Consider the following 72,089-nt stretch of genomic DNA (forward strand, 5'->3'; position numbering starts at 1 on the left):
GTTTTAAAAGTTATTTGTAACAACTTCCAGTAGAAGTCTCAGCAAAGTTCCATACGATGAAGTCAATATTTTCCATTTGTCATGTGGCTTTTTTAAATCACATTATATGGTAATTAATTCCAATGAGAATGTATACCACAGTGTCAGGTGCTGATGTGTATGTAAAATGTGGGTGTATAATATGTGCATCATTTACATGATGCTACATTATAATTGGAGCTACATTGCAATTATGTAACCCTTTCACAATCACTTTACTTTAAATAAAAATTAGGATACCCATTATAATTTTGATATGAAATTACTGTATGGTGGACTGTATATAGTTAAATGTCCATACTTTTTGGTTGGTTATTTATAGTTAAATGTTTATTCCAATTGGTTGGGTACATATACATTTAAATATGTATTCCTCTTAGTTAGGAGTGAATGTTCTTGAACTCTTTAATGAAGGAAACCAAACTATTGTGATGTTGATAATTATTTCAATCTTCTAAACATTTTAAACAAGATTGGTATAAATGTGTTGTGTAAGCACTACAGTACAGTGAGATCATAAGATAAGCATCTAATGTGATCTTCTATCTGCAAAATAAAATCATGTGATTGAAAGCATATCATTCTGTGTTTTGCAATAGATTAAGAGAAAATATTTACACTGTTGCAGGTCCTGATCATCATGTGATAGTATAAGCATCCCCTCGGGACCTACTTCAGTGAAGCCTGTTCTAGTTAAAATATGTAGAGGTGAGATTACATGGACTTTGCTTGGTTATCCCCCAGAAAATCTGCAGGAACAGCAGAAACAACATAGAAACATAGAAAACAGGAACAGGAGTGGGCCATTTGGCCCTTCAGGCTTTCTCCGCCATTCAAAAAAGATCATGCTGATCGTCTAATTCAGCACCTGTTCCCGCTTTCTCCCAATATCCCTTGATCCCTTTGGCATTAAGAAATATATCTATCTCCTTCTTGAATATATTTAATGACTTGGCCTCCACTGCCTTCTGCGGTAGAGAATTCCAGAGGTTCACCACCCTCTGAGTGAAGAAATTTCTCCTCATCTCGGTTCTAAATGGCATATCCTGTATCCTGAGACTGTGACTCCTGTCTCTGGAACAGCCATCTGGAACATCCTCCCTGCATCTAGCCTGTCTAATCCTATTAGAATGTTATAGGTTTCTATGAGATCCCTTCTCATTCTTCTAAACTCTAGTGAATATAGGCTTCGTCAACCCAATCTCTCCTCATATGTCAAACCTGCCATCCCAGGAATCAGCCTAGTAAATCTTCTTTGCACTCCCTCCATGGCAAGAACATCTTTCCTCAGATAAGGAGATTAAAATTCACACAATACTCCAGATGTGGTCTCACCAAGGCCCTGTATAAATGCAGTAAGACACCCTTGCTCTTCTACTCAAATCCTCTTGCATTGAAGGCCAACATACTATTTGCCTTCCTAACTATTTGCAGCACCTGAATGCTTGCTTTCAGCGACTGGTGTACAAGGACACCCAGGTCTCGTTGCACCTCCCCCTTTCCCAATCTATCACCATTCAGATAATCTGCCTTTCTGTTTTTACAACCAAAGTGGATAACCTCACATTTGTCCACATTATACTGCATCTGCCATGCATTTACCCACTCACCCAACTTGTCCAAATCACATTGCAGCCTCTTTGCATCCTCCTCATAGCTCACATTCCCCCCAGCTTTGTGTCATCTGCAAACTTGGAAATGTTACATATAGTTCCCTCACCCAAGTCATTAATATATATTGTGAATAGCTAGGGCCCAAGCACTGATGCCTGCGGTACCCCACTAGTCACTGTCTGCCACCTGGAAAAAGACCCGTTTATTCCTACTCTCTGTTTCCTGTCTGTCAACCAATTCTCAATCCATGCCAGTATATTAACCCCAATCCCATGTGCTTTAATTTTGCACACTAACCTTTTATGTTGCAACCATTTGACCTTCTTCCTAAGTTATGGCAGATGATGGAAAAACTGTGGAATTTCACCCTGGAGTTAATTCCCATTCTCTATTAAATTGCCTGATCTTAACTAAGCTAACAATTATTATTGTGGGAAGGAGAAAAATAGCCAGGGTCCAGTTTGTTGGATCTCCAGGTGAAAAGAGAGCATATATGGGTATGTTATGAGAACCTGAGTAGTCTTCAAGCATTTCATTGAATGTGTTAGAATTGTAAAGATCTACAAATGAATAGCAGGAGTACTATGTACAATTCTGGTCACCATATTATTTTAAAAAAGATATAGAGGCACAGGAAAGGGTAAAAAAAAGATTTACAAGAATGATATCAGAAATGTAAGGTTATACCTTTCAGGGAAGGATGAACAGTTGGGTTTCTTTTCTTGAAAAGAGAAAGCCAGGGGTTGACCTAATGAAGGTTTTTAAAACTATGAAAGGTTTTGATAGAGTAGGCACAAAGGGAGAGTTTCAACTTGTTGGGAAGAGTAAAACTAGAGGCCATCAATATAAGATTATTACCAAGAAATCAAATAGGGAATTCAGATGAAACTTCCTGACCCAGAGAGTGATGAGAATGTGGAACTCACTACTACAAGTTGAGGAAATAGTATAGATACATTGAAGGGAAGGCTAGATAAGCATGTGAGGGACAAAGGATTAGAGGGGTATGCTGATATGAGTTAGATGAAAAAGGATGGAAGGAGGCTCCAATAAAGCATAAACATCAGCATGGACTGGTTGGGCTGAATGCCTGTTCTGTTCACTATATTCTATGTAATTCTCTGTTGCCTACCACTTTGTTCAACATCCCACATGAAGAATGGTCCCTTGAGCATTGTAGCTGTGGCTAGTTGGCACTATTGAAACCTACCTTAGCAAGAGGGAGGAGATTGGGAAAGAAACAATGTGAATGTAATATCAGTGTGAAGAATTTGTTAGAAAAGCCTTCCAACCAGATGTAGTCAGCGGCAATGTATCTCTTCCAATATGAATAAATTATTGAGGTCTGATACTTGATTTGTAAGATTTCAAAATGCGTCCTGTGTCACCCCACCTATGAAATGACTGAGGCAGTTTTCAAAACAGGGAAGTTTGCACAAAATCAGTAAAATGGGATTTGTTTCAAAGAAATGTTTAAAGCATGTTCTCAAAGTGACATCATTACACAGAACTGTAGGGCAACTAGAGTTAAATAACAAAAACAGAAAATGCTGGAAATACTCCAGCATCCACAGTATTTTGCTTTTGTAGTAGAGTTAAGTAACGTTGAATAAAACTTGCCGTAAAGATCCACCATCCACTGGTGCTGAGGTTTGAACTCTTTGGGTATTTCAGCCGGTCTGTGCTAATGTCATTCACAAAAGGCTGCGCTGTATGAGATTTAAAAATTGTTCACTTTTGCTAAAATAAAAATATTACATGCACAAAATTCACCAGCAGACCTCACCTATTTGGCTCGATACCCGAGTCTATCCCACTACAAACAACAATGAAAGAACTGAATGATCCATCATGGCCTCCTCCTGAAGTCCGCAGCATCACAGATGTCAGTCTTCAGCCAATTAATATCAGGAAACGACTGAAGGCACTGGATACTGCAAAGGCTATGGGCCCTGACAACATTCTGGCAGTGGTAATGAAGAGATGTGCTCCAGAACTTTCTGCGCCCCTAGCCAAGCTGTTCCAGTACAGCTACAACACTGGCATCTACCCGGCAAGGTGGAAAATTTCCCAGGTATGTCCTGTACACAAAAAGCAGGACAAATCCAACCTGGCCAATTACCGTCCAAATCAGTCTACTTTCGATCATCAGTAAAGTGATGGAAGGTGTTGTTGACAGTTCTATCAAGCGGCACTTACTTAGCAATAACCTGCTCCGTGATGCTCAGTTTGGGTTCCGCCAGGGCCACTCAGCTCCTGACTTCATTACAGCCTTGGATCAAACATGGACAAAAGAGCAGAACTGAAGAGGTGAGGTGACAGTGACTGCTCTTGACAGCAAGTCAGCATTTGACCCAGTCTGGCATCAAGGAGCCCCAGCAAAACTGGAGTTAATGGAATCGGGGGAAAACTCTCCACTGGTTGCAGTCATACCTAGCACAAGGAAGATGGTTGTGTTTGTTGGAGGTCAATCATCTCAGTTCCAGCACATCTCTGCAGGAGTTCCTCAGGGTAGTGTCCAAGGCCCAACCATCTTCAGCTACTTCATCAATAACATTCCTTCAATCATAAGGTCAGAAGTGGGGATGTTCGCGGATGATTGCACAATGTTCAGCACCATTCACGATTCCTCAGATACTGAAGCAGTCCATGTAGAAATGCAACAAGACCTGGACAATATCCAGACTTGGGCTGATAAGTGGCAAGTAAGATTCGCGCCACACAAATGCCAGGCAATGACTATCTTCAACAAGAGAGAATCTAACCATCGCCCCTTGACATTCAATGGCATTCCAATCACTGAATCTCCCACTATCAACATCCTGGGGGTTACCCTTGACCTGAAACTGAACTGGAGTAGCCATATAAACACCGTGGCTATAAGAGTAGGTCAGAAGCTAGAAGTCCTGTGGCGAGTAACTCACCTCCTGACTCCCCAAAGCCTGTCCACCATCTACAAAGCACAAGTCAGGAATGTGATGGAATACTCTCCACTTGCCTGGATGGGTGCAGCTCCAACAACACTCAAGAAACTCGACAGGACAAAGCAGTCTGCTTGATTGGCACTCCATCCACAAACATTCACTCCCTCCACCACCGACGCACAGTGGCAGCAGTGTGTACCATCTACAAGATGCACTGCAGCAAAGCACCAAGGCTGCTTTGACAGCACCTTCCAAATATGTGAAATATATTGCCGTTCCTTCACTGTCGCTCGGTTAAAAATTTGGAACTCCCTTCCTAACAGCACTGTGGGTGTACCTACCTCACATGGACTGCAGTAGTTCAAGAAGGCAGCTCACCACCTTCTCGAGGGCAATTAGACATGTACAATAAATGCTGGCCTAGCCAGCGATGCCCACATCCCATGAAAGAATAAAAAAACTCATTACAAGAACTGCTTCGTAAATTAGCATCAAATCGATTACTTAGGATTGCTTGTGTATTTGTTTGAATAAAGGTTCCTCAGTGTTAAATGGGTTAAGTATTCTCTGCAGTGATGTGGAGATGGACAGCAGAGTCCTTGGGTTGGATTTTGTACTCAGTTTGCATGCTGATTCTATGGTAGGGCGGGGCCTGAGAATTGGTGCAGATTTGTCCACCATGGAACCTGACACCGTAATGCCATTTCTGATTTTCTCGGAAGTAGTAAAGTTCTGCGACGGGATATGCTTTAAATATGTTAAATACCTTTTTGCATTAATTAGAATGTAATTCACCGTGTTTCTACCAGCCATTTGCAAACTTCTGCATGACGCGCGGCACTCACGTGCCTTCACTTTTCCGTCTTTGAAAAGCTGCACCACCGAGGCAAGAGTCCTTGGTGCTTCCAAAGGTTAGGTTTGATATGCCTTGTTATCCTATGGATTTGTTTTAACCAGCCATTGCCACTAAGGTTAATCTGCAGATGTGAGGGGAGATTGGAACTCTGCAGGTGTGTACTGTTGGGGGAGGTAGGAAGGGGCGGGGGGGGGAACTCTGCAACTGTACACTGTTGGGGGGTGTGAGAAGGGAAGAATTCTGCAAGTATATACTGTTGTGGGGAAGGGGTGAACTCTGTAAGTATATACACTTGTGGTGAAGGGATGATCTGTACAAGTGGATACCGTTGGATGTGAGGGGAGTTTGGAACTCTGCAAGTGGATACACTCTTTGGGGGATGGGGGTTAGTGGGGGCAGAACTGGGAAACTGTATAGGTTGTTTTTGTCGCGGATCCAGTGCAGGCAACTCAAATGGTACTCTGATGGTCATGATGGCTCCTGGTCCTTCTCTCGCCCTGCCACTGCTGATATGAAGTCATGACCAAGGCGAGGGTTTGCAGGTCTTGGCGCATCTGTGGAATGTGGCTCTCCATGAGGGCCGTCAACATCTCCATGCGTGAAGCCTTGCGCCCACATGCCAGGGACAAGTCAGCAGTCATGGCATGGATGGACTCCATCATCTGCTCATGGCTGCGCATGGCCTCTGGCATCTCTGCCAGATGTTGCCTTACCTCTCCCAGCAACACCAGAGGCTCATCATCAGCCTGGGGCTCAGCATGGGCCTGGCCACCCACAGTCCTCCGACTGTCAGTGACCTCGGCTGTCTCAGCCTCAGCCAGCTGCTCAGGCACATGTGTGCTGCTCTCACTAGCTTGTGACCTTGAACCTAATGCCAATCGGCTACCCACCGAGGTGACAGTATCTGCGCTGGTGGAAGGTGCAGGAGTGTCATGGGACAATGCATCCTCTAAGTGTTGCTCGTCCTCAGAAGTTGTTCTTGTTTCTTTGGTGTCTGCAAGTATTTGCGAGCACCACCCAGCAAGATACAATGTGAAGAACAGATATTTAGGTGTGATGGTACACAATTTGCAATGATGACAGCATTGCGTTTCTACTTAAAATGTAATTTCGGTTCATTCTGTGTTTGTCAATAATCACTCTCTTCAACTGGGACCCCGAGCTCAGTGTCCAATACGACATGTCCTCCTTGGCTCCTGGCTAACTCCAGTGTCTCCTTTTCAGCCTGAGACAGAGGCCACAGTTCGGGCACCCCGCCACCGGTCCTGGCCGCCTCCCTGCTGTCATGGGCCCTCTTCTCCTGAAAGATCAAGGATGCAATTACTGTTAAATTCCAAAAGTCTCTACAGCATATCAATGCTAACATGGGGCCCCTCTTCTGCACCTCAAGGATGTCGCTGCTCTCATACTGACTCTAGCTGTTATGGATCTAAAGTGGGCTAAGATAGAAACAGAATCACAGAATCACAGAACTGTTACAGCACAGAAGGAGGCCATTCAGCCCATCATGTCTGCGTTGGCTCTCCAAAAGTGCAATGTTCCTCCTGCCACTCCCCCGCCCTCTCCTCATAGCTCTACACTTCCTTCGTTTTCAGATAACAATCCAGCTCCCTCTTGAAGGCCTTGATTGAATCTGCCTACACCACACTCTCAGGCAATGCATTCCAGATCCTAACCACTCACTGTGTGAAAATATTTTTCTTCATGGTGCTATTGCTTCTTTTGCCAATTACCTTAAATCTGTGCCCTCTTGTTCTCGATTCCTCCACCAATGGGAACAGTTTTTCCGTATCTCAAGGGAGACTGGTCTCACTTGTAGTCAGTCATCTGCTATCATTACGATATGACCCTCCTATCTTTAGAGTGACTGTGCTATCCGTGCGTCTTTATGCTTGTGGGAAGCAAATCGCAACAAGCTATGTGCGACCACGAAACTTACCTTGGCTGAGTGTAGGAGGTCATTGACCCTCTTCCTGCACTGGATCCAGTTACGACGGGTGACCCCACAGCTCCTAACCTCTTCTGCGGTTTCCATCCAAGTTTGTTTGGTCAGGCGGGAGGACCTCTTCTTGCCATCACAGGGGAAGAGGACCTGCCACCTTTCCCTAGCAGCCTGGAGTAGAATCAGCAGACAGCCATCACTGAACCATGGCTCCACCCTTGCTCTTACATCTGCCATGTTAGTAATGATGCCCAGGGGGATGTTTGCTGAGATGCAAACTGATGCCATACTGAAGTAGTGTTTCTGCAACAAACTGGTCTTGAATGCAAGGAGAGTAAATGCAGGGCTGGTAGCCTTTTAAAGCTGGCACCAGTACCTGATTCAACATCAGCTGACGCCGTTCACTTCATTATGGTAAGTGGCAGGCTGCCATGTAATTGCGGCAGCACCGCCGTGAACATCACATGTGGGACTGCCGACATTTTGCACAACCGCCGCCGCAGTCAGTGGCGCGACTACAAAATCCAGCCCATTGTGTGCCACCTTTTGCAGTCATGACTGAACTGAATCATTGCAGCGATTTACTTGTAATTCTTTCAATGTAGTATACTGTATTCGCTGCTCACAGTGTGGTCTCCTCTACATTGGGGAGACCAAGCACAGACTGAGTGACCACTTTGTGGAACATCTCCGCTCAGTCCGCAAGCAGGACCCTGAGCTTCCGGTTGCTTGCCATTTCAACACTCCCCCCTGCTCTCATGCTCACATCTCTGTCCTGGGATTGCTGCAGTGTTCCAGTGAACATCAACGCAAGCTCGAGGAACAGCATCTCATCTACCCGATTAGGCACACTACAGCCTGCCGGACTGAACATTGAGTTCAATAATTTCAGAGCATGACAGCCCCCCATTTTACTTTCATTTTTAGTTATTTTTTCTTCCTTTTTTTTACATTCTTTTTTTACATTTTTTACAATCTTTTTTTTGCATTTATTTCATTTCATCTTAGTTTGTTCAGTTTGCTTACCCACTGTTGTTTTTCAGGTTTGCACTTGCAGCTGTTCAATATTCAGTGTATTAACACCTAATCTGTACTAATGCTTTGTCTTTCAACACACCGTTAACATATTGTTTGCCTTTGCTCCGTGACCTTTTGGTCAGCTATGTGGCCTGGTCCAATCTAGACCTCCTTTGTTATCTCTTGCCCCACCCTCACCTCACTTGCTTATAACCTGTGACTTTTCTAATATTTGTCAGTTCCGAAGAAGGGTCACTGACCCTAAACGTTAACTCTGCTTCTCTTTTCACAGATGCTGCCAGACCTGCTGAGTGGTTCCAGCATTTCTTGTTTTTATTTCAGATTTCCAGCATCCTCAGTATTTTGCTTTTATCTGAATCATTGATCACATGGTTTGGTTATTCAGCAAGGCATTCAAAGTCGGTACATGTTCAAGTGGGTCAAAGCACATAATGAAATTCTCATTCTTTTCCATATATTCCTTCACTCCGGACTTTTATCGAAATTTCGGACTACATTTTAATTTGGTCGAAACCTTATTCCACCTGTTTTTCCCAATGAAATCTTGTCTTTACCCTGGGCAAGGTTTACTGACACTTGGCATGTTTATACCCCTGGTCTTTGCAATACTGATTGGACGAAATAAATTGGACATAACGGAGGCCCATAGCTTAGAATGACCAATAACCATATTCCATTATTTTGGGATCGTTAGCAATGTTTAGAGGATCACATTCCAACACCCAGTCCATTCTGTATTTCAGCGGCCTTGGACTTGATGAATTCCTGCTGCTGATCTGGGGCCCTGGAGTTTTCTCATATGTGGGAATGGAGATTTAAACTGAAGGCTTTCATTTACATTTCCGACCGATTGTGATTGGTATATGATATAATGCAAGTTTTATTATACAACGTGTAGAAAACAAATGTAGCATCTGGTAATATATTCCATGTTTATTATATTTTTAACTTGAGTGTTTTAGGAATACGAACATTGGACATAAGCTTTTTTTTTCATTGATTTATTCTGCTTCCCTATGGATCAGAGTGGCCTCTGTCCTTATCATTTTAAAACGACATCAATGGCCACCGCCACTTGCAAGAATAGAAACCATTTTCACTTCTGCCTCCTCGCAAGTCCACAGGACGTTAGAGCCAATGAATTGTTTTTTGAGGAGCAATGTTGCAGACAAATTAAAGAAAGGACCAGTTGATGTGTTTTGGGATGTGTTGATTTGAAGGTTACATGTGGACCAGGACACCATGGAAATTCCATCGGATCTTTTATCCACTTTAAAGAGGCAAATGTTTGAAATATCAGACAGCACCTCCGACAGTGCAGGGCCCGTCTGGGTATTGCACTGACGAACCAGTCTATTTTAGATGTTCTAATCCCTTGAAGTGGGGGCGGGATCGAACTCACAACGCTCTCACTCCTGTGGCAGAATATTGTCAATAGACCACTCTTTTTCCATGCAGATTTATATAAAAAAATACTCGCAGTTAAGATCCTGATTGCCTTTCTACTGTAAACAGTCACTGACAGGTTTATTAGGATCAGTGCAGAAAAAAGGGGATTTTTTTTTATAAATACCTTTTTTATTTCGTATTTCTTGAAACAATCTTGGCATTCACACTGATAATATATATAAATATATAAATTTAGTTTGGCACATCAAACCAAGCATTTCTATAAACAAGCGACATTAAATATTTCAATGGATTGGCAAAAAGCAACTCTTATTTACAAGTATACACAAAGCTTTACAAAAAGTGGTCCACATTATGGTTTGTATTTTTTGATTTTTTTTTCTTGGGATGCATTTCAAGAAGGAGAAATATAGAAAAAGAAACATTTTTGTTCCTAAATGCAGAGAAGTATTAAAATGTGTGTTTGGTTAAATTTTAGTACATGTGATTGGGGTTCCGGATCACAGCGTTGTCAGTATGCTCTGTTGGATGAACTAGCCTCTTTGGTTATGAACCATTCTCTCTAATTAGTGCCGGCTTCTCTTCTGTTGGGTTCAATCCTTACCATCAGTGTACAGACGGGGGGCGCTTATCTTCACTCAGCCGTTATAACACTTGGTAGATGGGGTTGTCAGTCGGAATCTCGGTGCGGGTGCAGTTGTCCGGCGATGGGATGATGGCTGTGGGGTCGTTCAAGGTGGCTCCTTCCCGGGGAGACGAGGGACTCCCCATAGTCCCGTCTGGGACTATCATCACAGGACACGTCGGTCGGTCCGTGGAAATCCTTTCGACGATGTTGGAGAGACAGTCCAGGCTTGAAATAACAGAACTTTTACCAGTTCTCGAATCTAAACATGATGAACATGATAAAGTAAATGTCAACAGCTAGAAGTAACTCAATAGCTTTCGACGTGACAAAGCGCAATAGGAACATGCAAGTAATTTAGTAAATAGCAAATGGAATTAACCACTGACAGCTTTTCAACCGATAAAGGGAAGACCAAAATATATCTGAAAAATGAGTATGACTCTAGGCACCTCTGCATCATATAGGTCAAGAATATAAATGAAATTGGGGATCTATGTCAATGAAAATCAACCATCAATGTGTTCGTTCCTGACCAGATCTGTCTCAAATTGAGACAGCTTTGCTTATTTTTCTCCACTTATGTAATATTCTGAAGTACAACTCGATTCACTTTGGTTTGTTGGAAAGATCTGCAGTGAACATTTGGCTGTATTGATCACTGTATGCTTCAGGCAGCTTCTTTCCCAGGATGGGATCCCGCTGCGCTCTTTGCGAGTGTGAGTTGTTTTGATTTTCGCTCTTCCACCATCTCGTAAACATTCACTCACCGTTTGGCGTTTCCGAGAAGTAGGTGTTGTCGTAGTTACTGCGTCTCCTGGTGCACGTGGGGCCGCTGCAATCCAACTGCAAAGTCAACATGAAAACCAGAGAGGGTCAGTCACACTGCCCTGAACTCATGTGGCCAGCTAGTGATTTTTTTGTGCGTGTGACGAGGAGCTGAGAGATTTAAAACGGCTCAAATAAGATGGGAACTAAATGGTGGATAAACCATTCTTGCATTTGGTTTTAAATCCAGACAAAGCAGTCTGGAAATCCGCCACCCAACAAATTATCTAAACCCCTTCCACATGCACTAAAGATACAAAGAGTTTGAATAACTTTTACATCTTTACTTTCATATCGTCTATCTACATGATGGTAAATATTATCTTCAACACACTTTAGTCGAACGAAATCAATCGTTCAAATGCAAAAACAACCAACTGGTTTAATCCTGCTCCTTTCTCTACGTTTTAAATCTGCTACAATATTGATATCTGCACATATCTTTGACAAGTTTCTTACCATCCCATCCGAGCAATTGGATCGTGGGCTGGAGGCATCTGAGTCGACACTGTATTGATCCATGACCGAGAAGTAGTTCTCGTCCTGCTCTCTCAGGAGGGCCTGCAAGCTCTCGATGTACCTGATGGCGTTCCTCAGAATCTCCACTTTGGGCAGCCTCTGGTTCGGGTTGGTGGATGTGCACCTCTTGAGCGTTTCAAACGCCTCGTTCACTTTGCTGAGGCGCCTCCTTTCTCTCATGGTGGCCGCTTTCCTGCGGTCGGCGTTGGTCGTTTTCCTCTTGCAAGCTTTGCAAGCCCAAAGCAAGCAGCGGCCGGCTTGATGGTGTCCACTGGGGGCTCGGATGTGCTCGTCCTCGGTCGGCAGCTGGTCGGCTTTGAGCAGCCCAACGTGGACTAACCTGGGATCTAGATCCTCGAAAAAGTGGATGTCTGAAGTAGAGAAGCAGGGATCATCGTAGAAGTCATCAGCAGACGAGAAGGAGCAGAGAGAAGTGTCCGTTATCTCCATGCTGGGACGATATGGAAACGACAGGATCCGAATAAACTTTTTTTTAAAAAAGGATCTTTCCTTTTTCCCTCTTCGTTTCCTCTTTTTTTAATGTTTTGGTTTTGTTGTCTTTGGTTGTATCTCTCGTACCGCTCGTTACCTGTGCTCAGTCCGGTGAAAGTTTTGCCCTATTTATTCCAAACTCTGTGGGCTGCAGAGCAAAATCCTCCCAACGCCCAAACTCTTCCAGCAACCAATCGGATGGCTTTGGGAGGCCGCTGCGTTATTCAGGGTCCGGGGCTGTCCCGCTTGTCATTGGCCGAGGGTCTCGGCGGCTGGCTCAGTTTCACCTTTCACATTTCAGACTATTAGACAGAAAGCCTCTGAGCGAGAGGTTGCCCTTTCCTCTCCTGCACGATGACAAGTGCAATTTTCTTGAGGCTTTATTAAATGTGACTTTCTTAATCACTTGCGTGCAGCTGTTTTTAAAATATTGTTGAAAAATTAAGTTCTAACTCTTTCTGTTTCTAACAGGATTTTAAACAGGATTATTTTGCTCAAACAGTTTTAAAATGAGGGAATAAAAAAGACTTTCGAATGTTTTCGTTAATGATGTAAACGAAATTATCCCTGTTCAGTGTAACAGGAACTCAGAGGTGTTTCAACAAGAACTATTACATTCAAACGAATTTACTGAACAGGGCAACTTCTATGTAACGAGTTTCTTCGAAGTGAAATGGTCGATATCGAGGAAAATAGTTTGTGGTTACATTGTCCGATTTGTATTTCACCAGATAACCGTAGCGAATTCACTGTTGTAAAATACTCGACACATCCAATAAGGCGGAGACTGGCATTTTCATTAGTTTAGATACTACTCCTAAAACTCCAAGATTGTGATCATATTTTAAAAGTCTGCGTCTTTTAATCCTGCAGAATGAGAATATCAAATTATTAAATTAAATTTAGGTATTTACACTTTAATTATAAAATGAAGTTTGTAGACGCGTGGAGAATTGGCGATGTTTTTTGAAAACCCAATTTATAACCAGATATATAGAAAAATTAAGAAGCAAGGTGATTTTTTCACCTTTTTAAATATTCCCGATAGATAACGGGAAAGCATAAGAAGGCTTTTGCTATGAAGATAGAACGACAATCCCGGGGTCTGATAGAAAAGGTGTTGAAAAACAGGATACTGCCCCGAGAAGCTGTGCCTTTGCTCCAAGCGGAGGAATCACTACACTCCCCAAGCCCTCACTACCTCCACACACTGCAGAAGCATCAAAGGCCAGTTGGGCCGCTTCTCCTTTATGTGTGACAGTGTGAAACCGCTCCTTAGTACCATTTGCAGCCAGCAACACGAGAGATGTTGGAAGAATCCGGTAGATGGAGTTAATTGTCCAATGACTGATCTCCCATACTTGTAGTATAGCACTGCTCACCGATAAACCAGACTTAAACACACCGCTTAGAATCCCAATAACCTATTAACCACACTAATTTGTGTGAATAACTACTACCAATTTTCCGAGGCCCAGGCTTTAATGATCAACTTAAATGTAAATGCTTGTCTTTCAGGAGCTGTTTTAATGAAAATATATTATTTCGTCGGCAAATTGAGACCTTTCCTCTGTTTATATAGGGTTGGGTGCCTGAGCCCTATCTTCCTTCCCAATCTAATGCTGTTCCGGTGTTTCTCGGGACACAGTGTGCTTGTGTGTACCGCTCGGTTTGGCCACACCTTATCCACTCGGTTGAGGATTTGTATTGAGATCGTTTCTGTTTTTTTTTCAGTGAATCCAATTCTGCTTTCGGTGACCGGCTGCTCTGGTATTAACTTTTGGGATTTTGCTTGAAGGTGAACATTTTACGGTAAACAAGGGGAGGGACAGTCCCCAAGCTTGGTAACTGATGTGGAATAATGACCAAGCACGGAAGCTCTGACTTGGGACCGGACAGCTGGTTAGTACTTGACAGTGGTGACAGCTCTTTGGAATACCCATTGAAAGCTCGGTTACTCGGTTACTCGAACGCTCTCCTGGATGACCTCCATAACTTCAGGTCATCAAAAAATCTGTTCCCCATATCCTTCACTAGCTCCCATTTCCTCACATTTTAAATGTTCATCTTTGTGTTCTAATCCACTCATGGAGTCGGCATTCTCTGTAACCTTCTTCAACTCGCATCCCCTCTCCATTCACGCTACCATTGGTGACGGTGCTCTCATCCGCCTGGATCCCAGTCTCCAAAATTCTTTCACCTCCATCTTCCTCTTTAAAACCCTCCATGAAATTCCACCCTCTGCATAAAGTTGTTTTGGTCACTCAATTTCTCCTTCGTCCAACTTTCTTTGTGCCCATGTGAAGGACGTTTCTCTAAGTTAAATGCTCTCTATACGTGCCATGAATCTGGCAATGGAACTATACCCGAGAATGGGCGGCACAGTGGTTAGCAGCCTCACAGCTCCAGCGACCCGGGTTCAATTCTGGGTACTGCCTGTGTGGAGTTTGCAAGTTCTCCCTCTGTCTGCGTGGGTTTCCTCCGGGTGCTCCGGTTTCCTCCTACATGCCAAAGACTTGCTGGTTGATAGGTAAATTGGCCATTATAAATTGCCCCTAGTGTAGGTAGGGAAATATAGGGGCAGGTGGGGATGTGGTAGGAATATGGAATTAGTGTAGGATTGTGGGTGGTTGATGGTCGGCACAGACTCGGTGGGCCGAAGGGCCTGTTTCAGTGCTGTATCTCTAAATAAATAAATATCAGCTAGATTTTGATAGTGGGACAGTCTGCCAGAATGCCAGGTTTCAGACTGATTCAACAGGGAGTTTTGTGGATTCCGATTTCTCCTCCTGACATTTTGCACCTTGCCCTTTTCTGTGGCTAGCTCCGATACTGTTTGCTCCTTTCCAAACGTCAAGAGCTTCGACTTCCGAAATAATGGAACGATTGTCCTCTGTGCAACTTTCTGCCGTCAGGAGGGGCCATCTTCCGCCCAGCTAAAATTCGCACGGCCTTTTAGAGCTCCCATTATATAAAAGTAACAGCACAGCCCGTTTGAGAAATACCTGTTCGGCTGGCTGACTGCAGTAACTTTGTGCGACACTCTTAACGCGCTGGGACAGATTACAATCTTGGCTAAAGAGCTTCACTTGTAACTTGTAAATCCATTTATCCCCAATAATGCGAGAAGTGTGTATTTAGGGGAATTATATTTATTGTGTCAATGACTGAGGTAGACAGCCGTGAAATTTTTATGAAAACAAACTCTGCAGGCATGAATGTTGGCTGAATGCGAGTAAAAGATGTGCAAGGTGAAAGTGCAGCCTCCGGTGTGATACCTATTTCAGAACACAAATTGGGAGCAGTGCAGTATTTTTCTCAGACTCTTTATTCGATTCTGGATACAGATATAGAGCGTATAATCTACTTTCCTGTAAAATAGTGAGATGAATTCCACCAGTATAAAAGTATATAAAACCCACATAGAGCAACCTACAAATACAATGCATCTCGTAACTGGCACATCGACATTGAACAATAACTGTAGTCAGTGAGATAGAAGAGGGATAGGTTGTTAACCAGCTCCACAGTACAGCTTACAGAACCCATTGTAAACCACTCCTTCAATGGAGTGTTAAACAAGACAGTAAAAATACCTTTCTTTTTTTAAAATAAAAGCTGTATGAAAAATATTTAGAAAATAGCTTTCAAAAACTCTGATCTAAGAAAAAATTAGACTGTGATAGAATATTTCGACGTCTGAAAAGATTATAAAATTGTATTTTAATTTTAGTTTTTAAAATGTTTGATGTGTCGAATGGATACCATTATAAGGGCGCCCGCCTTGTAATTACTGTAGGTGCGCACCTGGGATGCCAAGAGAAGGCAGACAGTTGAAGAGGGATCACCGAGTCAATGATGCCAACCTGGCCGGAGAGAGACAATGAGGCGGTGCAGGGAGGCTGTTAGAGCAGAGTACTACCTGACTGGAACCTTATTCAAATCCGCCCCCACCTCCCAATTCATTTTGAAAATCTTTCCCAGTTTTGAATGGGGGGAGGGGAGAAAGTGTGAAAATCCAAATATCGTCTAAGTTCCTCATCACATGGAATGGAAACTATTGTAGATTTAATCTTCTGAGTTGATAGAAATTGAGGACATGCCGAGAACCCACGTATAGAATAAAATAGAATATTACCCCGAACAAGCTTGATAAAATAATGTCACACTTAATTCCCAGTAAGCCACCTCACTTGATGGTGATACACAGCCTCCACCTGCACAGTATGACTAACAAAGCGTCTTTTTTTTTAGTGTGCGACCCGGCTAAGAACCGCAACATAATTCCTGCAGTGGATCATCCCAAAGTAATTCAGTATTGCACCGCTTTACCTAACGCAGAAAAGTACGGGCAGGAAACTCGTTTTATCAAAGAAGCTTCTTCCCTAACAGTGCATAGCCCTTTAACAGATATCTATCGTCAATTTGCCCTAACCAAAAATAAAAAATAAAAAGCTGATTTTTTTGGACTTTAGTGGACATATAAAATTTGTCTGAAAAACTAAGAGGCGACATAAATGTAGCGAAATATTAGCCCGCGGCCAAGATTATACTGTAGCGCCGAATACAACACGCATACCGGCTGACTGGTGTTGATCCCTCTCGGTTGTAATTGTAGGGGTTACAAGCAACAGAGCTTTTAGATATTATAGATTTTATAATAGTCTCAGTTTTGAAAGTTTTAGCTTTGTGGTGCATGTGAACAGAAACCTCGAAATAAAGGACCGTTCTACGATATCGTGGTTTCACTAGGATTGCCCACATTGCAGATTGAGTCCTTTTAAAAGACCGCAGAGAACATCCGTTAGTCAGATTTTGAAAAGTAATACAATTCTCTTCTGAATAGATGGACCATGTGGAGGACGAAATTAACTGGTGATAGACTGGAGGTCTGTAACACAACTTATGTATTTGGATAAAAGGATAGCTCCCTATCTGAACCTCCAGTTATTCTTTATCATTAAGACTCTGGACCTAACTACTCTTCGTAAGAGGGCCCCGTCCCTGACAACCTTCCTCCCGCTGTTGGTTGCAGAGATTGGAAATAAGAGTTTCTACCAACCGAAAGTGAGGTTTACATGAGGCCCTAATGGAGAGTGTAAGACTTACTGCTAACAATCTTATTCACTATGATTTATCCATTTTCATAAATTCTATAATAAATCTTATGGAATGCTATTGAGGTTCTTTTTTTTAAAAAGACGTTTAAATCATTAACCTAGAAAAGGGGAGAATCTTTTTAAAGGAGTGAACTCAATGCAATGTCGATCGAAAAGTTGTGATCTTTGGTTTATGGAACGTAATACAAACGATAATCAACTCAGGCAAAAGGCCTCTCCAACTCTTCCTGCAGACGGTCAATGAGGTACTCCCCAAAGCTGACTTGCCCTTCGTCTGTACAACCCAGCCGGTTGGCATTGCTGATCAAGTCGCCAGCCACTTTGATTTGCTGCATTTTGGGGACGAGTAGACGTTTCCTGGTGAAGCTGGTGGTATGAGGGTCCGTGCAGCTTTTGCCCAGCGCACAGAGTTCTTCCAAGAAGGTTGCCACAGTTTTCCACTGGCTGAGTGTCAGTTCCAGCGCCTGGCGAAAGTTCCGAACCGACTCGGTTCTGGGTTTCTGCAAGGGAACCAGTACCAAAAAGGTCACGTGACGAAGATTTTTTTTTTGGGGGGGTGGGAGGTTCTACTGCTAGTCCGCCTTAATTTCGACATAAAAATCATGAAAGCTTTGGAATTCCTCGGGTTTTCCGCGCCGACCGTCAAGAGAATCCCATGGAAATGCACCAAGGAGACGTTTACATTACAACAATCTTCCACTCCAGTGCAGTACTGAGGGAGTGCTGCACTATCAGAGGTTCTAGGATGAGAGGTTAAATCGAGGCCCTCTCAGTTGGACGTAAAATATCCCTTGACGCGATTGAAAGTGTTTCCGGTGTCTTGGACAATATTTATCTCTCAATTAACATCACAAAACAGATTAGTTTAGTGTTTAGTTTAGAGATACAGCACTGAAACAGGCCCTTCGGCCCACGGAGTCTGTGCCGACCATCAACCACCCATTTATACTAATCCTACACTAATCCCATATTCCTACCACATCCCCACCTGTCCCTATATTTCCCTACCACCCACCTATACTAGGGGCAATTTATAATGGCCAATTTACTTACCAACCTGAAGGTCTTTTGGCTTGTGGGAGGAAACTGGAGCACCCGGAGAAAACCCACGCAGACATTATCATTATCATGATCATTACCAAATTGCAGTTTGTGGAATTTGCTGTGCACAAATTGGCTGCCCAGTTTCCTACATTACAATAGTGACTACACTTCAAAAGTACTTTTTTGACTGTAAAGCACTTTGGGAGGTCTGGTAGTTGTGAAAGACGCTATATAACTGCAAGTCTTTTTTCTTTTGGATGTCTCTGTCTGTGCATCTGTACCTTCTGGTAAATATTTGGGAGCTGATGTTTCAACACTGTGTGACAACAGTGATTATACTTCGAAAGTACTTCATTTCTGTGAAGGGCTTTGGGGCGTCACCCGGTCATGGAAGGCGCTTATAAATGGCAAACAGTTCTGTGGGTTTACCTACAATACACAGACTGCAACAGTTCAAGCAGGTGGCTCACCACCAACTTCTCATGGAAATTAGGGATTGGCAATATAGACTAACCTAGCCAGTGATGCCCACATCCCATGAATGAATAAAATGTTCCTTCTTTACTGCATCCCATCTAACAGTGGACTAAATCTCATGGATATTAATATAGCCCAAGTGCTTAATGTGCCAATGTTCCCGCCTCTCATTCAAAAGCAAACTCTCCGGCACTTCTGGTAACAAATACCATATGTTACAGGTCATCTGAAATCCCTGATGAGTTTAAGGCTTTGTAATTACTCTCATTAATCTGTTACTTTAATAATAGACACTTTGCAAAGTAATTTTTGTCTTGTTTTGTTTATCCTGGTTACAGGTCTATTCTCAGACCAACAACTTTCCATTTCCCGTTAATCATGGCCATGATCTTGTTTAAATTGTCAACTTCATGTTGCCGATTTTAAGGCGTCAGTTGTACTGGGGTTGAATTGGTCCAGGCAATTTCCCTGCACTCTTGTTCATACTTATGGACTGAATGCATAAGGCCTGTCGCTTAGACATTAAAATCGCTGCTGGACTGGACCTTAATTTGATTAAGATGGAGTGGCTATGGCTACATGTGGAACAGCGAGAATTATTGGCATTTAACACTGAATGTCGATGGCACAGTGTCGCCCCATAAATTTGAAGTAACATCTATCATTAGCAAGTTGGTGTTGAGCTGTCACGGCACGTGGGAGTCAAACTTCATCGTCTGGGTAGGGGCAAGGAGTAAATAAATAGACTATGTGAGCTTGCCTCACAGTTTGACATCTTCTGAATCTTTTGGTTTGTAACTCAGTATTAGTGAACAACTCGCGTTAAATAACCACCATAGCTTCCCTTTAACGTGCATTGCAAACTGAAGTTTCCGTGTGTTTATCGCATTCATTGTTGTTTCTACAGGTTTTCTTTAAATTCTTCTACCCAGGTCCATAGAAGCAAGGATTCTCTCAGTATGTACTCTAATCGAATGAGGCCACAGTTTCAGACGAGTGTCAGAACCATCCTGCCTTATTTGTGTCATTTAATGCTGTATTTGACTTAATGGCCAGCAATCAGATCTGGTAAAGGAACACTTCCTCCCACAAGTTCACTGAGATGATAACGCATGGGTAAACAAAAATAATTCGTTAATTTCTCTACTCAACGAAATGCAATTTGCCTTAATCAATTTATATCAAAAATCGTATTTGTTGCCGATTTAGAACAAGTGACGAGAGACCGCAATCTGGCGTCAGCTAACGGGTTTTTTGAATGGTCTAAGATTTGTTGCATTGGCTTTTGGCGTACACTATTCCAGGGCCATTAAAAATTCTCCCAGATAACACTGAACCAGATGATACGGTGCTAATGGTATGTATGAGAATTTAAAAAAAAGTAACATTACATGTTGGCCAAATGATTAATCGATTTCAGATCTAAACGCTTTTGGACAAATGTACTCTTCTCTACAGGATCTGCGGTGGTACAGTCAGATAACCCCATTTGCTGCTGGCTCGATTGTGCGGTGGTCGAACACTTGCCAATACCTTAATGTCCTTGGCGCAATAGTGACCCCCTCGCTCCTTTTGGTAGTCGAGTAAAATTTCGGCGTTCTTCTCCTCTTCTTCAGCTACTTTCCGGAAATAGCCAGAAACTCTGGGCAAAGCAACGTCATCTTGTTCGAAAATCTCCGCCTGACAAAAAAGGGGAAACACCAAGTTTCGTGAGTGATGGTCAACAAACATGCCGACTGATCACCAGCTAGAGGCCAATTCTGGACCCCTGGAGTGAGGAAACGCTTGGCGCCGTTATTACACCAGCAGCATTTTATGTCAAATTGATAGAGCGTTGAAAAAAAACAATTTGGGGATCAAGCAGTTTCTAATAAAAAAAGCTTAGCTCCGAAAGCAGAAGTGCAGCATTTTAAAGGGCTCACCCGTTCTTTAGGTTAACCCCTTGGAGGTTATGAATATGGAATCCATAATATGAGAGAAAAACACCAACGGGGTTTAGTAGTGAGGGAACAAACAAAGAACAAAGAAAATTACAGCACAGGAACAGGCCCTTCGGCCCTCCAAGACTGCGCCAATCCAGATCCTCTATCTAAACATGTCGCCTATTTTCTAAGGGTCTGTATCTCTTTGCTTCCTGCCCATTCATGTATCTGTCTAGATACATCTTAAAAGACGCTATCGTGCCCGCGTCTACCACCTCCGCTGGCAATGTGTTCCAGGCACCCACCACCCTCTGCGTAAAGAACTTTCCACGCATATCCCCCCTAAACTTTTCCCCTCTCACTTTGAACTCGTGACCCCAAGTAATTGTATCCCCCACTCTGGGAAAAAGCTTCTTGATATCCACCCTGTCTATACCTCTCATGATTTTGTACACCTCAATCAGGTCCCTCCTCAACCTCCGTCTTTCTAATGAAAATAATCCTAATCTACTCAACCTCTCTTCATAGCTAGCACCCTCCATACCAGGCAACATCCTGGTGAACCTCCTCTGCATCCTCTCCAAAGCATCTACATCCTTTTGGTCTGGATGGTCTTGTCCCCTCGTGCCTCCTCCCCACGGCCAGAGGAAGAGATCAGCACTGGTCCAGAGTGGCTTGATGGATTTTTCAATTACTAGGATGGTTACTAGTTCACTGCCTCTGTATTAGATCTGAGAGTCCAATACTAATCGTTGCTATTTTTACTCCCACAAATGGCATGATTAACTCCACACTGAAAGACAATGGTGCGGATCATTACAGTGCATTTTAGCTGTCTGTTCAGTTCGGGCGGATCTAAACCTGTGCTTACGCGTATGTAAGGTATTTTGTTCTACAGGGCATTCCAATTTTATTATATTGCCCGATAATTAACTTGGATTTGTGTCGAGCACTTTGGGAAAGAGATGACACTGTTAAAGTTTATTTTTTGTTCAAGATTGAAGATGCAGCATTTAGTAATTGTGTGATTGTTCCCAGAGTGAAAGCTTGTGAGTCTTTTGGAGAATTCAAGCGACGATCTAAACTGCAGCCGTGGCTAAAGTTGAATTCCTTTTTGTGAATGAAGCACTGATGTGCATGCAGGCAGTTGTGCAGAAATGAATAGTAAAAAATTAAAAAAAAAATTGCACTGTCTGTCTGGAGTAGGCAGTACAGGACATGGGGAAGTAGTCCTTAGTGTGTAGCCAATCTCTTCCAAGCCCTAAAGAATAGGAACAAAAAATGAGGGATCAGCAGCCTAGAAATAGGTTGCACCTTACCTATCCGATTATAGCCAGAGCATTTCCTCTAATAGCAGTTACCTCGAGTGCCCCAATAATCTATTCCTGGTCCCTTCATTAACTTCTAAATGCTGCTCTTTCCTAACACCACCCACAAATATGGGGTCAGCTTCCACGCGTAGCAGATGGCATCAAACTCTACCTGCTTTGAACCCTCCACTGCTGCTGTACTGTCAAACTTGTCTCAAATCCAGTCTTGTATGAGGTACAACTTCTTCCAGTTAAACATCGGGAAGATTGAAGCCAGCATCTTCGGCCCCAGCCACAAACTCCATACCCTTGCCGACAATTCGATGTCCTTCCCCACTGTATCAGGCTAAATAAGATTGTCCTGCAACTTTGATGTTAAGTTTGACCTTGAGTTGAGCTTCTGACTCCATATGCCCTGCTTCACAAAGACTGCCTACAGTAACAGTTTGCCTCAGTCATCTATCACTGAAACTTTCAACTGTGTCTTTGTCACCTCCAGATACAGCTTTTACAAAGCTTTCCTGGCCAATTTCCCATAATCCACCCTCCATAAACTTTAGAATATTTAAAACTTTGCACCAATCCCACTTTCCCATCACCCCTGTCCTTGCTGACTTACAATGGTTCCTGGTCACCCATTGGCTCAAATGTACATTGTTTTTAACTCCTGACACAGCCTAGGCCCTCCCGATCTTTTTAATCTCCTCTAGTTTTACAATCCCTTCCCCAATCTGAACACCATGCCTTCAATCTTTCCTTTCTCTCTTACCCACAAAAATAGATGGATAGAGAAGGGAAAAGAAAGGTAACTTTTAGTGGGGGGAGGGGGGAAGGTTACGATAAACCTGTTGCATTCTCTTGAAAATCAAGTTCTTGATGGATGAAGGCCGGAGATGATTGTAGATTTCTCTCTTAATTGAAGGTTCCATTGAAGATGGTGGGTTACTTCTAGCTTTCACTACTGCATAATGTAGATGTAGGATTCTGTAGCAGGGCTGGTGTGCTTTCACAATCTATATCAATGATTTGGATATGGGGACCAAATGTAGTATTTCTAAGTTCGTGGATGACACAAAACTAGGTGGGAACGTGTGTTGTGAGGAAGATGCAAAACAGCTTCAAGGGGATTTGGACAGACACAGTGAGTGGGCAAGAACGTGGCAGATGGAATATAATGCAGAAAACTGTGAGGTTATCCACTTTGGTAGGAGGTATAGATGTGCAGAGTATTTCTTAAATGGTAAGAGACTAGAAAATGTAGATGTACAAAGGGACCTGGGTGTCCTTGTCAATAAGTCACTGAAAGCTAAGATGCAGGTGCAGCAAGCAATTAGGAAGGCTAATGGCATGTTAGCCTTTATCGCAAGAGGATTTGAGTACAGGAGTAGTGAAGTCTTGCTTCAATTGTATCGAACCTTGGTTAGACTGCACTTGGAGCACTGTATGCAGTTTTGGTCCCCTTACCTTAGGAAAGATATTATTGCCATAGAGGGACTGCAACGAAAGTTCACCAGACTTGTTCCCGGGATGGCGGGACTGTCCTATGAAGAGAGATTAGGGAAACTGGGCCTGTATTCTCTAGAGTTTCGAAGAATGAGAGGTGATCTCATTGAAACCTAAAAAATACTTAAAGGGATAGACAGGGTAGATGCAGGTAAACTGTTTCCCCTGGTTGGGGAGTCTAGAACCAGGGGACATAATTTCAAAATAAGGGGGAAGCCACTTAGGACAAAGATGAGGAGAAATTTCTTTACTCAGAAGGTTGTGAATCTTTGGAATTCTCTACCCCAGAGGGCTGTGAAAGCTCAGTCATTGAGTATGTTTAAAGCAGAGATTGATAGATTTCTAAATACAAATGACATAAGGGGATATCAGGATAGCGTGGGAAAAAGGCACTGAAGTGGATGATTAGCCATGATCATATTGAATGGCAGGGCAGGCTCAATGGGTTGAATGGCCTACTCCTGCTCCTATGTTCCCATGTTATGGCTTGGCCAGAACACAGGCTGTTAAGATGTTACTTTTCTCTCTCTCTCTCTCTCTCTCTCTCTCACTGTCTTTTTTTAAGGCAAAGCTGTTATCTCTCACCTCCTGTTCGAAGACACTTTGGTGTCTTCCCCATGATGATTGAACAATGGCCCAGGATGTGGCTACTTAACACCTTCTTTGTTTCAATGGAAGATAATCAATTCACTGTTTTAAGATAGGTGTAGGATGGGTTCAATTGACACCTCCTAGTTTTGAAGATTTGTCGTTTGTCTTTGTCAGACAGTTTGAACACACAAAATATCAATCCCTTTTTCTTCAGTGGCCACTTTGGACCGTTGTACATTTTTTAAAATAAAGGTTCATTTTTTAAAGACAAAATTCTTTTTACATAACTCTTCAGAGTCCATGATTATTGTATCATCTCATTTCTGGTGCGCATGACAATGTGTTAACAACATCACAACAGGGTCTATTACCAAATTAAAAGTTCTATGCACTAATCCACAGAGAATAAGAAAGAAAACAAGCAAATTAGAAGTGCAAATTCAGCTAGAGGGTGTATGACATAACAGCCATCACAGAGACCTGGCTACAAGCTGGGCATGACTGGGAGATAAATATTCCAAGTTATAAATCTTTAGAAAGGGGAGGGAAATTGGAAAAGGAGTAGCGCTATTGATGAGGGACACTACCGCAGCAGTACCAACAGGGTATATCAGTAAGTGTGAGCAGTCAGTAGAAACACTATGGGTACATTGAGGAACAGTAAAGGGTGCAAGACTTTGGTGGGAGTTGTTTATAGACCTCCAAATAACAGTGATAAAGTAGCAGGATAGACTGGGGAAAGCAGAACAGCTCGAGTTCCAAAGGCAGCAAATTTCTTGAGTGAATTCAGGACAGTTTTTTGGAACATTATGTTCGTGAACTAACAAGAGAACTGGCTGTGTTTGACTTAATAATGAGTAATGAGCCTGAATTAGTCAATAATAGAACAGTAAAGAGAACACCTAGCTAACAGTGACCATAATACTACAGAGTTAAATATTAGGTTTGAGAGAGTGAAGAGTGAGTCATGAACCAAGGTTTTAAATTTAGGTAAGGCTGGCTTTGGAGGGATGAGGGAGAAATTGACCATAATAGACTGGGCAGATCGACTAACTGATTATAGGTTATAGGTTCTGATGAAACTCTGCTTCTCTCTCCACAGACGCTGTCAGACCTGCTGAACATTTCTTGTTTTTATTTCAGATTTCCAGCATCTGCAGTATTTTGCTTTTATTATAACTGATAATAGATGATCAGTAGAAGATGTTCAAAAAAACTATTTGGTAGAATACATGACCTGTACATTCCCCTAAATTTCAAGAGCTCTATTTCTGTAGTTAAACAACCTTGTTCAACAAGGGGTGACAGACAACAACAACAACAACTTGCATTTATATAGTGCCTTTAACATAATAAAACATCACAAGGAACTTCACATGAGCCTTATAAAACACGAACTGACACCAAGCCACAGAGATATTAGGGCAGATGACCAAAAGCTTGGGTCAAAGAGGTAGGTTTTAGGGAGCGTCTGAAAGGAGGAAAGAGAGGTAGAGAGGTGGAGATGTTTTGGGAAGGAATTCTAGAGGTTAGGGCCTATGCATGAAAGAATGGCTGCTCATGGTGGAGTGATTAAAATTGGCAATGTGCAAGAGATCAGAAGTGAATGAGTGTAGATATCTCGGAGGGTTGTGGGGCCGGAGGAAATTACAGAGGTAGGGAGGGGTGAAGCCATGCAGGGATTTGAAAACAAAGATGACATTTTTAAAATCAAGGCATTGTTTAACTGAGAGCCAAAGTAGGTCAGTGAGCACAGAAGTAATGAGTGAACGGGACTTAGTGCAAGTTAGGGTAGGGCAGCAGAAGTTTGGATGACCTTAAGTTTATGGAGGGTAGAAGATGAGAGGCCAGCCAGAAGTGCAGTGGAATAGTCAAGCCTAGAGGTAACAAAGGCATGAAAGAGGGTTACAGCAGCAGATGAACTGAAACTGGAGAAAAGTCGTGCTATGTTACGGAGGTGGAAATAGGAGGTGTTAGTGATGGTGCGCATATGCAATTGGAAACACATTTTGGGATCAAATACGTCACCAAGATTGCAAACAGGCTGGTTCAGGCTAAGATCATTGCCGGGAAAGGGATGGAGTCAATGGCTGGGAACGGAGTGTGTAGCGGGAGCCAAGGACAATTATTTTATGGTGCCCAATATTTAATTGGAGGACATTTCTGCTGATCCAGTACTGAATGTCAGACAAGCAGTCAGACAATTTAGAGATAGTGGAAGGGTCAAGGGAGGTGATGGTAAGGGAGAGCTGGGAGTCATCAGCACATATTTGGAACCTGATTCTGTGTTTTTGAATAATATCTCCTAGGGGCTGCATGAGAAATAGAGATGAGAAATAGGAGTGGGTCAAGGATCGGTCCTTTGGAGACATCAGAGGTTATGGTATGGGCGTGGGAAGAGAAGCCATTGCAGGTGATCCTCTGGTTTTGACTGGATAGTTAAGAATGGAACCAGGTGAATACAGTCACACCCAACTGAATGACGGTGGAGAGATGTTGACATCTGCATGTCAAAGGCTGCAGGGAGGGTGAGAAGAATGAGGAGGGATAGCTTATCACGGACACAGTCATATTGGATGTAATTTGTAACTTTGATAACAGCCATTTTTACTGTGTCAGGGACAAAAACCTGATTTGCAAGATCTAAACATGGACCTCTGGGAAAGATGGGAGCAGATTTGGGAGGTGACAATATGTTCAAGGACTTTGGAGAGGAAAGGAAGGTTGGATATGGGATGGTAGAATGCAATGACGGAGGGTCAGGGTGTGGTTTTTTGAGGAGAGGGGTGATGGTAGCAGATTTGAAAGCGACGGGGACACTAGCTGAGGACAGAGGACTGTAACAACATCAGCTAACACAGGAGCCAGGAAGGGAAGTTGGGTGGTCATCAGTTTACTGGGAATAGGGTCGAGAAAGCAGGATTTGGGGCTCATGGACAAGATGAGCTCTGAGAGGGCATAACAGGAGATAGGGAGAAAGATGCCAATTCAGGGTTAGGGCAGGGGAAGCCTTAGAGAAAGTTTGGCCCGGTGAGCTAGGGGAAGGGAGGGAAGTGGCAGAAGCAACTGATTGGATGGTGTAATCTTAGTGACAAAGAACTCCATGAGTTCCTCGCATGTTGTTGGAGGTGAGCAGACAGGGACTTAAGAAGACTGTTCGCAGTAGAGAAAAGAAGCTTGACACCATCCAGGACAAAGTAGCCTGCTTGTTTGGTAAACATTCACTCCTTTTCTCCACTACTGGTGTGGCTGACGTATGTACCAGCTATAAGATACACTGCAGCAACTTGCCAAGGCTTCTTTGATTGCACCTTCTAAACCTGCAACCTCTACTGCCTAGAAGTACAAGGGCAGCAGGCACATGGGACACCACCACCTGCAAGTTCCCCTCCAAGTCACCCACAATCCTGACTTGGAACTATATTTCTACTTCTTCATTATCGCTGTGTCAAAATCCTTGAACTCCCTACCTAACAATACCTACACCACAAGGACTGCAGCAGTTCAAGAAGACATCTCACCACTACCTTCTCAAGGGCAATTAGGGATGGGCAATAAATGTTTGCCTTGCCAGCGATGCCCACATCCCATGAATGAAATAAAAAAGTGCCTAGGGAAGGCAAAGAACAGCAGAGATGCTGTGGACGGGGAAAGATATAAAGAACAACAAAAGAATACAATGAAAACTGTGAGTGAAATATGACAAACAGCTTATGAGGGATATCAAGAACAACACTAAAGGCTTTTACAAATATAGTAAGAGAAAGAAGGTGGCTAAAAATAATGTGGCTCCTTAATAATAGAAACAGGTGATATTGTAGTTGGAAATTAGGAACTGGCACTTTATCAATGGCTACTTTGTATTGGTTGCCACAATAGAGGATGAGGATAAAATACAAGAGATATTACGAAAATAAAAATAAATCAAATGGAGGAACTAATCAGATTCAATATAAGTAAAAACTTGGCGATGGAGAAACTATTGTTATTAAAGACAGACAAATCTCCGGATCCTGATGGTTTCCACCCCTGTGTTTAAAAGAACTAAGTGAAGAAATTATTGATGTGTTAGTCATGAACTTCCAAAACATTGCTGATTTTGGTATTATTGCCATGGTGTGGAAAATTGCCAATGTCACTCTATTGTTTAAAAAAGGTAAGCAAGATAAACTAGGATATTTTAGTCCTATTAATCTAATATCCATTCTGGGGAAGTTACTAGAATCTGTTATTAGGGACAGAGAGATTGAGCATTTGGACAAATATGAGCTGAACCAGCATGCATTTGTAAAGGATAAGTCATATCTAATAAACCTAATTACATTTTTTGAGGAGATAACCAACATGGTAGATAAAGGAATGCCTATGTGGACTTTTATTTATTTATATGGATGTGCAGAAGTCATTCTACAAAGTTCCACATATTAGACTGTTAACAAAAATGAGAGTGCACGGAATTGAGGAAACCTTTTGGCTTGGATAGGAAATTGCTTAGGAGACAGACAGTAGGGATAATAGGTATGTACTCAAATTGGCAGGATGTAACTAGTAATGTTCTCCAGGGATCTTTACTGAGACCACTGCTTTTTATTATATTTGTAAATGTCTTGGCTGCAGGAATAGAGAGACGTATATCACTAACGTGTCATCACTAACTAATGACACTAACTGAGGTTGCACAGTAAATAGTGTAGACAGGAGCAGAGAGATGCAATGCGACATGGATAGATTAAGTAAGTGAGCAAAACTGTGGCAGATGGAGTTCAATGTGGTAAAGTGTGAGATCATCCACTTTGAATCTAAGAAAGATAGATCACAGTATTTTCTAAATGGCAAGAAACTAGGAACTGTGGATGAGCAGAAATATTTAGGGGTCCAAGTACAGAAATCACTAAAAGCCAGTGGTCAGGTAATAATTAAATAATAAAAATAATTAACAAGGCTAATGGAATGTTAGACTTTATCTAGAGAGGGCTGGATACAAAGGGATGGAAGTTGTGTTATAGTTGTACAAGGTTTTGGTTAGACCCTGTTAGATCTAAAGTACTGTATTCAGTTTTGGGCACCACACCCCAGGAAAGATGTATTGATATAGATCTTGGAGAGAGTGCACCTGAGATTCACCAGAATGATACCAACTTTAAAAAGTTAAGTTATGAGGGCAGGTTACATAGTCTAGGCTATTTTCCCTTGAATATGGAAGATTAAGGGGTGAACTAACTTAAGTGTTTAAAAATAATTGAAAGTTTTTATAAGGTAGATAGAGAGGAACTATTTCTCTTGTGGCAAAGTCCAGAGTGCAAAGCCTTAACATTAGAGCTCGGCCATTCAGGGGTAAAGCAAGAAAGCACTTCTTCACACAAAGTGCAGTGGAAGTCTGGAAGTCCCTCTGCCAGAAAGCTGTAGAGGCTAGGTCAATTGAGAATTTAGAAACTGAGATTGATAGGTTTGTGTTAGGAAATTGTATTAAGGGTTAGGGAACCAAGAGGATAGGTGGATTTAAGATACAGACCACCTATGATCTAACTGTATGGTGGAACAGGCTCAAGGGGATGAATAGTCTACACCTGTTCCTCTGTTCCTTCTTATATATTCCAATTATCAAATGGACATTTATGTTCTGGACATCTTGAGTGTTGTTGCACTGTACCCATCCAAGGAATGGTGTGCGTTCCTCAAAACTGCCTTGTAGATGGTGCAGAATCATTAAGGGGTCAGGAAGTGAGCCATTCATTGCAGAGTACCCAGCCTTTGCTCCAGTAAAGCTTCTGGTCAGTGGTGACCTCCAAACATGTTCCTGATGGGGGACTCCAGGATGTTGATGCCATTGACTGTCAAGGGAGCTGTTTGGATTTTTTTCTTGTTGGAAATGCTCACGAACTGGCACTTAGTTATGTGGTGCAAATGTTATCTGCCTAAGCATGAACAAAGAACAAACAAAGAACAAAGAACAGTACAGCACAGGAACAGGCCATTTGGCCCTCCAAGCCTGCGCGGATCTTGATGCCTGCCTAAACTAACACCTTCTGCACTTCCGGGGCCCATATCCCTCTATTCCCTTCCTATTCATATATTTATCAAGATGTCTCTTAAACGTCGCTATCGTATCTGCTTCCACCACCTCCCCTGGCAGCAAGTTCCAGGCACTCACCATCCTCTGTGTAAAAAAACTTGCCTCGCACATCCCCTCTAAACTTTGCCCCTCGCACCTTAAACCTATGTCCCCTAGTAACTGACTCTTCCACCCTGAGAAAAAGCTTCTGACTATCCACTCTGTCCATGCCGCTCATAACTTTGTAAACCTCAATCATGTCGCCCCTCCACCTCCGTCGTTCCAGTGAAAACAATCCGAGTTTTTCCAACCTCTCCTCATAGCTAATGCCCTCCAGACCAGGCAACATCCTGGTAAACCTCCTCTGTACCCTCTCCAAATTCTCCACGTCCTTCTGGTAGTGTGGCAACCAGAATTGCACACAATATTCTAAGTGTGGCCTAACTAAGGTTCTGTACAGCTGCAACATGACTTGCCAATTTTTATACTCTATGCCCCAACCGATGAAGGCAAGCATGCCGTATGCCTTCTTGACTACCTTATCCACCTGCGTTGCCACTTTCAGTGAACTGTACGCCCAGATCCCTCTGCCTGTCAATACTCCTAAGGGTTCTGCCATTTACTGTATACCTCCCACCTGCATTAGACCTTCCAAAATGCATTACCTCACATTTGTCCGGATTAAACTCCATCTGCCATTTCTCCGCCCAAGTCTCCAACCAATGGGCGGCACAGTGGCGCAGTGGTTAGCACCGCAGCCTCACAGCTCCAGGGACCCGGATTCAATTCCGGGTACTGCCTGTGTGGAGTTTGCAAGTTCTCCCTGTGTCCTCCCACAAGCCAAAAGACTTGCAGGTTGATAGGTAAATTGGCCATTATAAATTGTCACTGGTATAGGTAGGTGGTAGGGGAATATAGGGACAGGTGGGGATGTTTGGTAGGAATATGGGATTAGTGTAGGATTAGTATAAATGGGTGGTTGATGTTCGGCACAGACTCGGTGGGCCGAAGGGCCTGTTTCAGTGCTGTATCTCTAATCTAATCTAATCAATCTATATCCTGCTGTATCCTCGGACAATCCTCATCATTATCCGCAACTCCACCAACCTTTGTGTCGTCCGCAAACTTACCAATCAGACCAGCTACATTTTCCTCCAAACCATTTATATATACGACAAACAGCAAAGGTCCCAGCACTGATCCCTGCAGAACACCACTAGTCACATCCCTCCATTCAGAAAAACACCCATCCACTGTTACCCTTTGTCTTCTGTGACTGAGCTAGTTCTGTATCCATCTTGCCAGCTCACCTCTGATCCTGTGTGACTTCACCTTTTGCACCAGTCTGCCATGCGGGACCTTGTCAAAGGCTTTACTAAAGTCCATATAGACAACATCCACCGCCCTTCCCTCATCAATCATCTTCGTCACTTCCTCAAAAAACTCAATCAAATTAGTAAGACACAACCTCCCCTTCACAAAACCATGCTGTCTCTCGCTAATAAGTTTGTTTGTTTCCAAATGGGAGTAAATCCTGTCCCGAAGAATCCTCTCTAATAGTTTCCCTACCACTGACGTAAAGCTCACCGGCCTATAATTTCCTGGATTATCCTTCCCACCCTTCTTAAACAAAGGAACAACATTAGCTATTCTCCAGGCCTCTAGGACCTCACCTGCAGCCAATGAGGATGCAAAGATTTCTGTCAAGGCCCCAGTAATTTCTTCCTTTGCCTCCCTCATAATTCTAAGGTAGATTCCATCAGGCCCTGGGGACTTATCTACCTTAATGCTTTGCAAGACACTCAACACCTCCTCCTTTTTGATAATGAGATGACTGAGACTATCTGCACTCCCTTCCCTAGGCTCATCATCCACCAAGTCATTCTTCTTGGTGAATACTGATGCAAAGTACTCATTTAGCACCTCACCCATTTCCTCTGGCTCCACGCATAGATTCCCATCTCTGTCCTTGAGTGGGCACTTTCCCTGGTTACCCTCTTGCTCTTTATATATGTATAAAAAGCCTTGGGATTTTCCTTAATCCTGTTTGCCAATGACTTTTCATGACCCCTTTTAGCCCTCCTAACTCCTTGCTTAAGTTCCTTTCTACTGTCTTTATATTCCTCAAGGGATTCGTCTGTTCCTAGCCTTCCAGCCCTTACAAATGCTTCCTTTTTCTTTTGACTAGGCTCACAATATCCCGTGTTATCCAAGCTTCACGAAACTTGCCAAACTTGTCTTTCTTCCTCACAGGAACAAGCTGGTCCTGGATTCTAATCAGCTGACGTTTGAAAGACTCCCACATGTCAGATGTTGATTTACCCTCAAACAGCCGCCCCCAATCTAAATTCATCAGTTCCTGCCTAATATTGTTATAAATAGCCTTCCCCCAATTTAGCACCTTCACCCGAGAACTACTCTTAAAACTTATGGAATTATGGTCACTGCCCCCGAAATTCTCCCCCACTGAAACTTCGGCCACCTGGCCGGGCTCATTCCCCAATACCAGGTCCAGAATGGCCCCATCCCTAGTTGGACTATCTACATACTGTTTCAAGAAGCCCTCCTGGATGCTCCTCACAAATTCTGCCCCATCCAAGCCCCTAGCACTAAGTGAGTCCCAGTCAATACAGGGGAAGTTAAAATCACCCACCACCACAACCCTGTTACCTTTACTTCTTTCCAAAATCTGTCTACATATCTGCTCCTCTACCTCCCGCTGGCTGTTGGGAGGCCTGTAGTAAACCCCCAACATCGTGACTGCACCCTTCCTGTTCCTGAGCTCCACCCATATTGCCTCGCTGCATGACCCCTCCGTGGTGTCCTCCCGCAGTACAGCTGTGATATTCTCCTTAACCAGTAATGCAACTCCTCCACCCATTTTACATCCCCCTCTATCCCGCCTGAAGCTTCTAAAGCCTGGAACATTTAGCTGCCAATCCTGCCCTTCCCTCAACCAAGTCTCTGTAATAGCAACAACATCATATTTCCAAGTACTAATCCAAGCTCTAAGTTCATCTGCCTTACCTGTTATACTTCTCGCATTGAAACAAATGCACTTCAGACCACCAGTCCCGCTGTGCTCAGCAACATCTCCCGGCCTGCTCTTCCTCTTAGTCCTACTGGCCTTATTTACTATGTCCTCCTCATTTACTTCACTAGCTGTCCTACAGCTCTGGTTCCCACCCCCCTGCCACACTAGTTTAAACCCTCCCGAGTGACGCTAGCAAACCTTGCAGCCAGGATATTAGTGCCCTTCCAGTTTAGATGCAACCAGTCTTTCTTGTATAGGTCCCATCTGTCCCTGAAGAGATCCCAATGGTCCAGATATCTGAAACCCTCCCTTCTACACCAGCTGCTCAGCCACGTGTTTAGCTGCACTATCTTCCTATTTCTAGCTTCAATGGCACGTGGCACAGGGAGTAATCCAGAGATTACAACCCTAGAGGTCCTGTTTTTTAAACTTACTACCTAACTCCCTAAACTCCCCCTGCAGGACCTCATCACTCTTCCTGCCTACGTCATTGGTACCGATGTGTACCACAACTTCTGGCTGTTCACCCCCCACCTTCAGAATGCCCTCTGTCCGTTCAGAGACATCCTTGACCCTGGCACCAGGGAGGCAACATACCTTCCTGGAGTCTCTTTCACATCCACAGAAGCGCCTATCTGTGCCCCTGACTATATAGTGCTAGATTTCTACAATAAATATTAAATGCTGTCTAAATACAGTAATCTCCACCCTCTGCTTTAGTTACTCTACTTATTAGTTAATTAGTGTTTTAATCAATTTTTATCAGTTTTATTTTCAAATTCGGTACAGATTCCCTACCAGCCAATCATGGATATTGTTCAGGTCCAGTTATAGGCTAATGTGGGCTACTTCAGTAATGGAGGTATGAATGCATCAGAACACTGTGAAATCATCAGTGAACAGCCCGTCTCATAATCAAATGACGGAAATGTCACTGTTGAAGTAGCTGAAGGTGATTGGGCTCAAGACACTTCCTTGAGGAATTCCTGTAGCAATATCCTGGGGCTACAATAATGGATTTTCAACAATAACCATTTTCTTGTTTAACTATGACACAAGCCACTGAATGCATATTGATCTTAATTTTCCCTTGGTGCTATATTCAATTGAGTGCTACCTTGATGTTGAGGACAGCTACTCTCACTTCTCTTCCGGGATTCAGCTCTTCTGTTCGCATCTGAATCAAGACTATAATGAGATTTGGTTCTCTAGTAGAAAGTGAACCGACCATCAGTGAGCAAGTTCTCAGAAATACCTCAAAATGTTTCATGCACAATAATATTTTGAAATATGGTAACAGTTATTATGTAGGCAAATGCAACAGCAATTTTGCACAAGGTCTCACAAATGGTAATGAAATAAATGACCAAGTAATCAATTTCTGGTAGAGTTGATTGAGGGAAGAATGTTGTCCAGGAGAAATCTGTTCTCTTTGAATTGTACCCTGAGATCTTTTATACTGACCTGAACCACCAGAACAGTAAAACAAGGCCTTGATTTAACATCTCATCGAAAGAATGACACTTCTAACAATATTAACAGCACAAATTGCACTTTGAAATGTGGAAACTATCCCAAGGTACTTTTCGGAGAATAAAAATGAAACAATAAACACAGGGTCATGGAGATATAAGAGGTTATTGAAAGCTTGGTCTTTTAACGGTAGCAAGAAGTGGAGAGCCGAGAGGGTTTAGGGAGGGCACTCCGGATAGCAGGGCTGAAATGGCTGTAGAATGTGCCACCAATGGTGGCACAAAGGAAAGAGAGATAATAAAAATGACAAAGTCAAAGAATAGATGGGAGCAGGAGGGAGCATAAGGCTGGAGGGGATAGCAGAGATCAAGTGGGGTGATGCTGTAGAGGGATTTGAAGAAATGAATGGGGATTTTAATGTCTATACATTAGGGCACAGGAGCCAATGTATGCAAGCAAGGCTGGGGTGAAAACTGGGCCACAATGTAAAATGGGATATGGGTCTTCTCCAACCCCTCTAGCCTTCCTGATCATCCCACATCAGCTCCAACCTCACAACACTGTAACTTCTTTCCCATCTCCATCCCAATCCTGTCCCTATCCTACCGTCCACCATTCCTGCTGAATTCCTCATCCCTGTTTTTTGCTACTTTCTTTCTTTTCTAATAACTTCCTCAACGGACCTCAGAACATCTACTGTCCATAAACTCCAACTCATCCAAAACACTACTGCCCGTAATCTATCCCAGATGAAGTTCTTCTCATCAACTGCCCCTGTCCTTGCTGAGCCTCACTGGCTACCATTCCTGAGTGCATTAACTTCAAAATCCTCACCAATGCCTACACATCCCTCTGTATCCTTGCTCTTCCCTTCAGTCCTACCTCCCTGTTTGTTTCCTCTGCTCTTTGACTCTGGTCTAATCTGTTTCCCCCACCCTCCACTGTATATCAGTGGAAAATCTTCAATTATCACCATGCTCTCTCCTTCAACTCGTCACCTTGGGACATCTCTTGTCTCTCCTAAAACCACCTCTCAATTTCCCTCCTACTCCTGCTTAGGACTGACTCCTAATTGTGAAGAAATGGAGGTTCTGTGATGTTAAAAGGTGCTACATTAATATTGCAACAGTGGGAATCTGTCAATCATGGTAACAATACAGCTTGTCAGGTCTCCTGTAAAAAATCAGCAATATGAAGTATTACTTTTTCGTTCACAATTGACCTAATAGTATTGAGATGACATAGTGACATAAAAACCAAAAATCTTCACAAAATACTTGAAGGACTTATAGTTCTTGATATCTAATTTTTGTCCTAAGTTTTTCTTCCAATTCTGAAGGTCCTAATGCTTGCTATGGTGCAGTTCGATGGACTCAGCAGCCTTCCAGTACCTCACCCAATTGGCTGTTCTTTTGTTGTTGAGACAATGACTGTCCACATACTATTTGTCTTGCACAATTTCACTTTCATTTGCGATCCAGAGATACAACAGAATTTTCTAAATAGAGCACCAGGATAAGGGTCAGAAGGTGATAAATACCTCTTCTCTCATGAGTGCTACGGCCTTTTGTAATGCTGCAAGTGATGCCCTTGTTCAGATCAGCAAATTCAGCACAGAACAACAACAACTTGTATTTATATTGCACCTTTAATGTAATACAACGTCCCAAGGTGCTTCATAAAGTCATTATAAAACAAAATAGGATACCGAGCCACAAAAGGAGCTATTAGGGCAGATAAGCAAAAGCTTGGTCAAAGCAGTAGGCTTTAAGACAAGGACAAAAGCAAAAATCACGCCTGTAAGTCTTCTGCTATGTATGGTTTAGTACTAAACTTTCCATTGCTTTACCAACTAGAAAATAAGAGGAGCATCTTGAAATGAATACTATTTGATACAAGATGGCTGCATAAATCAGGAATCGTGCATCAGTAATTAGTTGCAAAACACTGGCACTATGTAGTGCAAATCCCAAGGTCTGCCTGGGCATTTTATAAACTCTAGATAAGCTATTTAATTTTCTGAGAGAAGTGATGCTCCCATCCACTCTGTAACATTAAAAATGAGCAAACTTTCTCATTACTGAGCAATATGATGCACACTAAGGCAGTGTAACTTAGGTCTGCCAACTAACTATTGCAATGTCCATTTACCAGCCTCTGAAAAGTATCTGTAGTATAACATCAGTTTTTGAATCAGCTATGGACTTTTCCCACAGTTAATAACTATGCACTGTCTGGGGAAAATCATTAACACAGAAAATGTAACATTTACTTTAGGACTCAGGGAAGGCGCATTATGTTTGCCAATTCCTTAGATCAGCTCCTCCCATATGCACGATTGCTGTGGTGCAGTATATTTTCAAAATCAAATACTGGCCAATCCTGTACTGCTAATCTGGAACACTCCAGTAGACACATAATTGCATTGCTCCTTTTTCAAACCACCTCCATTTATTTTCAAGTCAGTGCACTTCTACCGCCCAAAAAGTCTGTCTTTGCTTTACAGTGCATACAACTCATCAATGACTAAAGTTGGGGTCAAAACATATAGTGAACTCCTGTGCCTCTCGTGTTGTATTACAAACCAATTCTTAATAAAACTGAATAGGACATAATGAATGAAATATGTTGATGACACTACGTCGCACTGAGCCTTGGGTATGTTTATACTGTAGCTAAATCTGAGACTGATCACTACAGTATAAATTGGAGGCAAACAGTACCTTGATCATGTTGGTTGACTACACCCTGACTCTTATCTGAATTGTTTTGAGATTACAGGTAGGGGAGTGCCCACTTTCTAAAATACTGCATAGACTTATAGTTTCCAGGAAGCCTTAAAGAACCCTCTTGGGCATTTTGTAAATCCTGATATCTGCACTGAAGTTATACCGCGGGCATTGCCAAACTATTCTCATACCGGTGGTGCAGTGCAGCCTCACAACTCAAATGACCCAGGTTCGGTTCTAGGTACTGCCTGTGTGGAGTTTGCAAGTTCTCCTGTGACCGTGTGGGTTTCTGCTGGGTGCTCTGGTTTCTTTCCACAGCCAAAAACTTGCGGGTTGATAGGTAAATTGACCATTGTAAATTGCCCCTAATGTAGGTAGGTGGTAGGGAATACGGGATTAATGTAGGATTGATATAAATGGGTGGTTGTTGGTTGGCATAGACTCAGTGGGCTGAAGGGCCTCTTTCAGTGTTGTATCTCTCTATGACACCCTCCTCTGGAGTCAATAATATTAAAATTACACCCTTCTTAACCTACAAGCATAATAAATAAATCTATTTTGGGGAAGGGCCGTTTTACTGTTGACCCGAAAGGCATCCTCAATACTGTACGCAGCACACATTTTGTTCTTTGTTTATCCATTTTGGTTTGTAATGCTTTATTTATTTAACTCGCTGAATTAAAACTAAAGGTTCACATTTTTAAAATGGGTTTGCAACAAATGTGTTTTGCTATATTAGGTCGGAAATTTCACTCCTCTGACATTTCTCCCTATTATTGTCAGCTTAGTTTTAAATGAATATTCCCCGTCCGTCCCAGCACAAACTTCTTCACAGTCCAACGCCCTCTCCTTCAAACAGCACCTCCCCGACTCTCAAGATCATGCACTAACCAGGTCCTACTGTAGGGATCCACTGTCCACAATCTCATAGGGGTGACACCAGTTAATCTGACTAAAGCAGTATCTTAAATCAGTACTGAAGACCCACTCTGCAGAGAGCGAGCAGACAACTTTCCCACCACCCCTCGTATTTAGTGAGGGGAGCCGAGTTTGCAGCCCTCTGTCCCGGTGCTGCTTTGCTCCTTGCCCGCCTGTTTCCGAACTCTTTCCCCTTCCCTCCTGCCAGCCCTAACCCCAGCGCAGGCAGGCCGCCTTACCAGAGCCTGGAAGCGGTAGGAGACTTCATAGAAGAGGGTGATAAGCCCGCACACCGCCTCCTCCACACTTGGCGGGTAGTTCTGCTTCACCTGGCTCCCATTCACCGGCTGATGGAAGGAGCAGATGGGCAGGCAGGTTTTTTGCCGCTTCCCCTTCGGCTCTGCCATTTGCATCCAGAGAGAGAGACACAGAAGGAAATAATAACAGGAGAATTAAATGAAAAACGTGACGGCGGTGCTGATTACTGGCAGCCGTAGAACATCTACTTTCCTCTTCCAGTTCAAACCGAGTTTTCATCCGGATGATGAGACCGCAAGGGTCAGAAGGCTTAAAGCTGAAAGTGATCACAAGCCTGGCGTGAAATAGATTGCGACTGACAGGCAGTTTTTCAGGGAGGGAGGGGATAGCAACTTTAAAGTTGATCACACATTTCCCACCATTTGGCGAAGTTGCTTAATCTGCATTGAGTCAATATAACACGTCAGTAGCTGGTTCATTGAACACATCCACAGAGATTACTCAGGACAGCCCTGATCAAACCGATAGAAAGTTGACTTGACAGATAGAACAACGCACATATACAACACCCTTCTGACAACTTTTGCTTAGCAGTTGAAAAACAAAATGTACCCTTCCGTGATTTCTTGATTTAAAACTACTCTGTCACACCGCTTGTCACAATCAGTAGATTATTGCAGTAAAACGCTAATGGAAGGTTGTCAGTTGATGGGCAAAATTCCAGCAACTGTTGGTTTTAATCCGAATTGCAAGACTTGTGTTGTATTTTTTTCAAACCAACTTCCTTCCATTTCCCCTTCCCTTCTCGTTTGGGCTTCTTCATATGATCCTTCGTGTAGGTGTTGGCTGGCTATTTGACACTGAAGGGGGCATGTCAGGTGAACTCAGTATGTCCTCACCTGATGTTGCAAATTGCAGCCTACTGTGGATACCTTCTTAAGCTCAGTGGTGCCAGTGACTCATGTAAGGAGTGGAAGTGTTTTTTCTTTTACAGGGATTGAGTCATGCCGTCCTATGCCTACTTGTACAATAGGACAACCCAGAGTTGTACCAATAACAATATAAACCAGGTATTTAGAGAGATACAACACTGAAACAGGCCCTTCGACCCACCCATTTATACTCTTCTTCTTCTTCTTTGGCCTCCTTGTCTCGAGAGACAATGAGTAAGTGCCTGGAGGTGGTCAGTGGTTTGTGCAGCAGCGCCTGGAGTGGCTATAAAGACCAATTCTAGTGTGACAGACTCTTCCACAGGTGCTGCAGATAAAATTGGTTGTCGGGGCTGTTACACAGTTGGCTCTCTCCTTGCGCTTCTGTCTTTTTTCCTGCCAACTGCTAAGTCTCTTTGACTCACCACTCTTTAGCCCCGCCTTTATGGTTGCCCGCCAGCTCTGACGTTCGCTGGCAACTGACTCCCACGACTTGTGATCAATGTCACAGGACTTCATGTTGTGTTTGCAGACGTCTTTAAAGCGGGGCCATGGACGGCCGGTGGGTCTGATACCAGTGACGAGCTCGCAGTACAATGTGTCCTTGGGGATCCTGCCATCTTCCATGCGGCTCACATGGCCAAGCCATCTCAGGCGCCGCTGGCTTAGTAGGGTGTATATGCTGGGGACGTTGGCTGCCTCGAGGACTTCTGTGTTGGAGATACGGTCCTGCCACCTGATGCCAAGGAATTTCCAGAGGCAGCGAAGATGGAATGAATTGAGATGTCGCTCTTGGCTGACGTACGTTGTCCAGGCCTTGCTGCCATAGAGCAAGGTACTGAGGACACAGGCTTGATACACTTGGACTTTTGTGTTCTGTGTCAATGCGCCATTTTCCCACACTCTCTTGGCCAGTCTGGACATAGCAGAAGAAGCCTTTCCCATGCGCTTGTTGATTTCTGCATCGAGAGGCAGGTTACTGGTGATAGTTGAGCCTAGGTAGGTGAATTCTTGAACCACTTCCAGAGTGTGGTCCCCAATATTGATGGATGGAGCATTTCTGACGTCCTGTCCCATGATGTTCGTTTTCTTGAGGCTGATGGTTAGACCAAATTTGTTGCAGGCAGCCACAATCCTGTTGAGTCTCTGCAGACGCTCTTCAGTGTGAGATGTTAATGCAGCATCGTCAGCAAAGAGGAGTTCCCTGATGAGGACTTTCCGTACTTTGGTCTTCGCTTTTAGACGGGCAAGGTTGAACAACCTACCACCTGATCTTGTGTGGAGGAAAATTCCTTCTTCTGAGAACTTGAATGCATGTGAGAGCAGCAGGGAGAAGAAGATCCCAAACAGTGTAGGTGTGAGAACACAGCCCTGTTTCACGCCACTCAGGATAGGAAAGGGGTCTGATGAGGTGCCACTATGCTGAATTGTGCCTTTCATATTGTCATGGAATGAGGTGATGATACTTAGTAGCTTTGGTGGGCATCCAATCTTTTCTAGTAGTCTGAAGAGACCACTTCTGCTGACGAGGTCAAAGGCTTTGGTCAGATCAATGAAAGCAACGTAGAGGGGCATCTGTTGTTCACGGCATTTCTCCTGTAGCTGGCGAAGGGAGAACAGCATGTCAATGGTGGATCTCTCTGCTCGAAAGCCACACTGTGCCTAAGGGTAGACACGCTCAGCCAGCTTCTGGAGTCTGTTTAAAGCGACACGAGTGAAGACTTTCCCCACTATGCTGAGCAGGGAGATTCCACGGTAGTTGTTGCAGTCAACGCGGTCACCCTTGTTCTTATAGAGGGTGATGATATTGGCATCGCGCATGTCCTGTGGTACTGCTCAGGCAAAGCAGTTCGTGCAGAGCTGAAAGTATAGCAGGCTTGGCACTCTTGATGATTTCAGGGGTAATGCCGTCCTTCCCAGGGGCTTTTCCGCTGGCTAGAGAATCAATGGCATCGCTGAGTTCCGATTTTGTTGGCTGTACGTCCAGCTCATCCATGACTGGCAGAGACAGGGTTGCATTGAGGGCGGTCTCAGTGACAACATTTTCCCTGGTGTACAGTTCTAGTTAGTGTTCCACCCAGCATTTATACTAATCCTACATTAATCCCATATTCCCTACCACATCCCCACCATTCTCCTACCACCTACCTACACTAGGGGCAATTTATAATGGCCAATTTAGGTGTCGACCTGCAAGTCTTTGGCTGTGGGAGGAAACCAGAACACCTGGCAGAGGCCCACACTGTCATAGGGAGAACTTGCAAACTCCACACAGGCAGTACCCAGAACCAAACCCAGGTCACTGGAACTGTGAGGCTGTGGTGCTAACCACCGTGCCACTCTGAGTTATTTGTGTCCTATGCATGTGTATTTCTTCAATCGCTCTGAAGGCAAACCGAATAAATACTTGGTGAGATGAGGATTGATACATTCACTTATTTCAATCAATGAAATGTGTCTACCTGTAATAAAATACCATAATTAACACACCATGCTTCCCCACATCAATGGGTCATTTTACTTGAGTTAAAATAGAATAATGGTGAATTCTGGTTTATAGTGGAGAAAATGCTCTTCCAGCAGTCCCTTTTATCCTGTGTGGGCCTTTTCTGGTGCAACTGTCTGCACAGAGGGGGATCCTGTGGTTTATGACTTTGGGGGAAACACCTTTTTATCTAGGAACCTTTAACTTTTGTTTTTTAAAAAAAAGATATCTCATATTTTCAATTCTTGTCTTTGGAAAAGTGGTCAAAGCATCCTAAAACACGACCTCTGATGATCAAACTTTTGTAGCAAGAGTCACTGGCCAGCCATCAATACTGGCACTGTGTATAATTTTGCCCTCCTTTGCTCAGGATGTTGAAGCTAATTCTGCCACCTCTATTGCTTTTCCTATGGCGATAAAGTGATTTGGCACAGTCAGGGATGTCAATTGGGACCATCTGGCTGTTTGCTGCAGTTCAAGATCTATTTCTCAAAATTTTCTTTGTGCTCAGGACTAGAGTACCATTTCTGTAAGCAGACCAAGTCCCTAAAGAACTGAAAACTGTGCCTTTAGCAACAACAACAACTTGCAGAAAACATCCCAAGGCGTTTCACAGAAGTGTTATCAAACAAAAATTTAACACGGGCCACAGAAACAGATATTAGGGCAGATGACCAAAAGCTTGGTCAAGAATTAAGTTTTAAGGTGCATCTTAAAAGGGGAGCAAGAGGTGACGGAGAGGTTGAGGGAGGGAATTCCAGGGCTAGGTCCTAGGGTGCTGAAAGCATTGTCACCAATTTTGGAGCAATTAAAATCAGGGATGTGCAGGAGACCTGGACAGCAGAGATCTTGGAGGGTTGTAGGACTGAAGGAGGTCACAAAGAGATGGAGGGGAAAGGCCATGGAAGGATTTGAAAGCAAGGATGAGAATTTTTAAAGTGAGGCGTTGCCAGACTGGGGACCAATATAAGTCAATAGCATTGGGGTAATGGGTGAATGGGACTTGATGTGAGGTAGGATATTGGCAGCAGAGTTTTGGATGAGCTTAAGTTTACAGTGGCTGGAAGATGGGAAGCTGGCCAGGTGATCAAATATGCGATAGTTCCCAGATTTAATTGACCCAGCATGCTGGGAAATCACTTGCTGGAGAATGTGGATGTTGCCCACTACATTTTTCTGCCACCCCAGAAGACAGAAAATAACTAAGTGGCATGCGCTAAAATTACTTTGTCACATTTATTTAGAAATGAAATTATATACAGAAGCAAAAAAACAAAGCAAGATACCAAACATCACAACAATAGTATATTTTAAGTCCACAAGGCTTTAATAACCTCTTTTATAAAAATGTGCTTCTTACTGTCTATTGGCAAGAAAATGCTCCTTTGAATGAAATCGTGGAGCTTTCTCTTGCATCGACAGCTGTGGCTCAGTCGGTTGCCCTTTTATCTCAGCGTCAGAAGATTGTGGGTTCAAGCCCCTACTCCAGGACTTAAGCCCAAAAATCAAGGTTGACACTCTAGTGCTGCACTGCTGGCAGTGCTGTCTTTCAGATGAAATATTAAACTGAGGCCCTGTTTTCCCTCTCAGGTGAATGCAAAAGATTCTATGGTACTATTTTTAAGAGGAGCAGGGAGGGTTCCTTAGTGTCCTGGCCAATGTTTATCCCTCAACCAACATCACAAAAATAGATTAACTGGTCATTATCATGTTGCTGTTTGTGGGAGCTTGCTGTGCACTAGTTGGCCATCCAGTTTCCTATATTACAACAGTGAATACACTTCAAAAGTACTTCATTGGCTGTAGATTGCTTTGGGATGTCCTGTGGTCACTATATAAATATAAGTAATTTTTTTAGACCTTTAAGGCAAGGTATTGCATGTGGGTGATCTGAGCTCCAATTTGACCACAGAGCCTCAATATCTTCCAGACTTGAAGACTAGAGGCCAGAATTGGTTTCCACCTGTGGTGTTTCTGAAATGTTTTGACCCTTCAATACATGTATTGGAAAGTGAAATAAGTGGATTTGACAGGTCTGAATGTGCACATGACACCCCAGTCCAATGCAGAGGTGCCAATGATGAGAAGTTTATTCTACAAGTGGGACAATGCCTACAGGCTTTCGTGAGGCGCAATGAGAAATATTCATTATAACTAATGGTTTCTCACCAATCATTCTCTGTATATTGCACATAACTTAAAACGGAAATGAAAATGTAGGAGAGCATTTTACGTCCAAAATGCTTACTTCCCACTTTGTTTGAAAGTAAAATATTAACGACAACTTATATTTATATAGTGCCTAATGAAATGTATCAAGGTGCTTTACAGGACCAAGATCAAACAAAGTATGACATCGAGCCACAAAAGGAGATAATAGTTCAGATGACCAAAATCTGGGCTAAAGAGGTAGGTTTTAAGGAGTGTCTTAAAGGAGGAAAGCGAGGGGGAGAGGCAGAGAGGTGTAGGGAGGATATTCCAAAGCTTGGAACCTAGGCAACTGAAGGCACGGCTACCAATGGTGGAGTGATTAAAATCAGGGATGCACAAGCGGCCAGTATTAGAGGAGCGCAGATATCTTGGAGGGTTGTGGGACTGGAGGAGATTACAGAGATAGGGAGGGGCGAAGCCATGGAGGGATTTGAAAACAAGGGTGAGAATTTTAAAATCAAGACATTGCTTGACTGGGAGCCAATGTAGATCAGCGAGCAGAGGGGCGATAGGGGAATGGGACTCGGTGTGAGTGAAGATACAGGCAGCAGAGTTTTGGATGACCTCAAGTTTAGAAGGTAGGAGACTAGCCAGGAGTGAGTTGGAATAGTCAAGTTTAGAGGTTAACCAAGACATGAATGAGGGATACCTGTTTGTTGCTTGACAGAAAATATTGTTATTGTATCAGCCCATGCTTATCTCAAAACAGCTCTAAGCATTTTTAATAGTAACATACATATTGGATCAAGAAATTGATCTTGAATGACTGACTGATTTCGACACTAATGTTGCATATGTGCTTATGGGGAAGCACGGGAGTGTAAAGGAGTTCAGGATTGATTCTCAAACTAGTCTGAAATGCTGGGTCTCATTGCAGTGAGCGGAGTCAGTTTGAGATGTCCAGAATGAGACATCCTGAAAACCATGAAAAATAGGCTGGAAAACAGACTTCAAACAAAATTCAAGTAGTTTATCAAGGGTTATCTCAGCTCTGGCTTTTATAGAATCCTGGGATGTAGGCCAGCAGGTCCTGGGGATTTGTTGGATTTCAGTCCCTTAATTTTTTCCAATACTTTTCTCTGCTGGTATTAATTATCTTAATTAAAATAATTTCGAAGAAGGGTCACTGACCCGAAACGTTAACTCTGCTTCTCTTTTCACAGACACTGCCAGACCTGCTGAGTGGTTCCAGCATTTCTTGTTTTTAATTCTATATTATTATTAATTATCTTAAGTTCCTCACGCTTGTTAGCCCCTTGCTAATCCTCTATTTCTGGAATGTAATTTGTGTCTTCTGTGAAGACATACACAAAATATTTGTTCAATGTCTCTGCCATTTCCTCATTCCCCATGATAATTTCTCCTGTCTCTGCTTCTAAGGGACTAATGTTTACTTTAGCTACTGTCTTCCTTTTTATATACTTGTAAAGCTCTTACAATCTGTTTTTATATTCCTGGCTAGTTTACTCTCATGTTGTATTTGCTAAAATTGTACAGGGCTTTGTGAGCCCACAGCTGGAGTCCTGTGCGCAGTTTTGGTCTCCATATTAAGGAAGCATATACTTGCATTGGAAGCGGTACAGTGAAGGTTCACTAGATAAGTTCCTGGGACAAGAGGGTTGTCCTATGATGAGAAGCTGAGTAAATTGGGTCTATACTCTGGAGTTTAGAAAAATGAGTGGTGATCTCATTGAAACATACAAGGTTCTGAAGGAGCTTGACAGGGTAGACACTGAGAAGTTGCTTTCCCTGGCTGGGGAAACCAGAACACGGGGGCACAGTCTCAGGATAAGGGGCCAATCATTTTGGATTGAGATGAGAAAATTCTTCACTCAAAGGGTAGTGAATCTTTGGAATTCTCTACCCCTGAGGGTTATGGATACTCCAGCATTGAATATATTTAAAGCTGAAACAGATAGAATTTTGTTTTTTCAGGGAATCGAGGGATATGACGAATGGGTGGAAAAGTGGAGTTGAGGTCAAGGATCAGCCATGATCGCATTGAATGGTGGAGCAGGCTTGAGGGGCCATATGGTCTGCTCCTGCTCCTGTATCTTATGTTCTTATTGTCCCATGTTCCAACATTCTGTACACAGTATAATGTATAAATACATCAAGTTGTTGGCCTTTCCCATTTTCAGTCGAACTTCGAATTGCAAACACTGCACAGAATTGTTACAGACAGCAATACAGTCGGTTCTTGCTTATACCATGTGTTTAGACTGGAGATGATATTGGAAAACAGAAAATGCTGGAAATACTTAGCAGGTCAGGTTGAATATATATGCCATAGTAAGTATTTGACAGTGGTTAGTAGACCGTAATTCATTTGAGAGGGTTCAGAATCATGAGAGTGAAGATGGTGATATTTACGATCATTTTCTCGTCCCAACATGAGATTATTGCCATAAAAGTTTTTCAATTGTACCTTGCTTTGTTTCTCTAATATAAACTGTTCATTTTGTGAGATGGTTTTACTCTATTTTCGTCCATTTTTGTTGCAATAGTGGGAATCAATGGAAATTCTGACTGCCAATGTACTCCACATTAGTAATGGATAATGACAGTCACATTGAAAGATTAATTATTACAACTTTACTAAGATTCACTGAGAAATAATCCAGTGGAAAAGAATTCTAGTAATTTCTTCTGGGACCCACATAAAAATTTCTGAAATTATTTGCCACTGTTACAATTTGGGTTCTTTTCCAACACTAATATTCAAGGCTAGATGGCAATTTGCATGAGCAGACCGAGTGTCCTATAAATCAAAACCTGTAAACTTTTTTTGCTGATATACACAATTTAATATTTAACCCCTAGTGCATAGAACTTATTGTTGCTAATATTAATAGACGAATGCTAAATATGACATTTTTCTGTTCAGTGTTTTAATGCAAGCACTAACTGTATTAATGCCTCTGCTAAAATCACAGATGAACTTGTTAGACTGAACATCATTTCTAACTATACATGTGTATTGTGTTTTTATTCACTGCAGTAGGGAAATTGTAAACATTTTTAAAAAAACGTTCAGGATTTAGCTACAAAAAATGCAGAGGAATTTTTGCTTGAAGATCAAGTGCTTATGGCCCAAAAGCTGAGATAAAATAATATTATTTGGAGCTACTCCCACCTTTTTATTATTTTTACAAAGGACAGATCTGTTACCTGCAGCAGAAAATGTTCTGACTTGTGTCATTCTCTTTTGGATTGCAGCATTTTCCACGTCAGAGGCAACAGAGTGGAGCTAAATAGCCACGATACATCAGTTGGTGAGTGTTGGCATGGGGATGTGGTGACATCGTAAAGTGATTAAATCAATAATCACTGAAAGATGTTCGGAATTTAATCTGCCCTCTTCTCAATGTTCTCAGAAACACAAATGCAAGCTCCTCCATTGCTGCAATTATGCAACTATGCTGTACAGGGCAGATTCAATTTAGTATACTGTATTCACTGCTCATAAAGCAGTATCCTTTACACTGGAGAGACCAAACACAGATTGGGTGACCACTTTGCGGAACACCTCCACTCAGTCCGCAAGCATGACCCTGATCTTCCGGTTTCTTGCCATTTTAATTCACTACCCTGCTCTCATGCCCACATTTCTGTCCTCGTGTTCCAGTGAAGCACAATGCAAGCTCGAGAAACAGCACCTCATCTTCCAATTAGGCACTTTACAGCCTTCTGGACTCAACATTGAGCCCAACTACTTCAGACAATGACTGGCATTTTGATTGTCCTTTACCATGTGCCAGCCTTAAACTTGTTTTTCATGTTTTTTCTTTCGGACAGAGCTGTTCATTGTTCTGCCATTAACACTTTCTCTGGATATACGCTTTGTCTTTTACTATGGCTATTACTACTCCCTTTGCCATTTATTCCATGGCATCTTTTCATTTAATCTCTCCTGTTCCCTGCCCTATTACAGACCTTCCCTTTTGTTCTTCTTTCCCCTCCTCACCCCTTTCACTTGCTCAATGCTAATACATTTCTAACCTTTGCCAGTTCTGATGAAAAGTCACAGACCTGAAATGTTAACTGTTTCTCTCTCCACAGATGCTCCCAGACCTGCTGTGTATTTTCTGTTTTTATTTCAGATTTCCAGCCTCTTCAGTATTTTGCTTTTATAATGGCTGAGATAAATCCTTCTTTGTGAAGAAATTTCCAGCTAAAACTTAGCACTCCCCTAATGAAGCAGGTAAAATAGGGACCTGCTATCAGGGGCATCGACATTTTATAGTACTATGCAATTGTTTCTATTCATTCTCATCATGCAGAATTCCTCATCTACACATGCACATAAATATTCAATCCTAATTTGAATGTAAAATATGCCCAATTGTATCCAAGCAGTGCAAGTTACTCTAATGTATAACTATTGATATGACCACGTAGTGTGACATGGATGGTTCCCACTGTTCAACTCCCCACTTGACCACAGCAAGTGTATTTGTATTAGAGTTTAGCCCCTTGGTGTTTTACTTTTCAAATAAACAGACAGTGGCAGGCTTTCTTGTGGGTTTTAAAAATAGAAAGCTAATGGTTTATTGATCAATATGCCTTATCCCAAAATTGGCGCAATCGCACCCACTCACACATTCACTCGCACGCGTGCGCGCACACACTCACATACACACACACACACATACACACAAAAGAAGAGACAGATAGAGAAGGGAAAAAGGAAAGTGACTTTTAGTGTGGGGGGGGGGGGTAGTTTATGATAAACCTGTTGAATTATCTTGGAAATCAAGTTCTCGATGGATGCAGGCCTGAGATGAGTGTAGATTTTTCTCCTGATTGAAGGTTCAATTAAAGACAGTGGGTCACTGCTGGATATTGTAGATGTTGGATTCTGCAGCAGGGCATATGTTTTTTCTGGCTTGGCTGGAACACAAGCTGTTAGGATGTTGCTCCTTTTTTCTTTCTCTCTCTCTGGCTGTCTTTTTCTAAAGGTAAAGCTGTTCCTCTCACCTCCTGTTAGGAGATGCTCTGGTCTCTTCCCTATGGTGATCATGGCCCAGGACGTGGCTACTTCACACTTCCTTTGTTTCATTGGAAGACATTCAATTCTGGAATGTTTTAAGATAGGTGTAGGATGGGTTCAATTGACACCTCTTAGCTTTGAAGATTTATCATTGTCAGATAGTTTGAATGTACAAAAGGCCAATCCCTTTTTCTTTGGTGGCAATTTTAGACCATTGTTCACTTTTTAAAATAAAGGTTAATTTTTTAAAGACAATGTCTGTTTCTCATAACTCTTCAGAGTTAGTCCATGATTGTTGTATCAGTGCACTTCTGGTGTGTGTGACACAATGCATTTAATGCATGAAATCTAATTAGTTTGCAGTAAAATAACATTTTGTTATTATTAGATTATTATAATTGTTAAATATGCTGTACTACAGAGAGTCTGGAACAGATTATTTTTGTCTGTACTTTACAGAAGTTGTATGTTGAAGAAACTGCTGTATTATTAATTGAAGGGAGTAGTGTAGAGGTATTTTATATGAGAATACTACTAAATATAATTTGTGTTGTGTCCTGGTGTTTCTCTTAATTTTTGTGCCCATCAAGCTGAGGGAATAGAATTCTTCCTATATCAGGCACTCGGTTCCACATCAGCCTTCCTAGGTCAGGTATACCAGAGACAGATACAGAATAAAAACCGATCTACTCTCCTCCAAACTCAGAAGAACATCAGCTCATCAGCTTCTACATCCATGTGACATTTTTTCATTTCCTGCACTGCCCATCTGTGGCTTCTCAGTTCCATATGTTACATTGAATTAACAAAGAACATACCACACAGAACAGTTTGTTCAGCCTAACTGGTCCATGCTGGTACTTATGCTCCACACAAGCTTTCTCCCACCCCTCTTCATTTAACCCTATCAACATAATGTCTATTCCTTTCTCCCTCTACATCTATGCTATTTGCCTCAACTTCTTCTTGTGGTAGCATGCTTCTCCGTTGGCCAACTGAGCAAGAATGCACTTGCTTGGTTCCATTCTTACCTATCCAGTTGTAGCTAGAGAATCACCTGTAATGGCTTCTCTTCCCACTCCTTCACTGTTAACTCTGGTGTCCCCTAAGGATCTATCCTTGGTCCCCTCCTAATTCTCATCTACATGCTGCCCCTCAGCAACATCATCTGGAAGCACAGGATATAATTTTAAGGGGCATGTGGTGAAGGGCTGGGAGGCAGTGGGGGGGGGGGGGGGCAGACAAAATGGTGTGAGGACGGGCGGCATACCCGACATTGTCCTGCCCCCATGCTCTCACCAACTTCTACTTCCCCCACGATCGGCAGGGCCTGTCTGCTCAATTGGCTCTTGAGATCCCTGAACCCACTCACCTTGTGTGGTGGTTTATGTCCATTGTCGCCATCTGTCGTCCCAGCAGTGGCCACTGTTTCTGGTCGCACTTCTGGGACTGAGGAACTGCCATCCCTCTGATTGGCCAGCAGCTCTTGGAGGTGGGGTGGCCATCCTTAAAGGGGGCGGCAGCCCCGTCAGTGGGCATTTAATTGCCCGCCCGCCATTGAATTCAGCTGGGGGGCCCGACAACTGTCTGAGGCGGGGTCATTCCCCACTTTCCAGTCCATTGCCAGAACTCCCTACCGCCAGAATAAAATCCAGCACACACTGTCATGTTCCACACTGATGGCACCCAGCTCTACTTCACCACCACCTATCTCAGTGCTTCCACCATCTCTAAATTGTCAGGCTGCTTGTCTGAATTTGAGTACTGGATGAGCAGAAATTTCCTTCAATTACATTTTTGAGAAGACAAAAGCCATTGTCTTCAGTCCCCTCCACTAGCTTTGTTCGCTCGCCACCAGCACCATCCCTCTCCCTGGCAACTGTCTGAGGCCGAACCAGACTATTTGCAAGCTTGAGGTTGTATTTTATCCCAAGATGGCTTCCGACCACATATCCTCTCCATCACTAAGACCACCTATTTCCAGCTCTGTAACATTGCTTGACTCTGTCCTGCATCACTCATCTGCTGTTGGAAACTCTTATCCATACCTTTGTTACCTCTAGACTTGACTATTCCAATGCACTCCTGGCCGGTGTCCCATTTTCCATCCACCAAAATCTTAAGCTCATCCAATACCTGCTGCCCTTATCCCAACTCCCACCAAGGGCAGGATCTTGCCTTTTGGGTTGGGACCCTGACTTCTGGGTCAAATGGGGGTCACAACTCCGCATTGTATGGGAAACAATAACTTGGACATGATTTTCCTTGAATTCGCCTATTAGTGGCCAGAGGGCAGGCTCACTGCCAATGGGTGATGGCGGGCTCTTGAAGCTAAAGGGCCAATAGGAGGCTCTCCAGCATAGAAGGAGCAGCAGCTTACTGTTCAGGTGAGAGAGAGAGGGCACCTCCATATTGAGGCACCTTCTCTGTAACTTTTGAAAGTTTTAAATTAAAAGAAATGCCCACAGTAGCTGGGCCAACATTCCAGTCGGCTTCCGGCAAATAGGTCTTAATAGGACATTAGCTCCCCTTTATTGGCTACCCACCACTTCTGGGTGGGTAGCCCTTCCACCACCGATCCCCCCTCTAGGAAAATAACCTGGGGCAGGACGGTGCTGGCTGGCACCTGCCCGTCTCCATACCTGCCCCCCGTCCCCCTTCATATGGGGGAGAAAATCCTGCCACAATCCCTGTTCACCCGTCGCCCCCGTGCTCGCTGGCCTACATCGACTCTTGGTTAAGCAATGCCTCGATTTTAAAATTCTCATCCTTGCTTTCAATTCCCTCCATGGCCTTGCCCTTCCCTACCCCTGTATCCCTCTGTATCCTTCTACAGCCTTCTGAGATATCTATGCTCATCCAATTCTTGTCTCTTGTGCATATCTGATTTTAATTGCTCCACCATTGGCAGCGTGCCTTCAGCTCTGAATTCTTTCCCTAAATCTCTTTTCCTCTCTCCTCCTTTAAGATGCTGCTTAAAACCTATCTCACCTGCCCTAATATCTCATTTGGCTTGGTGTCAAATTTTGTTTGATAACACTCCTGTGAAGCTCTTCGGGACATTTTACTATGTTACAGTGTTGCTATAAATGCAAGGTGTTGTTGTTGTACTACATTGTAGACACTCTCTGGGTAAAGATGTTTCTCCTGTTTTCACTATTGCATTTATTAGTGTCCCTTATATTTATGGCCCCTAGTTTTGATCCCCGTCACAAGTGGAAACGCCTTCTCTATGTTTATACTGTCAAATGCTTTAGTAACCTTAAAGACCACCCTCAACTTTCCCGTTTCAAGAGAAAGAAGCTCCAGCCTTTTTAATCTTTCCTGATAAGTATAATTTCTCAGTTCTAGTATTGCCTTTGCAGTGGAGACTTGAACTGTATACAGTCCTGTAAATGTAGTCTAATCAAGGTTCTATACAAGCTAATTTCTCTGCTTTTCAATTCTATCCCTTTGGAAATGAATATCAGTTCATTGTTTCATTTTTTAAGGCCTTATTATCCTGCTTCAATACTTTCATTGATTCCTTTGCTCCTCTACCCATTCTTCATCGAGTAACTGATGTCCTTATGCTTCCTGTCAAAAATGCACCACTTGTTTTACTTACCATTTTTGGCCGCATCCTCCAGTAGTCCTTTTACACACCACTGGATTAGCTGCTGTGTACATGAGTAAACTGAACACAGCATGCTTGGCGCATGCTGCTCAGTCATCTGGCAGTTTCAGAAAGGGATCTGATGAAAGGTGACAGACTTGAAACCTTGGCGGGAATTTTATGCTCTTGGAGGCGGGGAGAGCTTAAAATCAGGTGGAATGGTGGTGGGGAGGGTTCCCGCCACTTTCCTGCCTCTGTCAAAATTTAGTCTGGGGCGGGAAGGCCTGTGTATGGCTTTCCTGCATTGTTGCCAATTGAAGCCCTTAACTGGGCAATTATTACCCAATTAAGGGTCTCATCCTGCCCCCGCAATTAGCAGTGCAGTGGGCGGCCCTGTCGCCGCACAGGAAAGATAGCAGGAAAAACCATGCAGGCTGCTTCACAGCTCCGGAAGGGGTGGGGGGTGGGTGGGTGTTGGTGGTGGTGTGGTAGCCCTTGTTCAAAGGCACAGTGCCTGAACGAGGGACCTAGAATCAGGAAGGGGAGGGGCCTGCTAAGAGCCACCCCTGCCCTTGCTAGCAACCCTTCTACATCCCCTCCTCCATGACCCCTACCCCTGGAAAGCCCTCTGGCCCTGTTCTACCTGTGGTATGGGTCTAGTGCTGCTCCTAAGCCTTAGGTAGTTGCGTCGTTGGCAGCAGCCAGTGCCTCTGTGGTGGTGCTGCTCAGTGGAAGAGCTGCTGGCCTCCAATTGGCTGGCAGCTCTCCGAGGGCGGGACATCTGGCACCGGGGTCCATGATCCCGTGGAAGGCCTGCCGCTCTCCACTTAAGTGCTTGATTGGCACTAGTTTCAGCGAGGGTTCCGGAGAAGAGGTGATGCAGGGTTCTCGGCGTCGCTTTTTCCACACGTTGAGACCCCTGTCGCCAGGATAAATTTCTGGCTGTTACTTCTATTTCTCTCTTCACAAGTGCTGCCAGACCTGCTGAGTATTTCCAGTATTTTCTGTTTTTATTTCAGATTTCCAGCATCTGCAGTGTTTTGCTTTTGTATCTGAAATCCATTGGTCTCCCGATTGGGATAGGCAATGAGCGTAACTCCTGTTTCAGGTGGGCACCCTGGATGACTACAGGGTATATGGCACATACCTGGAAAGAGCATGTGCACACCTCATGCCATATTGATCCCTTTAGCCCACATTTATCACTTGAAAAACAGGTGCTGTGCGATCCAATTTCTAAGCCATGTTGTCCCAGTGACAAACTATTTTCCCCAATGCAGTTTACCTTATTACAGATTTAGGTAGCTCACATTTGGGTCTGTGACCCTTTTGTTTTATTTCTGACAATATTTGAGTTCAATTGCAGCAGACCTCTGAACAGCAGACTTGCTCTTCCTGAGCACGTCATTGTACATTCTTTATGACTTTACAATGTGCAGTGGTTTCAGAATGACTTTAAAACTGTAAGTCAAAATTCTGTTTTGGAGGAATGGGTGTAAATTGTTCTCAAACTCTGGAGCGATTTGTTTTCGGTTGATTTGGGGAAGTATAAACTCATTCTGAAAGAGCCCCATTGCCTAAATAGAATTCTTTGAGGAAGTGACAAAGTTGATTGATGAGGGAAGGGCTGTAGATGTCATATACATGGACTTCAGTAAGGCGTTTGATAAGGTTCCCCATGGTAGGCTGATGGAGAAAGTGAAGGCGCATGGGGTCCAAGGTGTACTAGCTAGATGGATAAAGAACTGGCTGGGCAACAGGAGACAGAGAGTAGCAGTGGAAGGGAGTTTCTCAAAATGGAGACGTGTGACCAGTGGTGTTCCACAGGGATCCGTGCTGGGACCACTGTTGTTTGTGATATACATAAATGATTTGGAGGAAAGTATAGGTGGTCTGATTAGCAAGTTTGCAGACGACACTAAGATTGGTGGAGTAGCAGATAGTGAAGGGGACTGTCAGAGAATACAGCAGAATATAGATAGACTGGAGAGTTGGGCAGAGAAATGGCAGATGGAGTTCAATCAGGGCAAATGCGAGGTGATGCATTTTGGAAGATCCAATTCAAGAGTGAACTATACAGTAAATGGAAAAGTCCTGGGGAAAATTGATGTACAGAGAGATTTGGGTGTTCAGGTCCATTGTTCCCTGAAGGTGGCAACGCAGGTCAATAGAGTGGTCAAGAAGGCATACGGCATGCTTTCCTTCATCGGACGGGGTATTGAGTACAAGAGTTGGCAGGTCATGTTACAGTTGTATAGGACTTTGGTTCGGCCACATTTGGAATACTGCGTGCAGTTCTGGTCGCCACATTACCAAAAGGATGTGGATGCTTTGGAGAGGATGCAGAGGAGGTTCACCAGGATGTTGCCTGGTATGGAGGGCACTAGCTATGAAGAGAGGTTGAGTAGATTAGGATTATTTTCATTAGAAAGACGGAGGTTGAGGGGGGACCTGATTGAGGTGTACAAAATCATGAGAGGTATAGACAGGTTGGATAGCACGAAGCTTTTTCCCAGAGAGGGGGATTCAATTACTAGGGGTCACGAGTTCAAAGTGAAAGGGGAAAAGTTTAGGGGGGATATGCGTGGAAAGTTCTTTACGCAGAGGGTGGTGGGTGCCTGGAACGCGTTGCCAGCGGAGGTGGTAGACGCGGGCACGATAGCGTCTTTTAAGATGTATCTAGACAGATACATGAATGGGCAGGAAGTAAAGAGATACAGACCCTTAGAAAATAGGCGTCATGTTTAGATAGAGGATCTGGATCGGCGCAGGCTTGGAGGGCCGAAGGGCCTGTTCCTGTGCTGTAATTTTCTTTGTTCTTTGTTTGTTCTTAAATGTTATTGTTCAAGTTCCCATAGCTGGCTATTTTGGCTGAAGTTATTCTCACTGAGTTAACTGAGTTCTTTAAGGACATTTAAACTGGTTCATCGTGTGAGGTCACTACTTTATAAATAGATGCTTGTGAAACCAAACCACATATGAATTGCCTTCTAGCTGGCACTTCATGCTTTTCATACAGTTCACGTATTATCTCTGTCCTGATTGATGAGAGCATAACATTATGTAAAAATGCGAATTGATTAAAATAATTCTGTTTATGTTTGTATAACTGGGTGGCCTTTTACCCGTTTCCTGGTATGGTCATAACAGGGTTTATTTTTTAAAACACGGTGATTTTAGCTTACGACCTCAGTGAGCTTTTGCTCACTGCAATCTAATTGTAATTGCAAATGAACCAATCAGACAGTTTTTCTTAGGTTTAAACAAGAAAGATGTAAGTTTATTAGCCTTATCACTCTAACTTGGTTAAAATTACTATACTACGCGACGCAACCACGTTCGCATGCATACGAGAGAAACACAAATAGATACAGAGGGGAAGAAAGAATTGAGGGGAAGGCAGTTGAAGTAGAGTTTGTAATAAATGGAATTCAGTTACTGGGTGGTAATGTGCTTGATACAATGTCCTCAATTGAAGTTAAGGTCTTGGAGTACTCACTGGGCCTCAGTGCACAATTTCAAGCTTGCTTCTCTGGTACCAGAGGCTGAAGGGAGGTTTCCAAAATCTTCTTGATGGTCACCTGTAAAATTCTGTAGTCTTGAGGCTTACGCTGCCACCGTGCTTTCCCTGGGAATTTGCTAGAGAGAGACAGAGAGAGAGAAGTCTTCCTCCCACCAGTCCAGTTGCCATCTTTCTCCTTTCTGTTCAAATTGCAGTCTGATTCCTTTCTGTGAGGCACAATTCAAAAAATCCCCAATCTGGCCAGCAGGTATCCATCTCCTTGTTTGAAACAGCAGCTTCTTGGATGATTGCTTGGACTTCAAAGCTTTCCAGACACACTTGGTGGGGTTGGAGTTGTGGCACTTACACAGACAAAGTATGTTGATCATCAAAATTGCCCAGACCTATCTTGTTAATTGAATCAAAATAAAAGCAAAATACTGCGGATGCTGGAAATCTGAAATAAAAACAAGAAATGCTGGAACCACTCAGCAGGTCTGGCAACATCTGTGAAAAGAGAAGCAGAGTTAACGTTTCGGGTCAGTGACCCTTCTTCGGAACGTTAATTGAATCAGTGAGCCCTCCCATTGTCTCTCTATTCAACTGTCTCTCAGAATGCAAATGTGCAAGCATGTTTTCAGCCACTCAGCTCTGTTTTTTAAAATATGTTCTTTGCAATGTCCAGTAACAAAGTTTCAAGTAGTGTCCCATATGACAAAATTAATATGTTTCCATTTGGCAGGCGTGATTTCCGTCACAATGTTGCTGAAAATAGAGACATTTTGTCGAAGCTTTTCATCTTGCAATCTTCAGGACAGTACGCAAGAATACCAATGTAAGGGGAAACAACGATTTTATACTGTATGAGAAGAGAGTGCTGATAGGTTGGCAAGTGAACTCTGATTGGTAGATTCTACCTCAGTTCACCCTGGAAGGGTAATGTATCCCAAAAATGTGAGCAACAGGTGAAGCTAGCTGTTTCATGCTGCTACTATGCAGTAGCAACATGTGTGGTGTTCACCACTAAGAAGATGCTGCCGTCGAGCCAAAAAGACGTCCTGCCTATCACACAAATGAGTAATGTGATATATGAATTTCAATGCCAGTGTGATACTAGGTATATAGGCGGTACGTCCCAAAGACTGGTGGATCGTATCAAACAACATGTCCCTTGCACTGTTTGCAATGGGCAAGGTACAAGCTGTACCCAACCAGTCCTTGCTTCCAAAACTCAAACACAGTGCCCAACATTAGATGTGATTCCATGATTGGACAACATTTACTAAATAATCCTCAGTGTGCTAAGAATTACGCTGACAATCAATTTAAGATTGTCAGTAGGGCTCGCAGTATTGTGCATTTGCGCATACTGGAAGCTACATATATTTATATATGGGGTCCTGTTCTTTGCAGACAGAAAAAACATGTACAAACATTGTGCCTGTTTCAGCTAAACAAAATAAGTGACAGCCATTCGCTCGTTCATTCCTCAGGGCAATGCCTTGACCAATCAGAGTCAAGCTGCCTGGTTTAAATTTCAAACAAAGCTTCCACAGCCAAAGACTTGCAGGTTGATAGGTAAATTGGTCATTGCATATTGCCCCTAGTGTAGATAAGTGGTAGGAGAATGGTGGGGATGTGGTAGGGAATATGGGATTAATGTAGGATTAGTGTAAATGGGTGGCTGTTGGTCAGCACAGACTCAGTGGACCAAAGGGCCTGTTTCAGTGCTGTATCTCTCTATGACTCTATGACTCTAACTGTCAGTCACCGTAAATGGTACATTCTCCATGGCAATGCCTCTATCAATCATAGTTCACTTGCCAACCAATCAGCACTCCCTTCTCATACAGTATAAAGTCGTTGATTTCCCTTACATTAGTATTCTTGCATATTGTCCTGATGAGTGCAAGACGAAATGCTTCAACAACATGTCACTATTTTTAACAATACTCACGTTCTGTACTACCAAACAACTATCTATTTATGTTGACGAGTTGTTGGCTGAAAATGATCCCAAATAAAAAAGATATTCATAACACATTGTGAGCCTCAATTTAAAAAAAATCTCCTTACCCCAATTTCTGTATTCTTTCTGTACTGTGAACCATCTCTGGTTCAATGGTATATCTGCTGTCTGGCTTTGGCTGAGAACTGGCAGTCAGAAGCTGTGTGAGATCAATCCTTGGAGTAATCAGGTCTCTGGGTTTTTCTGTCTCATGAGGTGTGCATCTATCCTTTGCTTTTTATCTCAACATAGGCCCAGGAATGGGATTTGGGAACAGGTAGTGCTCAGAACTACCGGCACAAAGTTCCACCCAGACCCCACCATTATCAAGCTCAACTACACAGTTTGCTGCCTTGGAATCTTCTTCTATTTCACAATTGCATACATATTCAAATAAATTGTGCTGTCATCTCTTGGTATAATTTTTATGGCAACCTGAAGTAAACTAGCTGGATTCATCAAGGTGGGACACGAGTGAGACCTGTTTTGTGCTACAGGTCCTGTAAATCCACCCTGCATTACTGCCTATATCTAGCTAGTTTAATCCAGCTCTTTCACACTGTCAGACTTGGTAACTCCTCCCAGCCTCCACCCTGCGTAAGGTGCTGTTACACTGGCACTTTTTTGAATTCTGGCAACTTGGTCACTTGTAAATCCAGATTCCTTATCCCATGAAAAATCTGGGCTCGTGATTCTGACGCAATGGTAAAGGAGGTAGATTTAATAAACATGGGAATCTGGCTTTCAGATATGGATGTCACAGAATAGAAATTAGCAGCTTTAATAAATGACATTTTCTTTATTGTTGTTAATACAGTTCCTTCGCACTGTCAGGTGACAAATACACCACATAATCAGTTTTCCTGATATATTCAGCACTCGTCAGAAATGGGAAAATGGTTTAGTGGAGATGATGAGGATGACATTCTTCTGCCTGGGGCTGGGTAGAGGGAACATCTCTGGATCTAAACATGCTATACCTTGACCTAGAAGGAGGTGCTGTTGATTCTGGCAACCTGAAATGAGAAAATGTTCCATTCCCCAGCACTAAAATTCCTCCGCTGTTTTAAAAAAAAGTTACAAAAACAGAATAGCAAGACTTCACAATCTACACAGGGTTCAAAAATTAATGTTAATACAATATATTTTATATAACTGATGGCAAATAAATCCTCTGCAAGAATAAATGTTGACCACTGTAATAAATGAGAACAGCGAGTGAAATTCTTTACATCTGCTTTGGACTATCGTGGTGGCATGCTGACTTGAACCCTATGCAATGTAAGCCAAATATTAAATTGTGACACTACCTCAGCACAGATCAGATTACATATGGATTAATGCTTCAGTAACACTGTTTCACTGCAGACAACAGGAACAGGAAGAATGACTGTGTCAGGCAACTCCCCCACCCCACCACCTGCCAAGACTGAGGCACACATTATTTCGCCACATGAATATTAAAACTTAAAATTGCAAGTCCCTGACTGGAAAGACATTTGCATAGTAACTAGCAGAGTTGGAACAAGGGACAAAGGACCATGCCCTGACCCATTCAACCAACAATGGACTTTTGATTACCAGACATTGAAGGTGGGGAGTGGCTAGCATTCCAGGTTGAGTGCTAAGATAGCAGAATCCACGAACACAGAAGAAGTGGTTAAACCAGTTTTAGTCACTATGACTAGCTGGCTGTTGAGATTTGAACTTCCAACAAGGGATTTGAACTCAGAATGCCATGTGCTCCTGGAACTGAAGCAGAATCCTCTCCTGTCTGCCTGCTCCCATCCCCTTCCCAAGGAACTGAATCTTGTGAAAACACGTGAACCTCAAAGAGAGAAAAGTCTCCTACGTGAACAAGGTTTAAGCAGAATACTGGGCTCCAACAAAAGCAAGAATTACCTGCAAAAGGACTATACCGTGAGCTCAAAGCACAGTAACAAGATATTGCCTCAAACTGTTCCACTTTACTTTTTCTTCTCTTTTCTGTTCCTATCTGCATGTGTATATCGCGTGTGCATGCCAGCGTGGGTACGTCGTATATCCGTAGGCATCAACCGTATCAGAGTTTAAGTTTAAGTTTTAATAAATTTCGCTTTTCTCCTTTAAACCTGAGAAAACCTGGTGTGTTGCTTTCTTTGCCTTATAATTGGAAAGCTGTGAACAAGGATTCAAAAAAAGGGGAGCTCACAACACAGTGTGTTTAGAAATAAAATTCTGTTACAATAAGACCAGGTAAAGACAGCAAAAGACTCCAAGACACATTTCTCACCTGGTCGTAACAGGCTACATCAGCTTTTGGATTTTCTTTTGTTATATTATCAGTCGTTCAACAGACATCAGCGCCCCGATATTTACAGAGGGGAAGGAGGGAGTTGGGAGTGTGGGGGGAGGTGGTGGGGGCGGCGCTGCAGTTTTTGCAGCAATGGGAATGGGTTTTCCCTCTGTCCTGTCAAATTTAACAGCAGGACCTGATTGATCCTTCTTTGTCTCCGTTTCCTGGCTGTAGCCAGCCACTCGCAGGGCTTGCTGTTTCTTGAGTGGGTCGTCCTTTGGCATCAGGCTACAGCCAGAGGGTGGAGAGGAGGGTGGGAGGGATTGTAAAGGTCCGGGGATCGGTGGGGGGGGGGGGGTGGGTGGGGTGAGGGGTAGGGTAGTGTGGATGGGAAATTGGAGGTTGGAGGGAGGAGATCAGAAAGATTGGAGGGGTGGGTGCAGATTGGAAGAATTGAGGGAGAAATTGGAAAGATTGGGAGATCAAAGGACACATCTGGCGAGTGCAGAGGAAGGAGGAAAGGAAGATTTGGAAAGACTGGGGGAGGGAGTCCGGTGAATCGGAGGCCGGGGGAAAATCAGAAGGGTTGTGGGGTGAGGTTAGGAAAGGTTGGGTAGGGAGATCAGCAGTAGTATTGGTTGTGGAGAGATTGGAGGATGCAGTCATGGAATACAGAGGAGGGATGGAGAGATCGGAATGACCGAGGTGGGGAAGGGGGTGATTGGAAATGCTGAGTTGGTGGGAGATCGTGGCTTGGGAGGACATCATGGTTTGGGATCATAGCGGGGTGTTCGGATGATGATGGGGCTAGGGGAATGGTGGAGTTTTTAAGAAGGATAGCTTGGTGGTCCAGCGAAAGCTCTCTTGCTCCCCATGGTCCACAAGCGGTGCTGGAAAGGCATTTTGCTGCTGAATCCACCAGTCCTCATTTCAGGTTAACTGTTGAGTTTCCCAAGGCCCAAAGCCCAGAGTAAAATTGAAGATGGAGCTATAGTGTTTGGCATGCAGCCTCATTAAAATATTGAAATGAGCAGCCTGCCTCCTGGGAGAACATTGGTTGCGCACATCCACCCCTCCCACCCCAATCCCACTTCCATTAAGGCCAGAAGTAGGCAGGTTGGAGATGAATTAGGGTCAATTTTGAGATTTTAAAATTTTAATATCCCACCCAATGCAAAAGAGAGCTTTCTTTGTCCATGAACAAAACAAACTACAGTTCTCCACATACAACAAACTATAACTGCTATTTTTTTTGTTCATGGGATGTGGCATCACTGGCAAGGCCAGCATTTATTGCCCATCCGTAATTGCCCTTGAGAAGTGTAGTTACTCCTCCAGTGCTGTTAGGATTAGAGTTCCAGGATTTTGACCTAGTGATGATTAAGGAGCTGCAGTGTACTTCCAAGTCAATATGATGTGCGAGTTGGAGGGGAACTTGCAGTTGGCGGTACCCCCATGTGCCTGCTGCCCTTACCCTTCTAGGCGAAAGAAGTCACGGTTTTTGAAGGTGTGATCGAAGAATCGCTGCACTGTCACTGTGTTTCAGAACGATGGTGAAGCAGGGAATCAAAGGATGATGGAGCTGTCACACTCTAAAACAATGGGCTGTACTTTACATGTCCGCCGCTAAAATCGGCGGCGGACGTAAACTATGGCGTTCCGCCTGTGCGGACCTCAGGTCGCGGAGCCACCACGATATTAAACGTGGTGGCACATTTAAATGGCTGTCACGCATTGCCCCCACACCCCCGATGACGTGGAGAGGGCGGGCTCTCCGGCCCTGGCAATGGTGTCAGGCGCCATTGTGCAGACGCTGACATTATTTTTAAAGGGCTTTGAATCAATTTCAACTGTAATATTTAAAGAAATAGTGATTTGAAATAGATTCAAAAAAATTTAATAATTGTTTGTAGCCCTTCTCCCACCCCCCCAATAACCATATAATTCATTTCTTGCCCTCTCTCCCCAGAAATACTTACCTTATCCATCTGACCTTCCACCTCCCAACGTTCATACACTATTCACTTTAGCCCTTCCAACCATCCCCTTTCCCAGTCAAATGAGCTTGATCCCATTCTTCCTCCCCGCACCCCCCACCACCATCATCCGAAGGTACGGGAGTGCCGACCACCAGCAGCAATATCGCACCGGAGTGGACAGTGGGAGCGGGTATGTCATTTATTCATTAATTTAAATTAATTAACATATTCTGATGTGGCTCCCATCGCCGAGTGGCGGGGCGCCGCCATGACGCCTTGCTACCGCCGGCAATATGGGGCTGGGTCTTCCCGGCATCGAGGTGCGTGGCGGTCTCCTCCCAGAGGCATTTTCCGGGCCCCACTGCCACGACCCCCAACGTCAGGGGGTCTGTAAAATTCTGCCCTATAAATGGAGTTTTTCCCTGCTTGTGTTTGATGCACCCTATATCTGTGGCCTAAAGTGCCACAGACAGGCCGTTGGGATCAACTTTCTATAAAATATCATTCTAGGGAATTTTATTAAAATCCATCAGAATATTTAATTACATTATGGTGGCTTCAAGGAAATAACTTTTGGTATCCCTTTTCCGCAAAATAAAATTCCACAGTTGTCTCACCTCTTCTCGGGCTGTGGTACAGTTCCATGGCCAATGGCTACCTTCCAGATCTCATCTAATTGCCCATTCTTCATATGTGGCCTAGGCAGTGAGTGTTATCAGGCTGCTTCATCATGAATGGCATGGGAGCTGTGCTCAACCTTGTTCGCACTCCATGGTTACAAAGGCACAGAGGCAAATTTTAGTGCCTCTTGAGTTGTTGTTTCCAAGATTTAAAGGAAGTATTTGTACTCAATTTATTACTGAACAGCAGATCAAGGTACAAGTAAAATAATACAGCAAAAATAAAGTAAATAGCAACTTACATGACTTTCAGACTCCTGAAAATTCTTTACAGTCAATGAAGTATTTTTTGAACTGTAGACACTGTTGTCGAAAATGTGGCAGCCAATTTGTGCGCAAGATCCCACGAGACCAGCAATGAGATATATGACCAGATAATCAGTTTTATTGCTGTTGTTGAGAGATAAATATTGGCCAGGAAACTGGAAGTACTGCCCTGTTCTTATTTAAAATAGCACCATAGGATCTTTTATGCCCACCTGAAAGGGCAGACAGAGCCGTGGTTTAATGTCTCATCCGAAAGCTGACCTCTCCAACTGTACAGCACTTCCTCAGTACTACACTGGATTGTCAGCCTGAATTGTATACTCAAGTCTCTAGAGTGGAACTTGAACCCACAAACCTTCTGGCTCAGAGGTGCTCCTGTGCACCTGTTTCCAGGTAGTCTAGAACAGCACTGGCTGTAATGCAGGTTGTCTTGTGAGGAGGAAGTGCTTGAAAGTGGGGGAGAAGGGGGAAGTAAACATAAAGTGGAGGGAAACTGATAAAATAAAGCAACTATTCTAGTTCATGTGTTTAATACACAGCACTTGTTGAAAATAGAGAACGTGAAGCTGCAGAATGCAGTTGCTATGTGCTTGTGCTGATATTGTGCAATGATATTTATGTTCTGGCTGCACTCTGGGGAATGCGACCTTTCAGATTCAGTCTATCCAACTATATTTAGGTACGCTATTGAAATACTATATAAAATGTACTGTTGAAAAAGATATAACATGAAGGGTGAGTGTGGAAGTGACACACTGACCTTCCTTTATAGATGAAACCCTGAGCTCTTGCATTCAATAGAGGATGCATTATGATCTCTGGGATATCGGGTTGAATTTAGTAAGCCTGTTGCAGGTCCTGGCAGCGGACTCAGAAGTGGGCGCTGTCCTTGCTCGTCATGTATATGGCTGGCCCATCGTGATCACGCAATGGGTGGTCACTTTACATAATGGAGGTGCAGGGTCTGGTCAATTAAGTGACGGGCGCGGGATTCGAGGCTCGGAGTACAACATCAGATGACTCCTGAGCAGGTGTTGGCACCATATTTAAAGCCCTGCTTGCATTGCTGGCTTAGACTCATTTGCAGTGCTCTCTGGTGAAGCCGCTGCTGTAGTGACTCCTGCACCTCCACCTCCCCCCACCAACTCCGCTGGAGAAGGATACCACAGGATGGAAGAGGCAAGACAGAGAGTGGTCCCACTGTTTAGTGATGCCTCCCTCGAGATTCTCCTCCAGGCTGCAAGGAAAAGGCGGGAAGTCCTCTTCCCCAGCAATGGCAAGAAGATGTCGTCCTGCCTGACCAAGTAAGCCTGGACAGTGATTACAGAGGAGCCATGGGGGTCACACCCCAAACATAGGTACAGTGCCACAAGAGGGTCAACGACCTCTTTCGTTCTGCCAAGGTTAGTGCTCCATATCTCTCTCTTTAGTGATTGCAGGAGAAAGTGAGACATGGAGAGGGCGACACCACAGATGTGCTGGCAAGGAGGATTAAGCAACACCTGATCCTGATGGATGCATGGCTGCATCTGGACCATAGGCCCCTTCTTTCACAGTTCACCACATTAACTCCCCTGAGACCTGACGGGAGGATGAGCTATACAGGAAACCCCAGTAAGGGATGAGGGACTGCCACTAGCAAAATTATCATGTTCATCTCTTTGTGAAGTATGACTATCTCCCTCTTTCCATTTGCAGGACAAGAGGGCCCATAACAGCAGGAAAACATCGCGGACTGGCGGACACTTACCAGACATCTGGCCTCTCTCGACAGCTACGGAGGAGGCCCTTGAATTAACGGGGACCCAGGGTGGCCGCACAATAGCTGATGGTGAGCCTGAAGTCTCGGCACAAGAGAGTGAGGATTGTCTTCAATCAACATTCTTCTTCTTCTTCTTCTTCTTCTTCTTCTTCTTCTTCTTTGGCCTCCTTGTGTCGAGAGACAATGGGTAAGCGCCTGGAGGTGGTCAGTGGTTTGTGAAACAGCGCCTGGAGTGGCTATAAAGGCCAATTCGAGAGTGACAGACTCTTCCACAGGTGCTGCAGATAAAATTGGTTGTCGGGGCTGTTACACAGTTGGCTCTCCCCTTGCGCTGGTGTTTATTTTCCTGCCAACTGCTAAGTCTCTTCGACTCGCCACACTTTAGCCCCGCCTTTATGGCTGCCCGCCAGCTCTGGCGATCACTGGCAACTGACTCCCACGACTTCCAAGACATACAGTTCACTTATGGAGACCCACATCATGCATGGTTGACATGATGAGATCTGCACAGCCTAACTCACATGTTTGTGTTCTCTCATAAAGGTCGGCGCAGCTGGAGACTAGAGCAGAAGGGAGACATAATTCTGACCATGTGTCAGGATAAGGGTCACAAGCTGGTGGGAGTACCACACATGCGTCCGAGCAACTGGCTGAGGCTGTGACAGCCGAAGTCACTGACAGTCAGAGGACTGTAGGTGGCGAGGTCCAGGCTGAGGCCCAGGCTGATGACTGGCCTCTAGTGTCGACAGCACAGGGCATGTGGGAGCTGCAGGGAGATATAAGGCAACATCTGGCAGAGATGCCAGAGGCCATGTGCAGCCGTGAGTGGACAATGGAGGAGTCCATCCATGCGATGAGTGCTGCCATGTCTCAGGCATGCGTGCGCCTGGATTCCTCCATCGAGAGGTTGGTGACCTTCATGGAGAGCCAGATCCCACAGATGTGCACAGATCTGCATATCATCGCCTTGGCCATGAGCTCAATGCAGCAGTGGCAAGGTGAGAAAAGGACAAGGTCCAGCTCCTCATCCTTCTCTGGTCAGCAGGGAGGTTCAAGTGAGCCTTGAAAGGGGAGAGGAGTGGCTGACCTCCACAGCTGGGGGCTATCCTCAGGGTGCTCTGAGTGTGGACCACAGCTCCTCAGCCCCTCCACCAGTGATCCCAGCTCCAGCAGCCATGACATCTGAAGAGTGTCCTGCGCCTGTGCAGAAAACCCTCAGGCAGCCGGGGCCCTCCAGGCCTCAGGCAGCCAGAGGATGGCGGCTGATGTCATCACAGGCCAAGGGGCAGCATGATCAGCAGCCTGCCTCCAGGCTAGCTGCTATCGCAGGGGACATAACTCATAGAAGCCCTCATAAACATATAAAGAAAACCACCTAGACACACTTGGGGTTTCACGGTATTTGAAATTTGGCATCTGTTTTGACTTATAAAGTTTTTTGGTTTTTGAAATTAACTTTCATCATGTAAAATGATTATTCTATCATGCCTTAATTGTGAGATGCTGACTTCACCCTTCCCCCTTAGTGGCTGTCAACGTAGGCACAGCCCTCATTTGATTAGCATCTCCAATGGGCCATAGCCCGTGGTTAAGCTGGCGCTGTGCACAGAACATAAATAGAACAGATGCGACAGATTGAACGCATTGAGGTGAGTCTTTATTGATTTCACTCTGAGATGTCACCATGGTGGCTGGAAGCGGGTAAGTATGAGATTGTCTCTTGCCTCCTTGGACCTTTGCTCAATGTGCCTGGCCTCCGGCAACATCCAGTGCTGCCTGATCATCACCCTATTCCATCTCCTCCTTTCCGGTTGAGGAGTCGAGTTCAATCATGTCCCCATGATTGGCCAACCCCCTCTGCAGTGCTAGATTGTGTAGAGCACAGCAGACCACCACGATACGCGAGACCCTCTGCATACTGTAGAGCTCCACTGAATTGTTCCAGGCAGCGGAATCTCATCTTCAGCAGCCCAATTTGACGGTTGCTCGGGTGGAGCCTTGGAAAGTGTTGTATCTCTCCTCTGCTGTAGTGCGAATGTTCCTCACAGGCGTGAATAGCCATGTCTTCAATGGGTAGCCTTTGTCCCCAAGGATCCATCCTTGAAGGCGAGCAGGGGGCCTGGAAAAGCTGTGGCACCAGGGGCTGTTGGAGAATGTAGACATCATGTCTGGTTCCCGGGAAGCGGGCACAAACCTGCAGGAATCTCTTTCAGTGGTCGCAGACCAACTGAATATTGATGGAATGGAAACCCTTCCTGTTGATGAAGGATGCTAGCTGGTCTGTTGGAGCCTTGATGGCCACATGCACACCTTGCACCTGGGGGAATCCAGTGATGGCCCTGAATCTGATGGCTCTCTCGGCCTGACAGTCGGGGTTGGTCTGGTAGTGCACATAGCCGCCAGCCCTCTTGAACAAGACATTAATCACCTCCTCGATGCAGCAGTGGGCTGCAGCCTTGGAGACATCACACATGTCCCCAGTGGATCCTTGGAATGATCCAGATGCGTAAATGCCACAGTGATGTTCAAGGCCATGGGCATATGGTGACCAGCAAATCCCATAGGTCACAACTCATCTTACAGCATGGCACATAAGTCGGTGAAGGCCTCCCTGAAGAGTCATAATCTTTGCTGACAATGCTGCTCGGATTTTTGGAGGTAGCTGAGTCAAGTCCGGTACACTCTCTGGTGCAGGTGGGCCCTTCTTGGTCTGGTTGGCTGCAGCAGCTCTCATCGTGGGCAGGCACAGCTGCCTCCTGGTCCTCTCTCTGTCAGAGGCGCTGCATCACACCATGGGGATCTAAATAAACAGGGGGTATGAGACCCATGCCAGGTGATCAGTGGGCCTCCAAAGTGCTGTCCTTGCAGAACCAGCATGCCTTGGCAGCTTTGCTTTTGCTATTCTTCTCAGCAGTCTCATTAATGGCCCTCAGTGCCCTCCCTTGCAGATAGCCGACCCTCCCACCCAGCAGTAAGGGCATCAGCCCATCCCACCCAATAGTATAGGCACCCAACCCTCTCATGCAGCAGTATGGGTACTCTGTACTGCCACCTGAGATCAAGCTCCCACCCGATACTGCCGCCTGAGACCAAGCCCACCCGTCCAGAGCACACAGCACTGTAGGCCGTCAATGGCCTCCGCTCCCCACTTAACCCTTATGCAGTGCTGGTCAGGGCTGCCTACCCATCATGGCAAAGCATCTTTGCCTAGGTGCTGCCAGCTTTTAACAGCTGGGGATCCGAAGGCACATGAGGGCTGCCCATCATCCAGTCAATTCCAAGAACCTCCCCCCCCCCCCCCCCCCCCCCACCACATTAAATTGCGATCAATTACATGCTGATGTATTAAAACTAACTTATACAATTGAAATTGGACTCCTATCATGACAGGCGACGCGCCACCTTCGTGCTTTCCCACTGCTGACTATGTCTGGTACCCACATCCGGGCAGACTTGTCTGATACTATTCCCCGGCCCCTGATGCCTCCGTTCCTGCTCCAAGCAGCATCTCTAAATTCAGCCCATCATTTGCATTCGAAGGCTGGTCTGACCAGCTTATATTCCACAAGACTTAGTCAACAAAGAAAGGAAGATTTGCATTTATATAGCATCTTTCACAGCCACAGGAATCCCAAATCATTATATAGCCAATGAAGTATTATTGTAATATAGGAAAAATGACAGCCAATTTGTGAACAGCAAGATCCCAAAAATAGCAATGTGGTAATGACCTGATAATCTGTTTTAGTGGTGTTGGTTGAGGGATAAGTGTTGGCCAGGATACTGGATAGACCTTCTTCAAAATAATACCATGGGATCTTTTATGTGCACCGGAGGGGGCAGACAGGGTCTCAGTTTAACGTCTCATTCAAAAGATAGTGTCGTATTCCGAACCTGAATTTTGGTGGCACTTGAAACCACGGACCTTTGACTTTTGACCAGAGTGCAGACACCTGACACCGAGTTGGTGAAACCATTCTCTTTATCACTATCCATAGTCATATCTGTGGATGTTTGCTTCCCTCCAGTATGTTGCCTTTCTTCATACAGTTGGGAGGGAGTTGCCCTGGGAGTCCTCAACATTGACTCCGAATCCCATGAAGTGTCATGGCATCAGGTCAAACATGGGCAAAGAAACCTCCTGCTGATTACCCCCTACTACCCCCCTCAACTGATGAATCAGTGCTTCTCCATGTTCAACACCAATTGGAAGAAGCACTAATGGTAGCAAGAGCATTGCATGCACTTTGGGTGGGGGACTTCAATGTCCATCACCAAGAGTGGCTATAGCTGCTAGACAGGGTCTGCAGCAGATAGAGTGGGAACCAACACGACGGAAAAACCTACTTGACCTTGTCCTCACCAATCGACCTGTTGCAGATGCATCTGTCCATGACAGTATTGGTAGGAGTGACCACCGCACAGTTCTGTCTGTACATTGAGGATACACACCATCGTGATGTGTGGCACTACCACTTTGCTGTGGGTTAGATTTTGAACAGATCTAGCAACACAGAACTGAGTATCCATGAGGCGTTGTGGGCCATCAGCAGCAACAAAATTGTATTCAACCACAATCTGTAACCCCATGGCCCAGCATATTCCCACCCTACCATCATCATCAAGCCAGGGGACCAACCCTGGTTCAATGAAGAGTGCAGGATGGCATGTCAGGAGCAGCACCAGGCATACCTAAAAATGAGGTATCAGCCTGGTGAAGCTACAACACAGGACTACTTGCATGCCAAACATGGAAGCAATGGACAGGGCTAAGTGATCCCACAGCCAAAAGATCATATCTAAGCTCTGCAGTACTGTCACATCCAGACGTGAATGGTGGTGGACAATTAAATAACTGAGAGGAGGATGAGGCTTCACAAATATCCCCATCCTCAACGATGGGGGTACCCAACACATCAGTGCGAAAGTCAAGGCTGAAGCATTTGCATCCATCTTCAGCCAGAGGTGCCGAGTGGATAATCCATTTTGGCCTCCTCCTGAGGTCCCCAGCATCACGGATGCAAGTCTTCAGCCAATTGGATCCACTCCACGTGATATCAAGACATGGCTGAAGGCACTGGATACTGCAAAGGCTATGGGCCCTGACAACATTCCGGCAATAGTACTGAAGACTTGTGCTTCAGAACTAGCCGCACCCCTAGCCAAGCTATTCCAGTACAGCTGCAGCACTGGCATCTACCCAGCAATGTGGAAAATTGCCCAAGAATGTCCTGTACACAAAAAGCAGGACAAATCCAGCCTGGTCAATTACTGCCCTATCAGTCTACTCTCAATCATCAGCAAAGTGATGGAAGGTGTCATCGACAGTGCTATCAAGGGGCATTTGCTCGGCAATAACCTGCTCAGTGACGCGCAGTTTGGGTTCCACCAGGACCACTCAGCTCCTGACCTCATCAAAGCCTTTGTCCAAACATGGACAAAAAAGCTGAACCCCAGAGTTGAGGAGAGAGTGACTGCCCTTGACATCAAGGCAGCATTTGACTGTGTAAGGCATCAAGGAGCCCTAGCAAAACTGGAATCAATGGGAATCAGGGCGAAAACTCTCCACTGGTTGTAGTCATACCTAGCACAAAGGAAGATGGCTGTGGTTGTTGAAGGTCAATCACCTCAGTTCCAGGACATCACTGCAGAAGTTCCTCAGGGTAGTGTCCTAGGCCCAACCATCTTCAGCTGCTTCATCGCTGACCTTCCCTCCATCATAAGGTCAGAAGTGGGGATGTTTGCTGATGATTGCACAATGTTCAGAATCATTCGCGACTCCTCAGATAATGAAGCAGCCTGTGTCCAGATGACCATCTCAAGCAAGATAGAATCTAATAATCACCCCTTGACATTCAATGACATTACCATCGTTGAATCCCCAACTATCAACATCCTGGTGGTTACCATTGACCAGAAACTGAACTGCACCAGACGCATAAATGCTGTGGCTACAAGAGCAGGTCAGTGGCTGGGAATTTTGCAGCGAGTAACTCACCTCCTGACTCCCCAATGCCTGTCCACCATCTACAAGGCACAGATCAGGAGTATGATGGCATAGCCTCCACTTGCCTGGATGGGTGCAGCTGCAACAACACTCAAGAATCTCGACACCATTCAGGACAAAGCAGCCTGCTTGATTGGCACACCATCTACAACCTTCAACATTCACTCTCTTCACCAACGCACAGTGGCAGCAGTCTGTACCATCTACAAGATGCACAGCAGCAACTCACTAAGGCTCCTTCGACAGCACCTTCCAAACCCATGACCTCTACCACCTAGAAGGACAAGGGCAGCAGCTGCATGGGAACACCACCATCTGCACGTTCCCCTCCAAGGCACACAACTGTCCTGACTTGGAACTATATCGCTGTTCCTTCACTGTCGCTGGGTCAACTACACCCCAAGGATGTAACTACACCCCAAGGACTGCAGAGATTCAAGAAGGCAGCTCATTACCACCTTCTCAAGGGCAATTAGGGATGGGCAATAAATGCAGGCCTAGCCAGCGATGCCCATATCCCTTGAACGAATGAAAAAAACATGAGGTTTGTCTAAGCGTCAGCAGGCTGTTTGATTGTTGACTGTGCTGAACCCGTGCTGGATCGTATCCTCAGATCAAAGTTCACACAATTGTATTCTCTAGCAGCTGGCACTGGACAGCGATAAGGAGCAGGAACCC

At 44.1% G+C, this 72,089-nt stretch overlaps 2 protein-coding genes across 2 annotated transcripts; both read right to left on the reverse strand.

Moving 5' to 3' along the window:
* Positions 1-10,468: 10,468 nt before the first annotated feature.
* On the reverse strand, positions 10,469-12,245 carry myod1 (myogenic differentiation 1). The gene is made up of 3 exons (XM_068046865.1): positions 11,736-12,245; positions 11,219-11,294; positions 10,469-10,710 (listed from the first exon to the last, which is right to left on the reverse strand). Exons 1-3 carry the CDS (start codon positions 12,243-12,245, stop codon positions 10,469-10,471), a joined length of 828 nt encoding a protein of 275 aa, XP_067902966.1.
* Positions 12,246-16,221: 3,976 nt separating this feature from the next.
* On the reverse strand, positions 16,222-39,134 carry zgc:172145 (Ferritin light chain, oocyte isoform-like). The gene is made up of 3 exons (XM_068046866.1): positions 38,700-39,134; positions 20,462-20,608; positions 16,222-17,907 (listed from the first exon to the last, which is right to left on the reverse strand). Exons 1-3 carry the CDS (start codon positions 38,871-38,873, stop codon positions 17,608-17,610), a joined length of 621 nt encoding a protein of 206 aa, XP_067902967.1. The 5' UTR covers positions 38,874-39,134; the 3' UTR covers positions 16,222-17,607.
* Between the last annotated feature and the right edge of the window lie 32,955 nt (positions 39,135-72,089).

Source organism: Heterodontus francisci, chromosome 14, assembly GCF_036365525.1.
Source record: "Heterodontus francisci isolate sHetFra1 chromosome 14, sHetFra1.hap1, whole genome shotgun sequence".
NCBI lineage: Eukaryota > Metazoa > Chordata > Chondrichthyes > Heterodontiformes > Heterodontidae > Heterodontus > Heterodontus francisci.

Excerpts from the sequence above, each read along its gene's own strand:
- zgc:172145 (XM_068046866.1), bottom strand. The coding sequence starts at position 38,873 with ATGCAAATGGCAGAGCCGAAGGGGAAGCGGCAAAAAACCTGCCTGCCC. Across the intron at positions 20,609-38,699 it reads CCTACCGCTTCCAGGCTCTG|GCGGAGATTTTCGAACAAGA; the intron begins GTAAGGCGGCCT and ends CTTTTTTGTCAG. Across the intron at positions 17,908-20,461 it reads ATTGCGCCAAGGACATTAAG|AAACCCAGAACCGAGTCGGT; the intron begins GTATTGGCAAGT and ends GTTCCCTTGCAG.
- myod1 (XM_068046865.1), bottom strand. The coding sequence starts at position 12,245 with ATGGAGATAACGGACACTTCTCTCTGCTCCTTCTCGTCTGCTGATGAC. Across the intron at positions 11,295-11,735 it reads CCAATTGCTCGGATGGGATG|TTGGATTGCAGCGGCCCCAC; the intron begins GTAAGAAACTTG and ends TTGACTTTGCAG. Across the intron at positions 10,711-11,218 it reads CTTCTCGGAAACGCCAAACG|ATTCGAGAACTGGTAAAAGT; the intron begins GTGAGTGAATGT and ends CATCATGTTTAG.